At 35.2% G+C, this 64,885-nt stretch overlaps 6 protein-coding genes across 13 annotated transcripts in view; all 6 read right to left on the reverse strand.

The window, feature by feature from the left end:
- Window positions 1-2,094, reverse strand: part of LOC18428763 (SPX domain-containing protein 3) — a 3,530-nt gene extending 1,436 nt beyond the window's left edge. The window contains exon 1 of one of the 2 annotated variants that reach the window (XM_006838062.3): window positions 1,674-2,094. In XM_006838062.3, coding sequence (XP_006838125.3) covers window positions 1,674-1,895 — 222 coding nt within the window. In that variant the 5' untranslated portion in view covers window positions 1,896-2,094. The other variant, XM_088856481.1, reaches the window with a different exon arrangement.
- A 15,432-nt stretch (window positions 2,095-17,526) lies between these two features.
- Window positions 17,527-19,772, reverse strand: LOC18428762 (transcription factor SRM1). Its single transcript, XM_006838061.4, has 2 exons — window positions 19,120-19,772; window positions 17,527-18,232 (listed from the first exon to the last, which is right to left on the reverse strand). Exons 1-2 carry the CDS (start codon window positions 19,500-19,502, stop codon window positions 17,797-17,799), a joined length of 819 nt encoding a protein of 272 aa, XP_006838124.1. The 5' UTR covers window positions 19,503-19,772; the 3' UTR covers window positions 17,527-17,796.
- A 7,768-nt stretch (window positions 19,773-27,540) lies between these two features.
- On the reverse strand, window positions 27,541-29,013 carry LOC105420239 (small polypeptide DEVIL 4-like). The gene has a single exon (XM_020663976.2). It carries the CDS (start codon window positions 27,835-27,837, stop codon window positions 27,709-27,711), a length of 129 nt encoding a protein of 42 aa, XP_020519635.1. The 5' UTR covers window positions 27,838-29,013; the 3' UTR covers window positions 27,541-27,708.
- Window positions 29,014-30,008: 995 nt separating this feature from the next.
- Window positions 30,009-42,578, reverse strand: LOC18428760 (ARM repeat superfamily protein). Of its 2 annotated transcripts, none has more exons than XR_016048113.1 (10): window positions 42,296-42,578; window positions 41,078-41,428; window positions 40,721-40,939; window positions 36,022-36,671; window positions 35,254-35,350; window positions 35,091-35,144; window positions 34,916-35,007; window positions 32,670-32,880; window positions 31,096-31,373; window positions 30,009-30,605 (listed from the first exon to the last, which is right to left on the reverse strand). XR_016048113.1 is itself a non-coding variant. In XM_006838060.4 (10 exons), the coding sequence occupies exons 1-10, from the start codon at window positions 42,557-42,559 to the stop codon at window positions 30,249-30,251; spliced, it is 2,553 nt and encodes an 850-aa protein (XP_006838123.1). In that variant the 5' UTR covers window positions 42,560-42,578; the 3' UTR covers window positions 30,009-30,248. The 2 variants fall into 2 exon arrangements, 1 of the variants encoding a protein (XP_006838123.1); XM_006838060.4 differs by having other exon boundaries at window positions 32,670-32,860.
- A 3,288-nt stretch (window positions 42,579-45,866) lies between these two features.
- LOC18428759 (CAP-gly domain linker) lies at window positions 45,867-52,645 on the reverse strand. Of its 5 annotated transcripts, XM_088856483.1 has the most exons (7): window positions 52,453-52,645; window positions 51,305-51,467; window positions 49,779-49,895; window positions 48,324-48,526; window positions 47,832-47,983; window positions 47,214-47,325; window positions 45,867-46,222 (listed from the first exon to the last, which is right to left on the reverse strand). In XM_088856483.1, exons 1-4 carry the CDS (start codon window positions 52,513-52,515, stop codon window positions 48,483-48,485), a joined length of 387 nt encoding a protein of 128 aa, XP_088712609.1. In that variant the 5' UTR covers window positions 52,516-52,645; the 3' UTR covers window positions 45,867-46,222; window positions 47,214-47,325; window positions 47,832-47,983; window positions 48,324-48,482. The 5 variants fall into 5 exon arrangements, with proteins under 5 accessions (XP_088712609.1, XP_088712610.1, XP_088712611.1 ...); XM_088856484.1 differs by lacking the exon at window positions 47,832-47,983 and having other exon boundaries at window positions 48,324-48,440; XM_088856485.1 differs by lacking the exon at window positions 47,832-47,983 and having other exon boundaries at window positions 48,324-48,502.
- A 2,823-nt stretch (window positions 52,646-55,468) lies between these two features.
- Window positions 55,469-63,254, reverse strand: LOC18428758 (monocopper oxidase-like protein SKU5). Of its 2 annotated transcripts, XM_088856486.1 has the most exons (10): window positions 62,981-63,254; window positions 62,743-62,852; window positions 61,435-61,705; window positions 61,027-61,153; window positions 60,157-60,517; window positions 58,980-59,348; window positions 58,027-58,105; window positions 57,730-57,907; window positions 57,191-57,274; window positions 55,469-55,841 (listed from the first exon to the last, which is right to left on the reverse strand). In XM_088856486.1, the coding sequence occupies exons 1-10, from the start codon at window positions 63,122-63,124 to the stop codon at window positions 55,819-55,821; spliced, it is 1,746 nt and encodes a 581-aa protein (XP_088712612.1). In that variant the 5' UTR covers window positions 63,125-63,254; the 3' UTR covers window positions 55,469-55,818. The 2 variants fall into 2 exon arrangements, with proteins under 2 accessions (XP_088712612.1, XP_011621392.1); XM_011623090.3 differs by lacking the exon at window positions 57,191-57,274 and having other exon boundaries at window positions 62,981-63,218.
- Between the last annotated feature and the right edge of the window lie 1,631 nt (window positions 63,255-64,885).

The raw sequence follows: 64,885 nt of genomic DNA on the forward strand, positions 1-64,885 counted from the left end.
AATAAAATTTGAGCCTACCTCAATAATTTCACTGGAAGAGGTTCTTTGGATGCTCAAATATTTTCAAATTGATCATCTCGACATCAAGATGCACGGACATGAGAAAAAAAATGAATTTTAAGTTTTCGTAAATAGTGTATTTTGTAACGCATTATTGGACCGTCAAATTTTTAGATTTTCAAGTTTTCATGGATCTGTCCGTTTATACTATTTTTTAAGCTTAAAGCTTTATAAATAAATGTGAAAATATATTTTAAAGCTATAACAAGGATTTTCATTATTGAAACCACATTTCCCGATACTACTTGAAGGTAGGCTCAAATCAATCATTGAGACGATTTTGAAAGTTGTTAAAAAGAGTCGAACATCATGGGATTCAAAACCCAGGCAGGGTCGAACTATAAGTGTGAGTATTAACTAAAGAAACTTTAACACATCTAATTAAAATTTGAAGTATTATTGTAATTAAACTAAAAAATTTGTTGTACCACCTACTTGGCCAAAACTCGTCTTGCCCATAGGGCGAGTCTGAGTTGCTACATCCATAAGGCGAGTTCAAGTTGCCTTGTCCGAGTTTCAGAATGCTGGAAAAAAACAATTTAACAACTATTGAAAGATAAGAACGCAATTACTAAAGTAAAGCACACCTTCAAATAGTGTCTAGAAATGTCATTTCAATACTGAAAATTTTTGTGATAGCCTTAAAAGATATTTTTATCTTTAATTATAAAATTTAAACCATAAAAAATAGTGTAGATCAAGCAGATCTATGAAAACTAGTAAATCTTGAAAATTGATGGTCCAAAAATGCGTTACAAGATGCATTATTTCCAAAACATGACATCCACTTTTTTTTCTCATGTCCATGCATCTTGAGGTTGAGATTATCAATTTGATGATATTTGAGTATCAAAACAACCTCTTTTAGTGAGATTTTTGACGTGGGCTCTAATTTGATTGTAGTGTTAAAAAATCGACTCAGCCAAGGTACTCGGGACTTGGCTGAGACGATTTACTCGGGCGAGTCTGATTAACTCCCTTGAGTCCAGCTCATTTTTTTAAAAAAGAAATAAAAAAATAAAATGATTATATATATTATAACTACCTCTTTTACCAGCAAAGTCAGAGTGACCCGATTACCAGCAAAGCCAGAGTGACCCGATTAGTGCACCTTACGCCTCTTTATAAGAGGTTTCGGGCTCGATTCTAAAATAATGTTTTATTTTAAAACAAAGGGTGACCGCGCCTGTAAAAAGCCCTCTTTGTAAGAGGTTTCAGCTCGATTCTTTATAAGAGGTTTCGAGCTCGATTCTCGACGGGCTTGAGCAAGCATCGAACACTAAAATGATTTTTTTAAAAAACCAAAGGGTGACAGTTATATAAAAAGACCTATTTATAAGAGGTTTTGGGCCTGATTCTCAGCGGGTTTGAGCAAGAGCTGAACACTAAAATGGTGTTTTTTAAAAAACAAACGGCTACCGGCGGGATTCGAACCCCATCCTAAGATATGAATTGGTGGTAATATTATAATTAAATTATAAAAACATCTTATGGGCCGAGACCGAGTTACTCGGCCGATTCCGAGTTACCTCGGCAGTTTTAGACCGCTGATTGATTGTAAAGAACTTAAATAAAAGTCGATTCTGTCTGCGGATATGAGAGACAGAGAACACCTTTTGTGCGATGATGATGTCTTCTTCCTGGTCCAAGAAGAAGTCATCGATCTTCTCAATTTCAGCGTTCAACAAACATATGAATTCTGCCTCCTCCAAAGACAAACTCATACGAGGAAGCGTCTTGAGGTGCCTTTTCAGGTCTTTGTATGCTATAAACTTGTCTCTCCACTCCGGCAGCGTCTCCTCTATTAGACGCCTCAGCATTTTCCCGTACTTCATCCTCTCTCTCTCTACACTTTTTGCCTCTCTTTCTCTCTCTACACTTTTTGCCTCTCTCTTTGCAATGAACTGGGCTAAGAAGTTACGCTAAATAATGTACTACATCCCCGAGCCTCTCTCTCTCTCTTGCTTGCTTACATATGGGATGGAGACGTGAGCAGAATTGAAAAGCATATACCATGCTGGTATCGAATTTATATGGCCCATCCCAGACCGGGTCGAGCCTGGTCTAATGAAAGTAAATCTTTTGAGAAAAAGAAAGCAAACAATAGGCCCAGCCCTGGCCTGTGCCCTTGAACCACATCTTGTGACCTAGGCCTACTTTATCATCTCCGTGCCCACCTGTTCATGGCCGGGCCACTCAACCCATTGCCTGTCCTAAACGTGAAATGATTAATTGTGGATCATGATAACAACATCATCATGAGGATATCACCATCGAATCAATGACCCGATTGAATTGAGTGAGGGGGGAGTGGTTGCCCGATTCCTATTTTTGAAAGACTTGTTCAAGTGACAGTTGATATGAGAGAGGCAGACTCACCATCTAGTTCATCTCATGTTTCGATGCCCACTCTTCATCACCGTCCAATTCATATTTGAACAATGATGACACTTATGAATAATGCTTCGCTACTCGTATGAAATTCCGAATTCTAGCTTATTAGAAAGCTATTTGGATTTGAAGGGGTCTTCGGTGTTTTGGTCATTAAGATAAAAGAACCCACTACGCAACATTTATAGGCGAAAATGAATAGTATTTTCGCCATAGGCTCATTGTCGTCCGATTTTTTCAGACGGCATGGGTAAATTGACTGGAACATGCCCAATGCAATCGATTTTTAATGCGAAAAACACCAGAAACTACAATCGCTCTACATGAACCGTTATGAGGTAAAACTACAACAGGCAAAATACTATTCATTTTCTTCTACATTTTTAAGACTTTTCCTAAGACAAAAGATAGGTAGAAAGGGCGCCACTTGAAAAAAGGCAAAAAAAAAGGACTTTGTTTTAGGTTTATTATTTAAGGTTTGACCAGCGACGAATCGCATCGTATATTCCAAGACCTTGGATGTTGGATGATTCCTAGAATAAAAACGGACGAGCCTTCCTCGGATATGCCGTTTCAAGAAGGACCTACGGGGATTAAAAAAACAGCTAACTTTGGTTGTAACGCTCCAAAACTGAAAAAGCATATAAAGGAAGGTCATAATTATTGTTATCCGTCACATTTTAAATTGGATTGTTGTGAGTATATCGTTGACTAGATTATAAATTTTTAAAAAATTTGTTGATTATTGTAAGACACCCCACCCCAAGCCATCCAATTTGACATCTAATAACAATTATCAACTCTTTGTAACAAAGATAAATGGTCTTATAGTATACAATCATTTTAAACATCCGATTTGGGTTTTGAGTTGTCCATTTGCTCTATCAGTTCTATGGAACAATGAAAAATCGATAAAAAAAATTTATAAAAAACAAAAAGATCCAAACTAGATAATTGGTGAAAAATTAGAAAAGTAGACTAGAAAATAGTTTACGGTGATTCCAAGAGAAGGGGCCAGACCTAAATCATCTAAGAACCAATTATTCTTTTTCAAGATCAATAATTTTTCATCCAGATCGCCGAATTTTAAAACCCTGACTCTAAGAACCAATGTCTCTCTTCATTCTATGCTAAGTCCGCTCAATCCAAATAAGGGACTGCAACTTTACTAACACGGCAATCATGTCAAAATTAGCAAATTTGAAGCATGTACAGAGGTCTAATTCTCAGAATTAAAACCATTGCCTTGTAATATAACTCTGTATATTTTTTACTCATGAGTAACTTCTATTTGTCTGAAAGAAAGCAATGTATAGTGTTTTTTCTTCTTTGGATTTGGGTGTCTCCTATCCCATATTTTTCTTTAAGACTCACCTTTAGGGAAAGAGAGAGGAACAAGCTTGGAAAGAGGTATTCAAGGGGTTGAGGGCTACAATGTGACGTCAAGAGTTCTATTTTTACTATTTCTTAAATTAGCATTTCGAGATAGAATTTGGTTCCAAAGAAGCACCTTTTCCTCGCCTCTTTTTAGGTTTAAGGGCTGTTTTTTTCTTTCAATGTTCACCTCAAAAACCAACCCAATTACTTTGAATACCGAAATAATAAAAAAACTATTTTCAAGGGATTGCATGCTATAAGACAATTCACTTTTGATACAAGGGATTGCATGCTATAAGACAATTCACTATTGATACATTGAGGTCACAATTATTTTTTGTGAAATCTGATAGATTGTTATGTGTAACAAATTTTGAGACTTTGTGCCTAATCAATAAGGTATCCTCAACCACGCAAATTCACATCTAACGGTCAATAATGATTGTGAATTTCTTATATAAAAAATAAATGACCTTATTGTAGGTATTTTTTATTTTCAAACATAGGCATCGAAAAACAATGCAACAACTTCATGCATAAGCGGAACAGCAAGTAAAGAGTAATTATACTTCATTTAAAAGGCATTTGCACACTAATCTACCAAGGCATCACAAGAATCAAAGAACCAACCTCTGTTCAATGCTATAAGCACAAAAGATAAGAAGCATAGGCAATTTCAATAGTCATGAATACACCTCTGCACAGAGTTCTACTGGTTGAAGCCATGTCCAATTCAATTTTTCCCTTTTTCCCTTAGAAATTTTAACTAGACACTTTGATTTCAACACAATCTTCACTCTTATTCATTTATTTCAATTTCTAGGAAAATTTATCAAACAAATCTCAAAAGACACACTATTTAACATTCCCCTTGTTGGTTTTTTGTTAATATAAGAGATCCTCATTGGACATAGGGTAGAAATTGTTGGAGAGGCAATTTCCCATTTGTCCGTTCTAATTTGTCCGTTCTAACACATCGCAACCTGTTTTAGAAAAGTTCTATGAGAGATATCGGTATTTTCGGATACAAATATCTCATTCTACACACCCTATGAGAAATTGATATTTCCAAACAACAATATTTCAGTTAGTTATTGAATTTTTTAGCACTAATATCTCACTTAATTATCGTGTAAGATATTGGTAGTTTGGCATACCAATGCCTCACAGTTATTATGTTTTCCCAAGATGCTTTATTTTGAAGCACTTATACTCATTATGAATACCTAGTGAGATATTGGTAGCTTTAAATACAAACATGTTTCAAAACAAGCCCTCCCTCGAGATATTGGTGTTTGTAAACACCAATATCTCAATCAGTTGTGAGATATGTGTACTTTTGAGTGCCAATTTAGAAACAATAACCTATGTAAGATATTAGCAGATCATGATGTGTTTAGAGTGAGAAATCAGTATTTAAACTACCAATACCTCACATAAGTAGTATTTATAAGAATTACTATAATTTTGGAAGGAGGCCAAAATTGGGAATTATTGTATTTGAAAATTTTGCTATATCTTTTGAAACATGAGCATTGCTTTTTCTTGTTTTTGTTCTTCTTTAAATCGGGGTGCATTCTATCCCAAATTATGATAATTTGAAGCTGGAAAACTGGAATTTCTCGAATTTTAGAAGTTGGATATTTTGATACTTGGTGCTGAAAATTTAATGTATTTGACAACCTGTTTAGAAGTTTAGGGATTCTGGAAGCTTGCATTGCACTTGGGATTTTGGATGCCTAAAGTTCTGGAAATTAACTAGCGTTAACAATTCATTTTTAAGTTTTCATTGATGACTGTGTGATACCTATTTAATCAAGTGGTCCTTAAAATACAAGATATATACAATAGGTATAAGAAAAGGGTGTGGTTTGTACAGAGCCGAGGTTCTAAACAATGAAAGTAAAAAAAAAACAATTTTTACAAAGAATCCAAACCGGTGACACTGGGTTTTTCCTCTAATGCAATATCCTATAAAAGCTCTAAAATAGATATTGGTATATGACATTGCCTCATGTCTACCTCACGGGATTTCACATATAATATATAATATAGCTTTTGTACCATTATTGAAAAATAAATTTTCGAGATAAAAGGGCCTGATAAACCACATTTCCAATAGAGCGGACCTTCAAATACTGTCAAGAAATGTAGTTTCAATATTGGAAATCTTTATCATAGCCTTCAAATATGCTTTTACCTCTAATTATACAATTTCAAGTTTAAAAAACAGTGTAGATCGAGCAGATCTATGAAATCTTGAAAATCTTAAAAATTGACGGTAAAAAAAATACATTACAAGATACACTATTTCAAAAACTTGAAATCCATGTTTTTCTCATGTCCATGCATCGTGATGTTGAGATAATCAATTTGAGGATATTTGGCCATCAAAACAACCTCTTCTAGTGAAATTTAACAACCTCTTCTAATGAAATTTTTGAGATGCATTCTAATTTGATTGTTTAAAGCCTCACGCTTATATAAATTTTTTCATAACAAAAAAGGATGTTATACTATAATACCACTCACTTTTGGTAGAAATAGGTCATAGTCATGCTTACCATTTGAATGTGAAATCTGACGGTTTGAAATGCCTCGTAACATTCGAGAAATTTCTCTAAAGCATTCAGCTTAAGTGAACTATAGTGTCATACTTATCCCCGACAAATATTTTGCATACAATTGTAACCAAAAAAAAAAGAAAAAGAAAATTCAACCCTTACTTTAAAATCTCGTAATTCAACTAAATGCATCTCCCATTACCCTCATGTGACTCAGATCATCCTAGTGGCATGGCAAAACTTTAATATACTTGGACATGTATACTCCCTCGAGAGCATAGTTTGCTTCTACTCTCTCGATCAAAAGACTTAGTTGGGAGATTTTTATTCAATCTAAAATTTTGGGAACCACTTAAAAATCATTAGATGATTATTCTAAAAAAAAAAGAGTTTTCTAACATTTAGATCTCCATCTAAAAAGGGGATGGTCTCTATTCAATCTCGAAACATTAGTTTTTCAAATAAATAAATGGCGCAATTAGAAAATATTTTTATTATTGAGGTTAATCTATGGGTTGAAGACGCTATATCTGCAAATTTTAGAGTCTCATAAACTAAATAATAGATAAGGTTTTATCCGATGGAGTAAATTGATAGTGTACCCTATAGGATAATATTTTTTGGCCATATTCTTTATAGTTTATACTAATGTGGGTGAAGAAGATCTTTCATTCCCGAAAAACCCAACAATACGTTGTGCCTTCTAATCTCATTGACAACTTAAAAAACAACTATTTGAAAATATGGGTAGGGGTTGTCATCCCCATTGAATAAACCCCTCACAAAAAAAAAAAAACCAACGATCATAAAATCATAAATTCAGCTACTAACTAAAAAATTATAAAAATATAAACAAATAGTTGTGACAAATGAAAAAATTATGAAAATATAAACAAATAGTTGTGACAAATGAAAAAATTATGAAAATATAAACAAATAGTTGATAAGTCACAGACATAAAATCAATAATCCTAGTTACCAATCAACGAGAAAAAATAAAGAATTGAAAGAAAAGCAACATCCAATACCACAATCCAATGACAAAAAAAAAAAAGCAAATTCAAATTTACAATCAAATTCAAAGCACAAAATCCCCACCCCATGATCCATAACCAAAAAACCCACCAAAAATAAAGATCAAACCAAGCAATCAAAGAAAAGCGAAAGTCAAAATCCATTAAAAGGAATCACAACCAAGTGACCAACAATCAACTACCAAACCAAATCCTTACTATGCACATTAAATTAAATAAATACATTTTGTCGTCTTCAATTTTCTTCTCTCTACCATTTCTGCAAAGGAAAAAAAGAAACTTGTCCATTAGAATATAAGAAAGGAAATGTTTTCTATTCAATATTGATGAATTCGTCGCTTATAGCTTGAGTCGAAGCACTCATCTTTTGTTCAATCACCTCCAATATCTTATGCACTCTTATTAAAATGTATATGTTATTAATTTATTAATTCAATAATATTTCTTCATGATGAAGGAAATACTACTTTAGCTTTTGAATTCAATTTTTGGTAAATATAAAGTTTTATGCTTTATATAATGTAAAGTTTTATGTTTTATATAAAAAACATGAACAAACAAAAAGCAAACAAAGTGGAGATCTTGATAAAAACTGGAGCATATACCAATATATACAGTACATGTGTCGTCGTGGAAAAATATTATCCATATATGCCAAATGACACAAAAAGAAGAACATAAACAATTAATGTACACAAACATGAAAAAGAGGAAAACTAAAATTATATTTGATACGTGTGAAAGAAGTCTTTCACATGAGATGTGGGAATTTTTTCACGTCAATTAGCTCCACTTCATTTTTTACATCAATTGATAACCCTCCATGTGATAAGATGTGGGAATTTTTTCATGTCAATTAGCTCCACTGCGTTTTTTTACACCAATTGATAATCAATTAATGTGAAAAGTCTCTCACACCCAATCACATGGAAGAGTTCTTATTGAAAATACATTCATGAAAATATTTTATATGTACCAAACATGTTATAACAAAATTATCCAAAATAAAAAGTACGGACTTCCACCCCTTCCTATAGATCTTTAAAATTTGGGTTTTCTTATTTTTCTGAAACTTCCCTTTTTTCTTCTCTCACCGACGCAAAACCACTGCTCATCTCTCTCCACCATATCTCTCTCACTCATATCATTATTTGTTTTGTAATTTTGGATGGAACAAAGTAATGAAAAATATACAATGAAACCATTTACCTTTTGTACAAGTGGTCACAATTAAACTTGACCACTAGATGTGAAATTGAGTGATTGTATTTATTCTATTAATCAAGCTCAAAGCTCAAAGGAAAATTTTTCAAACTCTGTGACACATCCAAGCTATCAAATTTCACATCTAATAGTTATAAATAATTGTGACCTCCTTGTATAATAGATAAATGGTTTCATTTTATACAATCCAAGAAAGTAAACAATTTCTTATAGGATAAATTTCGATAAGGCTGCTGCCCTATTTGTTTCATCCATATTATTCAATATCCGGTTGTTGGTTTTTCTTTTATTCTTCGCCTTTTAGCTTTATCATACTCATTATGACTTTTTACACTTAAATATGTACCCAACTTAATAGAGTTTTTTTTGTTTTTAAAAAACTTTGTACTTTTTAGTTTCAGGGTTGCTAGAGAATAATCACTGATTCTTTGATATGGCGTGGAGATTTAAGGGAAAACAAAAAACCAAAAAATTGTTGGACTATATTGTCCATTTATTCTCTAGGTTAAAATCCAAGAGTGCTTTTGGGACCCAAAATTTGAGAATGTAACGTTTTGAATACTATTTGGGAGCCTTGATCGTCAAGGTAAATTGTCCACGCCTCGTATGTATGCAGGATCACCAGGATCTAGATCAGTTAAAATCGGCGAGGTTCAAAGTTGACAAGCTTGTTGTTGAAACATACTCTCTAATTTTCAAGTTCTGATTATCGAACATGCCCATTTTAAGTGACGATCGTTCTGATTATCCAAAACGTTTTGGAACATGAAGTTCAGAAAACAATGTCATAGCTTCATGCACCATTAACATAAGATAAGAAATCAATAGTACAGATCATTTTAAACAACATTTCCACGTTATTTTTCACAAACTACAAAGGCATTCAAAGAAAGAACTAACCAAAATAATCAAAAAATATTTTCAAACAAAGACCTCAAAAAACAATGCATTCGCTTCTTCCTTTTATTATTATTGACAAAGGTTACTAATTTTATTAAGGTTAAAGGTTACACAGTAAGAAACATAAACAATTAATTATACAGATGTCTGGCCATTCAAAAGATCCGGCAAAGTGAACCTTGTTTAGTTAATAGGTCCTCTCTCCAATTCACTTCTCTAAAGACATGGTCGAAGTACATATCCAATGAGGCACAAAGGTCAGGAATTTACATCTTCAAAACCATCCTCAACTGCCATCAAATAGTCTGCACTCTAGAGCACCACCGTCCTCAACTGCCATCAAATAGTCTGCACTCTAGAGCACCACCGTCCTCAACTGCCATCAAATAGTCTGCACTCTAGAGCACCACCGTATTGCATTTTAAGAGTCTCCTTCAACTAGAAGTGTGGAACCTAATCTTGTATGACATTTGTTAGGAGCAACTAGAAGCGTGGAACCTAAATCAATATAACACATGTTAGGAGATGCATGTTGCAAGTGAAAAGCTCAAAAAAAACAATAGATGGGCCCAAAAAGACATGGTTGGAAGTAATGAGAAATGATACTGGACTTATGGCCTCACTGAGATTATCGCCTTCGATAGAATAAATATCATACCAAAATTCGTGTAGCTGACCCTAAATAGTTGAGAAAAAACTCTGATGATAATAATGACTTTACTCATTTTCCTCATATCCTCAATGGTAAGAATATTTCCTTAAAACGACGGCTCCAATCTTACCACTTTCGTATTTGCCCAACCCTAGCCTCACTCCATCTTCGTTGATCATTGAATAGCAGATGATACAAGGATCTCACCGAAAATACCACATCTGACAAATAGTCATGAATAATCTCATTTTCTATTTCAGGAGGAATAAAAATATCCTTATGCATGCATCAATGTCATAGTAAGCAAATTTTCTCAAGGACACATCAGCCGGGAAAGCAAGATTATACTTTACTTAAGAAAACAAAAAATATACGAGGTTGCATCTTTAAAATGTAGAATTACGGTGCACCTCAAAAGTCCATCATAAAAAGTTGTTTTGATGTTGGAAGACCCTCTAATTGATCATCTCGACATCGAAATATATGAATATAAAAAAAAAAAATTGAGTCCTAAAAATAGTGTATCTTGCAACACATTATCTGGACCGTCTATTTTCTGGTTATTCAAGTGTTTATAGATCTACTTGATTTGGACCTTTTTTGGAGTTTAAAATTTTATAATTAGAGATAAAAATAATTTCTCAAGACATCCTATAAGTTTTTTTTTTTGGAGTTTAAAATTTTATAATTAGAGATAAAAATAAATTCTCAAACCATCCTATAAGTTTTTTTACTTCAAAAGTTTATTTATGATCAAATTTAGAAGTGCGCCTTAATTTGATTGTTTAAGATTCTAATCTTATACAAACCACACCGAGTTAAAAGGCATTTAGACATTATATTACAAAAACTACCGAGTTACAAAGTCACCAATACATGAGATAAGAAGTATAAGCAATTTCATTAGACATGACTGCATAGTTTGTACCTAGATTCGGGGTGGTTAAAGCCATTACCGATTCAATTCCTCCTAGAAATTTAAACTAGAAACCTGATTTCAACACATAAAACAACTCAATTGTCCTTATGCTTATTTATGTATTGTAATTTCTATGATACTTTAAGGAACCCTCCTCAGAGATGTACTATGTAATATTTCACAGTTTATTTTTATCTTCGTTGGTAGAAACTCTCAACAAACATATCATAATGAGTCGGTAATGGCTCAGAAATTGTTGCTATGTGCAATTTTTAATTTTTTTCTTCCAAAGAAATGAAAATACTATTGATATATTGATGTCTTTTAATACCAACTAAGAGGTACAATATTCAAGTCACAATAGTCCCTTTTGTATATGTATTATGTATTTTAGTCCATTTAATGACATAAGTTCCTGAATAATAAAGCACATTGATGATCGATATTGAGATAGAGACAGAGTCAAGAGAGATAAGAAAAAGCAACTCATTTATTCATTATTTGAAAATTTACCAACCTAAAAACACCTCCCTAATAATACAATCAGTTGAAAAATGATTTTGATGACTTTGAGGGTGACCATGAAATACTCATTACTGCTCAATAGATTGAATTATATTCCTTTAAAGCCACCTCTCTCTCTCCCTTCCTCCCTCTGCTCTATCCATTTTTTAATAATTTCCTCGCAAATTTCTTAGCAATATTTATTAAATCTGGGCTTTATAGGTAATTTCACGGTGTAAGGAAAGTATATATGCACTTAAAATTATGGACAAAGGAGAGCACGAAAAAGAAAAAAAAGAACATCATTTAATTTTTTATATTTAAAAAATATAATAATATTATTTATTTTTAGTACAAGGAGATTATCTCATTACTTATTATTAGATGTGAAATTGAATGGCTAAAAGTAATTGATTTGGGCACAAATTATCAAAATAAGATTTTTTTTGAACCATATGACACATTCAAACTATGGGATTTCATATCTAATGGTTAATGGAGATTGTGCTCTCCTTGTATCCCTTGAGGGCACCCCACGTGCTTCTAGCCAGCCACCACCAGGTCGCCATTTTTAAAAGTTTTCTATAGTTGGTTTCGGATTATCAGGATAATATTAGGAGGAAATTTTATTCAAATATTGTCTGGTGAACTTTTCCGTCTCGAGTTATAAAAAATTCTTTGAAGGTTTTGATTCATTATGAAATAGGTATATGTTACATAGTATTAAATATGAACTCATATCGTACACAATTAAACACCTAAATGAGTTAAAAATCTTATAAATTATTGTTAATATATGAAATAATTTATTGTATATATTGTATTTTAAATTTATTGTTAGTATATGTAATAATTAGATATTTAAAAAATCCTATTAAATATTAAGATCTTATATGGCTTAATAGATTTAGGCCTCTTTGGGACACGTGGAATTTTGGTTGTAGAATTAAATCTCTCTTGAATTTGGTCAATGGTGCTTCAGTTTGGCACTAATGGAAGTCGGTTGGGTTAAAAAAAAGGCGAAAGATAGTACAATTTTTAGAAGAATAGAAGCTTGAATTTTTTTAATTTTCGGGCACGTAGGAATGCTATTTCTGTTCCCTTCAATACTGTAAAAGGTGTACTTAAAAAGGGCAAGTCGTCTTTGAGATATGTGAAAATAGAAGATGTTATTTCAAAGCTCTATGCACTCGAACGTGAAGTTCCCAATGGACACCAGGTCTTGTATTGTTTAGAGAGAGAAAGTGAAGCTCTATGCACCCGAGCTTAATAGACACCAGAAACTCGTATTGTTTAGAGAGAGAAATAGAGGCTCTATGCACTTGAGTTTGAAAAAAAATTTCATTATCTTTTTACTTTTCAAAAATAAAATTATTATTTAATTTTTTTAGGATCTATTCTCACATAGGAGAATTGTTTCGGTTCACTTATCTGGATTGTTAATTCATCAATCTGGACCGAGTTTTTTGGATTGTTGATTCACCAATCCGATCTTTGAAACATTAATTAAATTCAAACAATTCAAAATAAATATGATGAAAGAATTCCTCAACTCCATTGGTTCCCACCACTTAAAATACAAAAGGAGAGCATAAATTGGTCCATGGTCTTTGATGGACCGTGATGGGGAGTATGGGATCCATCTTTGGGATTATGTCTAACTCTGGTGGGACTTACGGTGGAGACGTTTAACATACAGTGAAAGTACCTCTTCTCTTCTTTCAGAGCGCGTTCGCTTCGACGACTTCACAGTATGTTATAATCATGATGACCGTGAAAATTAATCATCTACGGCCAAGATGGCGCTGGAGAGAGAAAGGTGTCTACTGTAAATTGCATCCCTGTCGCCATCGCCGTCCCACTCGTGAATACAATGGTGACAACCCTAATGACGACGGATCTCCGGTGGATTTTTGGCTTTTAGTATTTTTTTATGTGATTTTAATTTTTTATCAAGCAATGAAGGGCCTTGATACTCTCAACTCTCAAGGACGACGGACCAATAAATGGGTTGGAACGATTTAAAATGAGTAGAATATTAAATAGTTGATAAGTTGGTATATCTATCTTAAATAATCTAAAGTTGTAGTTTCCATGTCGAATACCTTATGATGACCTAGAACTTTTAATTATAAAACTTAATATTTCAAAAATGATGCAGATCGAATAGAGATTTATAAATATTTAAAGATCTTGAAAATAGATCGTTTCGATGATACGTTACAAAATACATTATTTTTAAGATTTAATTTTTTTTTTTTTCGTAACCATATATTTTAATATCGAGATAATCAATTGGAAAGCTTTTCAGCTTTGAAACAATATGTCCTGGTAGATTTTTGAAATTATTGCTACCATGTGTGATTGACACCTACACTGAAGTTCTTTTTGAGAAATTTTAAGATGCACTAGCATGGATTTCCCCCAAAATATTTGATCCTTCACCATTTTTAAGCCTGCTTATTTAAAAATGACTGCACCTAGCAGCTGAAAAGGAAAAGCATGGAAACAAATTATGTTTTTACCCCTCGTCTAGAATTGTGTGGCCCTAATAAATGTAAAGGATGGGGCTTAATACACCTCGTCCAACAACTCTACCTCACACCCATCTCTTTCTAAACAAGACATTTTTTCAGCTACCTTGGATGGGACGATGAATTTCCTAGGGAAGCCTTCCTATTTGGCCTCTTTGGCCGAAAAAGTCGAAGCCTTTGGATTTTAGGCTTAGATCGAAACGAAGCGAAACCTGATGTTGCTGTTTCAGTTAAATTTCGTCAGATTCGGGTTGGCTTCAAGCCGAATTGGTTGAAGCTTATGCCTCTTCGACCTAAACAAAGAAATATCTATATAAAAATAATTTTTAATTTTTTTAATTTTAAATTTTAAATTTTTCATTATACTTATATATATATATATGAGAAAAGTTTATATAGAGCTGAGGCTCTAAACAATCAAATTTGAGCCTACATCAAAACTTTCACTAGAAGAGGTTGTTTTGATTCCCAAATATCTTCAAATCAATCATCTCGACATCAATATGCATGGACATGAGAAAAAAATGGATTTCAAGTTTTGAAAATAATGTATTTTGTAACACATTTTTTGGACCATCAATTTTCAAGATTTTTAAGTTTTCATAGATCTGTTGATCTATACTATTTTTTGAAGCTTTAAAATTTATAAGTAAATATGAATATATATTTTAAGACTATCACAAAGATTTCCAAAATTAAAACCCTATTTATCGACACTATTTGAAGGTAGGCTCTAATTTGATTATTTAGAGCCTATGCTCTATACAAACCGGACCTTATTTATATATATAAATATCTAATTATTTATATTAAATTTTTAAAAGTCCAAAGTCTTTTCTCGAATCGAAAAAGCACCAAATTGTTTCATTTTTCTCACCAAACCGTAGAAGACTCCGAAACAAATCTAATAACATTGTTTTCTACAGCCTCTTCAGACCACACTTCTCTCCTGAGGATTACAGAAGAAACTTATTTTGGCCCTAGTTCATTTAGATTAAAAAATATGTGGCTGAGAGAAAAGATCCTCCACAATATTGTTTGAAACCATTGGGCAACTACTCATGGCTTGGGTTGGGAAGGACATAGCCACCTTAAAAAGCTTCAACTCCTAAAGTATAAAATCAAGTAGTGGCATCATGATACCCTCTATACCAATTTTGAGGCTATAAATTCAACCCTAGTACATTTACGACAATTGGATGATTTTGAACAACGGAATGGGGGGCTAATATATACTAAAAAAGGCCTTAAGATACAACTGAATGCATCTTTACAAGAAAGCTTGTTAAAGGAAGAAATTTGTTGGAAACAAAGATCCAGAATTCCAGGGCTTTAAGAGGGTAATAGAAAAACCAAATTCTTCCATAAAACCGCAAATGTCAAAAAAAAGAGCAAATTCCTTACAAGGCCTTAATTGTCCTAATGTTGATTGCAACTATACATTGCAATGAAGAATTCACATACATTAAAATACCTTATCTTCACATTTCTTAAGTTCCTTTCAAAAGGTTAGCCCTCGATCTGGCCTCCTGTTTGGAAATACCATTCACTATGGAAGAGGCCAAATTTGTAGTATTTGGTCTTGTGGGGGGAAAGGCTCCAGGACCACATGAGTTCACCATGAATTTCTTCCATTACTGTTGGGAACTCCTTGAAGAAGATGCTTTCAACATTCTTATTGAATTTCACTCAAGAGGAAAGATCAGTTAGGCTATGAATTCAACCTTCTTGGCTTTAATACCTAAGAGAAGCACAATTGAAAGCTTAAGAGACATTAGACCTATCAGCTTCCTTGGAAGCCTTCACAAAATAATAGCCAATGTTCTTGCTAATAAGCATCCCAATGTCCCTCATTCTCTTATTTGTCAACCTCAAGCTAAAGGCAAATTATAGAATCTATCTTTCTTGCTTAACAATGCATTTACTCAAGGAAGAAGGATACTTTACTAGGGATTTTCTGTAAGCTAGATTTCGAAGAAGCTAGCTTAGGACAGTGTTGTCTGGGACTGCTATATGATGGTTTTATGGGCTTTGTTTGGGACTGCTATATGATGGTTTTATGGGCTTTAGATCAAGGTGAAGTTTTATGGGCTTTAGATCAAGGTGGAGAATTTTGATTTATGGTTGTTTATCTTCTACACATTGTTTAGGTCTCATTAATGGCAAAAAGTTTTGGTTTTGTTTAGGGCTTCTAGAGGCTTCTAGAGACATTAGTCAAGGAGAAGCCCTTATCTTCACCCTTGTGAGGTGATTGCTCTGCGAAAATGCACTCTTCTGTTTATTAAGAAGGGCCTAATTTCGGGTTTTAAAGTCTCCCCTAAGGGCCATGTCATTAGCCACCTCTAGTATGCGGAGAACACAATCATATTTTACGACACTCAGGAGTCTTAGATGAGGAATCTTTGGCTTTTCTTAAAATGGTTTGAGCTGGCTTCAGGTATGAAGATTAATCTGTAGAAAACAAAACTATGTGAGATATTATATACAAATCAAAGGCTTTTGGAGAAAGGGGTCTCCTACGCATAGTAGTTTAGCGAGAAATAAAAAGCTTTATGTCTTTTGCTAGTTCAACAAGAAAGGGGTCTCCTAAATGTGAATATCTGACTGCTCTATTTATTCATAGGATGTTCTAATTTTTTGGTAAAGGATTGTCTACAACAAGACCATTTATCTTTTTTACGTGGAGGTCACAATTATTATTGTTCCTTAAATTTCAAAATAGGTAGTGGTAAGAGTGTCTTTTAATAGACACGAAGTTTCAAAAAAAAATATTCTCAAAATGTGTGACTCACCCCAAGCCCATCAAATCTGAAATCTAATGAGTGGGAATAATTGTCACATCTATGTACAAAAGATAAATGGTCTCTTTATAGACAAGCTCTTTGGGTAAAGGTAGAATATGCACCGAACTTCTCTATTTTTTACTAGGTTGAGCAGGTCGCATCCCAATGGGTTCCTAAAATTCTCCTAGCTGCATTTCACCCAAGAATGGAGGAGTAAACATACATTTTACTCCCCCAGGTGCAGAAAATTTTTTCACTTGGGACTTTATGGACAGGAGTATATTGATTTCTTAGGATTTTACTACACAAATGTGATCATATGGACCAATTTTCACCATAGTCGGGACCTTTACAATCATTAAAGCCCACTAGTGCTCCCATTTCTCAAGCCTTTTGGCCCCTAGCAAAGAGGTAAAGTTCAAATTGGTGCCTTATCAGCAACTGAAAGGCCAAACTGAGGTCAGTAACAAAAGCATGATTGGAACACTGAATAAGACAACAGAGAGCAGAAAATAAATTCAAATGGTCAGGACCACTAGAGCTACCTTAGCTATCCAATTTGAGTTGTTGAAATTCCAATTCAATTTCATTTCAACTACCTCCTTTCACTTAAATGAAGGAGAAATTTTCATTGATAAAAATTCATAATCCCCTACAAAAGAAACATTTTGAAGGGTATCTAAACCCTTTTTTATTTGTTAGCTTTTCACAAGGGAAATAATTAACTGCTCAATGAATGTCCTTTAAACCAGTTCTAATTGCATTGTCCTGTAACTCCACATGGCCTATAACTCAATGCATAGTTCTAAAATTCCACAAAGAGAGTGTGAGCAAAGGAGTATGAGAAAGAAAGATCACTGATGCATCATATTAGGGGGCACTGGGTATGCCACCGGAACGATGTACGGGGGTGCACCATAGCCAGGCGGTGGAGGTATGATAACAGGGGTCCCGACTGCCGCCGGAACTATATGTGGATAATGACCACCCATCATTGACGCTCCGCCACGCACCACACCTGAATTGTGCAATGGATGCTTATTCGTTGTCCCAATTGATGATCCACTCTGGCCCGTGATAGGACCATGTGGCGAAGATACACCACTTGTGTTCACACTGGTTATATCGTGTATGCTCGATCTCCTCCTATCTCTATTCATGGAATTGAGCCTTATAAAGTATTTTTGGGCATGGCTAGCAACTTGGGTTGGAGTTCTCGTTATCACATAGTTTCTTGATATGCTTCTCCAATCTCCCTTTCCAAATTTGTCAAGGCCAAGCAGAAAGAGCCTGTGTGCAAAAACATGAAGTTAATGTAGATTGAAGAAGAACTATATGCTTTTTAAAAGAGATGGAGAAAACTTTGAGGCTTAACTGGACTCTCCATAGTGAGTTAAAGGCCCTTGTTTTGAGGAAAACTTGAGGCTTAACTGGACTCTTGAAGGCCCATGTTTTGAAGGTGAATTGTTAGAGTGATGGGCAAATGAATCTATGAAAGTGAATAGAACAATGTTTTTGAGGCAAGGAATTGCAGAGAGAGATGGGGAGGTGGGCTGTTGTTTATCATAGAACATAGAGACATGAGTGGGAATGTAAGGCAGATGGGCAAGTGAGACCCATGTTTCTGAAGACGAGATTTTAGAAAAATGTGAAAGATTGGGCTGAATTATGCAGCAATTTAAAAATCGGAATAGTATAACTCGGGACCTAGATCCAACTAGGGAGATTCTGAGTCAGACTGACGATTTTAAATCACTGGAATTGGGATGTTATTCAATGGAATCCACATTGTACACAACGAGATCTAGAGGATTGAAAACTGAAGCTGAATTCCATCAAATTAGAAAGAAAGACCGCTTCTAAACACCCTTTTAGATTTTTGTTTTTGGTAAATATAAGACGCTATTGTTCGCGAAACGTTGGATAATCCTCGCTGGTTCAAACTCTTGAATTCCCTCACCCAAAACTAATATGTCTACCACTGAGCCGGGGCCTAGCCACTGAGCCGGGGCCTAGCGGGTTGGCTTTCGAGACAAACTTCAAGAGTTCAAACCCTTTAACTTCTTCGTGATATGTCTACCACTAAGCCGAATCCTAAAGAACATCATTACAGTAGCTGCACTAAACCAGACAGAATTGAGACAGAGAGAGAATACCATTTAAAAGAGAGAGAGTACCTGTGCTCCTCCTCTGTCCAAGGGGTGCCTTTTTTCCTCTCCTGCTCAGCTTTCGAAGCTCCCTTGGGCAACCCATTTGTCTCCCCCATGAAATTCGAATACAGAGAGCCACCACTGAGTGCCCCTTTCTTCGCCACCCCTCCATTCTCAAAAGCTCGAAGCTCAGTAAAATCATCAGAAGCATAACAGGGGATTGGCACCTTTCCACTCTCTATCGAATTCACATCTTCGATCAAGAGATCGTAATGCTTCTTCACCTCTTCCACGGTTTTCCCAGGAAGCGTTTGAGCAATCTTTTCCCATCTATGTATGGTGTCCTCTGAGTACTCTGCAAGTCCTCTTTCAAAGGTCTTCTCCTCCTCTCTACTCCAACCACCCACCATTTATTCATTATTTTCCCACTGCTTCTTCATTAGAGAGAGGGGAGAGCACTGTATCTTCACTATTATCCACTTCTTATAGGACCTACTCAAAATTTCCTTCAACCCATATCAGAAAAGAGCGAGAGAGTCGATTTCATCACAATCATCCACTTGTAAGAAAACCAAATTCAATTCCTCATCTCGTATCAGAGCAATAATGGGGGGAGAGAGAGACCACTACAGGTTCATTATTCTCCTCCTCTCACAAAAACTATTCCAGTTCTTCAACCCATATGAGAGAGAGAGACAGAGCCAGTCTTTAAAAATATCCACTTCTCACGAAACCCAATCCATTTCTCCTGTCCATATCACAGAGAGAGAGAGAGAGAGAGAAGATACTGTGAAATGTCATCTCCATCTCGTGACATGCTCTCTCACTAGCTTCACTCACAATCATGGAGAGAGAGAGAGAGAGGAAATGGTGAGGACAGGAAGCAATGGCGAAAGAAGAGTGGCCCCTCCTCAAAGGGCGGAGAGACGTGGCCCCTTCGCCATTACTCCTTTTTTTCCATCCCCTCTCTTCCCTTCTTTGTATTTTTCCGTCACCACGGCCTTCAAACAAAAAAGGGGTAGAATCTCTCTCACCTCCAAAAACAAAGTAAAAGAATCTCTCTTTCTCTCTCTTCATGAAAGAATGACTTTCTCTCTCCACCCGGGCCCCATGGCAGCAGGTAAAACAAAGGCCATTTACTTTGATTTGATGCAGCACCAGTACAAAAGTTGAGAACAGGAGCGTTACCGTTCAAAAAAAAACAGTAACGTTGCCCCCTTCTCTCTCCGATTTACTTCTCTCTCTAAAAAGAATAGTACTCCTCTCTCCTATTTACTTCTCTCTCTAAAGAATATGGCTCCTCTAATCATTAGGCAGGAAAGAAACACAGCGGATGCGATACTAGGCTTCCCAACGCAGAAAAGAGGGTGCATTGCTCTGTAATTTTTTATTTTTTTGCTCGATACTAGACTCATGTTGTGCTACTACCATTACTTCAACCCCATTTAGAAATCTAGACAAGTAATTTATGATGCAGATTGAAAAAAATTAATGAAAATCAAAAAATTTACGATGCAAGAAGTAAAAATAATTACAATAAAAAAAAAAACAAAAGATGAAAATTCATACCTCTCAGAGTCGAGTATGCAAGGGAATTTACCCCCCAACGAGATAATAATACTCAATTACTGTTCTTTGCTTTACAAAAGAAGTTAAATCTCCCTTTAAATAAACATTACAAGGAAAAAAAAAAGACCCATTAATATAATTCTTTTTCTTCTATGTACTTTCCCTGTTTTATCTCTCCTCTATATTTTTTCTCGTACTTTTTCTCTCCCTCACGTGCCATCCCAATTTTATCTCTTTCTAACTTCAACATTAGCCTTTCTAAGGCTAAAAGAAACTACCACCTATTATTTCCTAATTCAAAAGATCTTACCTTATCTATATGTTATTCCCTTAACTAAAAAGATAAACCATCCCATATTCAAGATCCCCTTAGCTTATCTCTTCCTATCCCTAATTAAAAATAAATAAACTCTAATTTTATTTGCATCAATTTATGACCTAAAACACATTTTAAAGGATGTATTTTTGTATTAAGGTTTCATCCTTAAGCAGGCCTCACCTCCAAATTTTAACATAGATGTAATTTTGAAGTAAAAATTTATTAGGACGGCGTGAGAATCCATTTTAACTTTAATTATAAAATTTTAAGAGAAAATATCTCCATATCTTCTATTTTTAGATTTTATTTCTTAATAAATCCAATGTTTCAAAAGGATGGCTTGAGAATCTATTTTTATATTTAATTATAAAATTTTAAGAGAAAATATATCCATATTCCTTATTTTTAAATTTTATTTCTTAATAAACCCAAGCTTTCAAAAAATATCTTCCAACCCTTCTTCTTAAATGAGTCAGGTATAACGAACCGAACTTGTCTCCACATTGAATCAAGAACAAGATAAAACTGCTACGAGCTTGGTGGTCTTTCCTCTCCCAGGCGAAAGAAAGAGGAAAGAGAGCGCGATCTAGGAGAGGGAGACTGCTACGAGCTTGGTCTTTCCTCTTCCCGACGAAAGAAAGAGGAAAGAGAGCGCGATCAAGGAGAGGAAGAAAGAGGAAAGAGAGCGTGATCAAGGAGAGGGAGAAACAGGAAAGAGAGCGCGATCAAGGAGAGGGAGATTGGCATACTATCGAAAAGCTGGCTTTTTATTCTGGCCACTTTAAACCTATTTTTTAACCTAAAAAATTGTGAGAAATACATGCTCTTTCTAAACTCAATCTCTTCTCTCTTCATTTATATATCAGGAAAAGTTTCTATACTTCCCCTATAATATAAATTATACCGGGAAAAGTTTCTATACTTCCCCTACAATATAGAAGAACTATGCTTCCCTTACCATCCAGCTCTCTAATTTTGATCAAGAGAGCTATTCATCGTTTGATCTTAGATCTGACATCTCAAAGTATTTTATTTTTAGTTTTTTTTATACAAATTGTATGAATATGAAATTTACTACATGCTATCTCCTCATTGGAGCGCACCTATAAAAAATATTAAAAATAATTTTTTTGATAAAATATAAATTTTCAGCGGTATTTTGGTTATTTTATTTTATTGAAAATATCTTTTTTATATTTTTCACTAGTGCTAGTTTAATAGAGGATTGGACGTCCAAAATTTAATGTCAAAATAGTTTACAGAATAAAAATAAAAATAAAATAGTGTAGAGAGAGTGAGGGGTAGAGATGGAAAAGATGGAGAGAGAGAAGAGGAGCAAGAGGAGAGAGTGAGGGGTAGAGATGGGAAACATGGAAACAGAGAGAAGGGGTGTGGGGAGAGAGAAAGATAGATAACTTTGGGATGATGACTTTTAAAAAAGGCATGTCTTTTAGACTTATTTGGGGTAAAAATACAAGTTTAAAGTAGAAGGGGTTGGAACAAATAAAATCTACAATTTTTATGCCCTAATATATCTTTTAAAATCTTGGGTCTATTGCGAAATGAAACCTACAAATAGGGGGTATCGAGATATTTTTCTAAATTTTAAACTCAAAAAAAGCTTCAAATGATCTATTTTTATCTTTAATTATAAAATTTTAAACCAAAAAAATGCTTCAAGTAGATTTATAAACATAAGAAAATCTTGAAAATGGACAATCTAGATAATGTGTTGCAAGGTGCACTATTTTTTGGACTTAAATTTTCTTTTTGTTTTTATATTCATATATCTCGATGTCGAGATGATCAATTAGAAGTTTTTCCAACATCAAAACAACTTTTTCCCATGATTTTTGAGGTGCACCGTATTCTACATTTAAGGTTGCAATCTTATATAAAAATCTTCCCATTTTAAATTAGAACAATTTATATTTGGACACAAAAATTAATAGGAAAATACTGAAAGATCTATTTTTAGCAAAAATTATACTGAGGATTATCTCTGCAATTATTTTTTTCAAGTTTGCCATTTTGTCCCATGTTACCAACATCATACCAGTTTTATTTTTTTGTTTTCTCAAATAACAGGGCCGTGATCTAAGGTTTAGGGAAAATTTGGAGCAGGTCAATGTTATTATTGTAGGACCGCCATAAAATTTAGCCTAGTCCAATGTCACAATCATTGGACCGGCCGATTAATTGAGTTCCAGTATTCTAGCGCACAATTCGAAACCAATATTGGCTTCACCCCAAAAACTTACTCTCTATCACATAAGTTATAACAATATGGCTTCACCCCAAGGACTCCACTTTCTCTCTCTCAACGTAATTAGTGGTTTAGGGCCTAGATCTTGACTGAGGCACAATGAAAACATATGCAACACAACTCTAATCTTCTTCTTCTTCACTTTCTTTTTTTTTTTTTTTGGAGTAATAGGAATTGAACTTTTGAAGCAATTGAGATTAAGAACCCTGCATACATAGAGAAATATTTCGAATGGATATGGTTGAACACATAATTTGTAACCAATATGGCTTCATCCCAAAGACAGTAATCAACATTGGAGGGAATAATCATGTAACAAGGGTTAGTCAGTTCAGCAAGGCCATTTTGTTGGGGTGTGTAAAGAATTCAGATTTTGTGTATAATGCCCTATACATTACAAAACTTCTCAAACTCATCAGACATATACTCTCCTCTCCTATCATTCTTTAACATCTTGTTTTTTCTACAGAATTGGTTTTCAACTTCTTATTTATGTTGAGCAAATTTTGAAAGGGCTTCTTACTTCGATCATAAGAAGTAAACAACAGTATATATATTAACTAAAAATTGTTTATAGAATTACTACTTATGTGGGACATTAGTATCTTTGAATACCAAATATCTCAGTCCAAATATACTATGAGATTTTAGTACCTATAAATACAAATATCCCATGTAGGTAGTATTCCTAAAATCAGTCTTCAAAAATATTGGCGCTTATAGTTGCTTAATGAGATATTTGTGTTCCAAAGCACCAGTATACATAAAGTGAGGGTTTTTTCTTTTTTGAGAGAGCAGTAGGGAAAGGATCATCTGCTCATGAAAAGCATAAAACTTAAGAAGTCATGTTGTGACATCTACCACTCTAACCACCTATGTCTTGAGTCTTAAAATGCCAATATCTTATGAAATGTTGTGAAATGTCACACTCCCGTGAGACATTGGCACTAAAAATAACTATACCTCACAAGGCAACTTAGTGAGATTGGTTTTGAAAATACCAAATTTATAGTACTTTGCTTGGTGAGATATCTGTACCCAAAAATACCAATATCTCATAGTGCATTGAAAGAGATGGACACCTGTCATGAAAATAAGAAAGGATCCTAATTCTATAGAACGTAATAGCTAAACATACTATATTTAAGGTATATTTAAGTGTAGAGAGAGTGTGAAAGAGAGAGAGTATGCATTTTCTTAAGAATGAAAATTTTAGGAAGCCAATTAAAATAGCTACGTGGCTTGATTGATGTTTCCTAACCTAGCCTTTCTCCCCAAAGTTTTAGAGAAAGAGATAGGTACGTAGAGTTAATATAGTGAGAGAGTATTTGTCCAAATCTTTAGGAAGAGATTGGCACGTGAAAATAAGATGGGATCCTAAAAATATTAAAAACAATCCACATTTGTTTTGACGAATGGAAACAACCCATATCACAATATCATTTTTTTTTATCTCTTCTTGATATACTTAAATGGAAAAATATTAGAAAACATATTTAAAAAGCTTTTTCCAGGTGTAGCCTATATCTTCCTTGATATAATGGCAATAGAAACCATTACATTTTCCATTAAATGTGAGAGAAGCGTGTAATAGAGATAAAGATAGAGATGGGGAGAGATTTTAGAAGGAGAAATATGAAGAGAAAATTGTGGAGATAAAGAGAACAAATTTAAAAAAAGAAAGAAATAGAAAGTAAATCTCCAATATTATCAAAAAGATTTTGTTATGGAGAGAATACAAATAAAGATGGAGATAGAGAGAGATTTAAGAGAGAGAGAGAGAGAGTTTCATCACCAAGAGAGAGAGACGTGCATAGATCCTCCAATTTTTTCTAGAACTTTGCAGTAGAGGTACTCTTCGCTGAATATTCTCTATCTTTGCATTCTTTGCTGAATAATCTCTTTGCAGTAGAGTTTTTTTTTTTTAGTATTTCCTATAATCAGATATGTATGGCATAGAGATTTTCTCGAATATTTTTTAGAACCAGGTACATGTTGCAGTAGAGGTTTTGTTTTTGTTGAATAGTCTCTTTGCAGTAGAGGTTATTTGAATTTATTTAAGGCTTAAGCGTGCATACCTTAAAGTCAATGTTTTTACTTTTCTGTCTTTAGATTATTTTCCCTCAATTCTCAGGAGGTACACTTTTTTTTTAAAAAAAAAAAAAATTTCATAGAATTTTATACAAGCCATATGACTTGATGAGTTCTATGGTTTATATACATGATTAAGGGCCTATGTAGATTGTTTAATTTCATTTTTCTCATATATTGTTGATCATTGTTTGAGTTTTAACGCTTGCACTTTGTATGATTAGTGCATTGAAAAATGTTTTTCATAATTTTTTTAAATATTTATTATTCTTTATCCTTTAATAGAGTAGAATGGCGGACTAGAATTCATGTAGTCAACCCCAATTAAATTGGAAAAAAGCTATGATAATGATGATTTTTATTATTCCTTATGTATGTCATATTAATAACGCCGTAGGTGCATGGTTCTTTATTTTCCTATTTTTGTGGAATTATTTAGTGAAAATAAACATCCAGCAAAAATAGAAAAAGAGAAAAGTAAAAAGGATTAATGTCTTTTAATTAATTGTTTCTTCAATAAATCTAACAATGCATATCTTTGCTACTTCCGTTATTTTTGAGTTTTTGATTTTTCATGATTTTATGGTTCATGATCGTTTATTGTCATATCAATATATTTTTACGTGGTATATTTGTGATTGGTTGTGTGAATGTACATTGCATTTACATATTCTCTACATTATATATTTACGCAATTATTTACGTGATAGCTTTATTCATTTTTTATGTGCAACTCATTTATGCAACCCACATAATTTCACTAGATTTATTCATTTTTAATATTTTTTAGAAAGTGAGTACACAATTTTAGAGAGATAAATAATGATAAGCTTTGATGATAGGCATGAATACATTCAAGAGATACGCCCAAATTTTGCACATGTGACCTCTTGAATATAGAGGTCGACCTCAAAGATGAAAATTTTCAAATTGCATGTTTTATAAAAATAGATGATATTTTGAACCCTTTTATTATGGAGATGGAATTTTTTTGTAAAAATTATGGGAATACCACCCACCCGTGGCGTTTTTTATTTTTTCAAAATTGCCCATCTTTCCAATGTTTCCAACCTAGTGTAATGCATAAAATTTTATTTTTCTCTTACTCAAGCTTGTTTGATATTTGATGTTCAAAGAGATCTATTAATCAAAATTTGATTAATCATGAATCACCTCTTAGATAATAAGAAAAGTTTAACTACAATAATATTGAGAAGTTGTTATAATTAAAAAGAAAAATTAAACAAATTTTATTATTTGTTACAATAGTTTTGAAAACAAGTGATACAACTTTCAAACGGTTTGGTATTTAATAAATACTTCAATCTTTATATTATAAAAGCTATTATGTGCATGCATGTGCATGACATTTAGAAGTATAAGAATTCAACAAAAAATAAAATTCTTTTAACTTGATTTTATAACTTGATATTATAATAAAAAAGAAAGCATGCATATATGTGTATGTGTGCATAAATTTGTTGAAGAAACTCTACTGTAAGTCACTGGGCTCACATGAACATATATGCTCATATGAGTTAGTGAGCTAATCTCAGCATTTTCATATATATATACAAAAGTAGAGGAACCCTAGACCCTTGCCCTAAGTCTTTAAATACAATTGCATTTCCCTCTTACCATCACTCTAAGGCTGGCTAGGTTTCATAAGAATATCATACTCTAAGGCTCATGTCTTATGGCATCCAAGATATCACCAACATTTTCTTAGGTTTCATAAGGGTATCCTAAGGCTCATGGCATCCAAGATTTCAATGGTATAGGCAGTATGCCCTTGGTTTGTTCCTCTCTCTCTCTACTTGTCCTTGTGGATGCGCTTGGTTTGTTCCTCTCTCTTTTTTCGACACACATACATACGTGTGTAGACAAATACAGACACATTTGTTTTCTTGTCTAGTGTATACACATACTCTCTTTTTATTTATCGAGCCACAATTAATGCATATCATTGATTGATGGCTCACCTGCCGCCATTCCATCAAAATCAAAGAGATAAATTATATGCTCTTTTGGGGATACATAAAAAGCTAGGTCCATTGAATTTACAGAAAAGAGCTGAATTTAAGAAAAGAGCTCTTAACGTATATATTATGTGCATAAGGGTAGAGACACAAAGTGAAAACAATGGAAGTAGAAAGATGCTTGAGGATTGTACGTACTTAAGGTCATGAAAAATAAGCCAGACTGACTGTGGTGCCCAATGCAATGGGCTGCACAAATCCCCACTTTATTAGGGTCAGACCAAAAGTGATTGAGTATTTCATGAATTAAAAAATTGTGGGTAAAAATAATGGTACGCCGGGAATCTAGAAGCAAGGAGGAGGAGGATTAGGTTGAGAGTGAGAGAGAGTTTTCAGTCATGGTAGCAGATGAGCATGACAACACATCTCCTGATGATGTAGAGCCTGGCCCTCTGCTCTCTCAAAACTCCTCCCCTGCTCGACCACCTTCTCTTTGGCATCTGATGAGCCTCCATCTTCATAACACTTCACTCTTTCTCTCTCTAAAAACTAGAGAAATAGACTTCTTTCTCCTCCTCCAATGGCTTCTGATTTCGTGGTTCTTAGCCTTGAAATGGGGTTCAATTTAAAGGGTTATATAGAGAGAGTGGGAGGACATGGAAGAGGCAGTGGTCGAGTAAAGCGCAGGCAAGAGGAGCGTCTCTACCACTAACACACTCGTCAATCAGAGAGAGAGAGAGAGAGAGAGAGGAAGAAGAAGACAAGGGAGAGCTGGCTCTGGCCTCCTCTACATCCCGCAACTGTACCCACCCTGCTTCCCACTATACACGTACAGAAAGAACCCAATACTCAGTCATCTTTGATAGATGATAGGAGCCTCAACACATATAGAGAGAGAAGGGGAGCACAACCAACCACGGTTTCTTTTGCTGGGTGATCCTAGAACCAAGTAATCGTCTGGAGAGAGAGATACTGTGTTTTATGACGTGGAGTGGTGAGTGAATAGGTGTGGCAATGGCGGGACACGGACCCGATCCGTCGGGTCTAAAAGTTGGATCCATGCCTCTACCCATCCGGTCTTGGATCTGTCCAATCAATCAGGTCCACCTTCATTATGAGTTTTCCATTTTTTTACTATCATATACCTATATTTTTAGCGATAAGTTCACAATCACCGATCATTAAATTTCAAGCCGTCTGATTTGTTGTTAAAGATAACTACGAGCTCCTGTTGTATACGATCGTTAATACACTTAAATGAATAGAGCTTAAAACATTTTATTTCCAACAGTTTACTAGTACAAGTCCGGTCCAACCGGATGGTATTCGGATCCAAGTTTTGGACGTGGAACTGACCCACTAGGTCTAAATATTTAACCCATACCCAGACACAAGTTAGGACCTGAGTCGGGTCCAAGTCCATTGCCACCCTAAAGACGAAATGTCAGGAGGATATAATAGTAAAATAATAAGTGAGGGAGCACCGCCAAGAGGTAGGCGACATTGCCCAAGTCTTATTGCTCGGTGGGAAGGCAATGGGTCCTTGTGCATGGACCTAAGATATCATGTACTCTTTTTTTTTTTGGTTGAGCCAGCGGGAAGAGGGCCCCTATTATTGTTCTTTTTTAACCTCTTTGGGACGGTAATTGATTTCCAAAAAAGCGCGGCCATTACCTTTTGGATACAGGAGACAACGTTACAAATTGTCAAGAGCTGATCAATTACGTCGAGTTTTTTTTTTTTCCTTTTTTTTTATTCAATTAAGCTCGAGTTCTTCTTTCTTTTTTTTTCAATTAAACTCAAGTTCTTCTTTCTTTCTTTTTTGTTTTTTTGATAAGTAAAAGTGACAAGTCAATGGAGATTTGAACTTCTACCCTTTCGTGAGAATTGAATCAGAGATCTCATAAAAAAGTGGTGAAGTCAATGGGGATTTGAGCCTACCCATTCGTAAAAATTGAGTCAGAGATCTTGCCATAAAACTCGACAATACTATCGCCATTCTCAAAAGGATAATACCAGTTCTTTTTCTTAAATATTAAGCAATTAAATGGGAGAGAGGAATAACTACATGCTTCTAGAGAGAGACAGGGTGTATGTTTCTAGAGAGAGGGGTAAAGGTGTGAGGAACATGCTTCTTTTTAGAGAGAGCTTGTTTAAATTAGAGATATTGAGAGTGAGATTGTTTTGAAGATGAGAGAGAGAGAGATTGTTTTGATGAGAGAGAGAGGTGGGGGACAGCGAAGATGTGAGGGATTGATGATAAGGTAGGGGCTGTACGTCGCATAAAAAGTTAGCAGATCCTCTCACCATTTTCCACATCTATCAAACAAAACCGGGTGTGGGATGCCGCTCTCTCTCTACGCTGACACCGGTTCTCTCTCAAGTGGAGCGATAGAAGCATCTAGCAAAGCGCAATCTCTCTTCTTAAAATTAACACTCTCTCTCTCTCTCTCTGATTTCAGTTTATACATTTATAGAGTAATGAAGCATCTAGCAAAGCGCAATTTCTCTTCTCAAATTGCAGTTTCTCTCTCTCGCACACACAGTGATCTTCTCTTCTCAAATTGCAGTTTCTCTCTCTCACACAAAGTGATCGTAGAATCAACAAGCAAAGCTCACTCTCTGTCCTCAATTAGCAGTTATTTCCAATTTGTCTCCGTCCTTTTCATGCTTACAAAGTAAAACATGGAAATGTAAAAAATATATTTTTCTTTATTTTTCTTATCAGAGCAAACCAACCATTCACTCTTTGCTTAAAGAGGGGTGTCCTTACAAAATGCTTCTCTATTTGCCCATTCTTTCCTCTTGTATAATTATCATTACAAACGAATCTTCAATTTACAACGATACAATCTTGCTCATGTACGCATGTTTCTCGTATTGAATCGTCAAAAACCCATGTGATGTCTGAAAATGACCAAAGAAGAGCCCATTAAGTAGGTAAGGTCTGCAGTAAATGGAGTGCTCGAGTCCATTGAGGCCTCTCTGATAAAACTATCCTTCGCAGTACCGGAACTGACCCAGCAGCCATTATGGCAGCATGGTTCTCACTGTCCATGCTCAAGTTATACAAGATGGCCAAGCCAGCATTTCGAGCCCTCTCACTACCTTGATCAATTAGCTTGACCAATGGGAATATACCCCCACGAGCAGCAACCTGCCTTGCATAGTCTGCCACTCCTCGAGAGATTATCTGGTTGAGTTCCACCACAGCCGCCTCTTGCAGTTCCGAGGAGAAAGAACTCCTCATCTCTTCAACTAATCTAGGGATCGTCTCGTGAAGGGTGACCTGTCAATATAGATGGTACACGTATGAGCATCATTGTTATCACTGTGTTTTGTAAATACAGGAGCATTATAATCTTCAAGTACAGATGAGTGGGTTGTACATGTAACATAATGGGAAGAAACCAACAACAACGAGAAATAAACAAGCAAACAAACAAATAACAACACAATAATGTTCATTTAACTTCAATTCCTTCTGAGATCTCAATTTCTGAGATACAAAGGTGTATATATATATATGTGTGTGTATGTGTGTGTGTGTGCGCATGTGCATGCGTGTGGAAGCCTCCAGGGGGTTATAATAATCTGACAGAGAGCGATTAAGAGTGTGGAACCCACCACAGCAGGGCATCACAAGAATGGCGGCTCCCATCATTTCATCAGGATGTTCATGAGCCCAATGAGTTATCCATTGAATTATATAGTATGTTTATGAATTGATCTTACCTCCTATGGTTTAGAAATAGAAAGAATAGAGAGAGAGAGAGTACCTCCATGTCAATGGGGCAATCGAGATTCCCACTGGGCCCAGCCAATGTTTCAAGCTTTATAAGACATGCTGCAACCCAGTCTTTTGCGCGAAGAGGGATGTTAGATTTGAGTACTCGACAAAGAATGTGAAAGAAGTGTGTGGAATCGATGGCTTGGCAGCATTCTTCAAAGGCCAATAACCTTGTCAAAAGTCGTGAGGCTGCACTAACAGCCAGCCCAACTTCTTCGGCTTCTATGGCATCCAACTCTCGCTGAATCACTTCATTCTCTTCATTTTCTGACCGTAAAAAAATAGTGTTCTTTGTAAAGAGAGCCATGATAGATAATTGATGAGATTGATCGTGCAACAAAATAGGAAGGTAGAAATGCAATGTAAAGCATGTACTTATACTGCATTTGGTAAGGAGTTCCATGCAATGGAGATTCAATATGTTTAAGAATGTGTTGGTTGTTAATAGACCACAGCTTGCCTACCTTTACAATTTGGCAGGGATAGGAAACACTGTTCCCAGCCTGTGTTTTACAGTAGGAAAGAGATCTCATGCCGTCTTTTCTGCTGCACTATTGATGATGATGTGCTCCACTGAGAATGTAAGAGAAGGGAATTGACCCCACTAGCAAAGGAAGCCTCATGGCATATCCTATTATGGTTAACAAAAGAGAGTTTGTGGTTGATGGATGGCTAAGGAAATGAAATTGGGGGAAACTTTGATGAATCTTGAAGTCCAAAGCCTTAATTAGTTTTTTTCTTGGGGTAAATAATCCAAAGCCTTAATTAGTTGATGAAAGCTAAATGAAGTTTCTTGTCCATAAGCAAACAAGAACATCAAGTATGATATATAAAGAAGATAGTTTCCGCTTCTCTCTGAATAGATATGCATATTTTGCTCTAGTCACCTGTAGTCCGCAATCTAAACCAAGTTATGGTTGTGGTCACTCTTAAAACAATATTGAGAATGAGTAGACTATCTAGGTTGGTGCTTCATGCTACATACTTGTTTAGGCATTTATGTTTTTGTATGTGTAAGAGGATCTGAGAGCATCCTTATAGGAAAAGTATGAAACCAAGTCAAAACAAACAAATGATGCAAGAGGCATATAAGAAATGACATGCCATGCAACTATGTTGCAATTTACTTGAGGCAAATACTCAGACTTCAGATTTAGCTGAATAACACTCAACGAGACAACTCTACGTACATAATTCACTAAAATGCCACTACATAACATCACAATTTTGGAGAATTCCTTCTTTCCTTTATATCATATTAATGTACTAACACAATGAGGGACCAATATAGATCCATTACACTCAAGGATAGACCCCTATAATGGAAAAACAGACCCAGTAAACCAATGCCAAGCACAATGGAGAATGCATTTCAGTCTAATAAACTGTGGCATATGGTATTCAACCACTCTATCCATTGTCCCTTGCAGCAGGTAATGGCTGCATATTAACAACTCTGGGGCTTACAGGATGTAAGCCTGGGCAAAATTAATCTCTAACTACAAGTCATAGTAATTGGAGTATGTAATACTTTATACAACAAGATATGTATATCCCACATACCATCTTTGCATTTTAGTCGAAAACAATGTTCCAGCCCAGAAGCAACTCCCTCTCCAGTGATTGCAGTTGCATAATGTTCATTAATTGCTATGTTCTCAAGAATACAAGCAGCTTTCTGTTGCAAGGCTGGAGTTGATGACTTCATAGTTTCAATAATGTGAGGAATAACACCAGATTTTAAAATCTTTTCCCTACAAAATAGCAACCAAGTCTGCAAATAAAATTCAAAAGGATAGAATAAAAATTTATTAACCAAAATACTTCTACCAAGTCTGCAAATAAACACATTCTCTTATCCTCATCAAATCCAAAGCATACATTCAACAAATATGACATTAAAAATCTTGGACTCAAATGAGTTTTATTTTTGAACTACAGTTTGGTCGAAGTGTATGCCAAACATAAGGAAGCACCCCTATGTACATATGGGAATTAACTTTTCATCAAGTTTCATTTTGTATATAGTTTTCACAATATTTTATGATATTTCCTTATTTTTTAATTTTCTTATTTTGTTGAATAAGCAGGACTTGGCAAGTTCAGTATGGACTGTCCAAGCTGTCTCGCCACAGCACTCGCTGAGTCCTGGAGTGAGTCCTGGTTTTAAAACATTTCTTGGCAAGTTCAGTATGGACTGCCCAAGCTGTCTCACCACAGCACTCGCTGAGTCCCAGAGTGAGTCCTGGTTTAAAACATTTCTTTGTAGCAACAGCCAAACTCTTTTTTTTTTTTTGTTCTGATGATGATGAGATAAAGGCCCAGGGTCTCTTTTTCTTTTCTTCTTTTTTTTTTTGGTATTAAAGACCGAAATTCTACTTAATGATATTCTTACTTATGCATGGGCAGAGAGCCATTTTTCATTAGAGAAAATGTATTTTCTTTGCCCCCAGAATTCGATGGAATATCCATCTGCCTAAAGGAAGAGGGGGAGGGGAAATCCAACCACTCTCTCTTGCTTCTTCTAGCTTCAATCTCTCTGAAATATTGTTTATAGCATTATTTATAGATGTACATTTATCAGTACAAAGCTCAAATCTCTTAGAGAGTAATTGTTATTTAAAAAAATAGATTATAAACCATATTTAAATTTTAAAAAAAAAAGGTACTTTCAGCCCCCACGGGACTATGCTAACATCTTAGTTTTTGTAGAACCATATTTCTTTGATATAGCATGAGAGAAAATATTAGCACATGATAATAACATATGAATAGGATAAACATATGGAAAATTTGGTTGTGTTTTTTTATTTTCGACTCTCATATGACTAAAATAACGGTGTTCAATTTTCTTGGGAATCCCATGCCAGAAGTGCTACACTAAAATAAGTATGTTCAATTAATGATGTTTGTCTTAGGAATCCTGTGTGATTCACGGGTAACTTATCTCTTACTTTTTGTCTAGGATATATATTATATTTGTAGGTTGCAAGTCAGAAGTGCAGCAGAAGGCGGAGTGCTTAATATCTTTAACGCCAAAATAAAATGTCATGGACTCAAAACCCATGAACGAAAAGGAAAAGAACTTGTCCCCCCTTTATTGGGATACGGTGCATCTATTGTTGAGACAAATCTATTTACCGTGTTGATACAAAGTGCCCACAACAAATATTTCCTGACAAGTACAGGGCGCACGTCAGTCCTGTGTCAAAGTGTCTTGACACTCGACAAGTGATACAAAAGAAAACCCGAAGTGTCAGGGTAACACTGCCGTTATCTATCCAAGGAGGGCGAATTACAACTAGTTTATCAACTTAAGTTTGGAAAGTAATCATAATATTCTATAGAGGTCACCATTGTTTGATGAAATATAACATTCATGGGCAACAGAAAATTAATATTTTATTGGGATCAGCACTGTTTGATGATAATGGCGATGGAGAGATAGGGAGCCCACCTAAATTAGGCACAAGCTCAATGGTGAGTCCCGCTAGTCCATCTGTCCAACTTGTCAATAGATAATAATGACCCAAAGGCCTATTGTTTGTCTCATAGTCCCTTGGAAAGAGTATTCTTCAACTTAGAATTTACAGCACATGCCTATGAAGCTTCTAAGTTCATCAGTAGGAAGTCCAAGAATGTTTCTATAAGTGGTTAACTAGGAAATGACAATAAAAACAATTTTCTTACATACAATTCACTTGATCAGCATACTTGCTATTTCAAAGTCTGTGGACTTAATCCTAAACTCTACAAGGATTGGGAACAAACAATAATGCCAAGCTTTGCTAAGACTCAAAAATACAAACCTAGTGGTGGTTTCTTTCAATTCTGATGGTTCACTTAAAGCTCCTTCTAGTCCAGCTATGAACTCAGAACTTTGGTCCAGAGAACCTTGAATCTGAAAGAGTTAACCAATTTACGATCACAAAATGCACTTAATAAACACCAAAAAAGACAGAAATCTATAAACATTTCACTCACTGTATTCATCATTTCTTCATCAGGATTGGAAATCCAAGAGAGTATGCTCATAGCCTGCATTTGCAATTACATTTCCTCTCAAGTCAGCACAAATTGAAAAGTACGACAATCATGCCAACAATACACAGCCCAATTCTGAGGGAGAACCACAGTGGATTAAAACCTTCTCAATAAGACTTTGCGATGTATTTACGTCCTTTAAAATATCCAACAGAGGATCCACAACACCATGTGATTCAATTATCCGGGAAACATTATAACTGTTCCACAACCAAAGACAGCATAGCGTGAGCAATAAGTTATAGAGATTATTGTCAGAGACCAATAGTGCATTTCAAAAAGGGTTTTAATGCAGTAAAAGCCCAATATGGTTAAGAATGTGTTGGTGGTCAATGGACCACAATTTCCCAGCAACCTTTTACAGATGGGCAGTATTGTAAACACCAATCCCATCCTGTGCTTTACAATACAAAAGAAAAAAGCTTATGAGGTATTCTCTTTTCTACTTATACTATTTACAACAAAGTGCAGGGTTAATTGAATAAAAGGGGGAAATTGGCAAATGAAGCCTAATAAATTTTTGCACTAATCTATTACAGATTAAATGAAATCAGAATACAATCACACTTTCAAACACTACTAATGTGCACAATATATAAAAGGTAATTAATCCAAACCACATGATTTTAAAAAAAAACAGGGGAAACTATAAAAATTAATGGACCATATAAAACTGTCATACATTGGGGTCATCACTGTCCAATGAAACGATGAACGTAACCCCAATGGTAGGTCCCACACTCTTTCATAACCATCCATCAATTCATAGGCAATGGCCACATCAAGGGAGTATGGTTTTCCATAATCCTATATCTCCCCCAAACAAATATTATTTTGTATTACCTAATATATTCAAAAGAACAAACATTACCTGATAGAGAGCCTATCCAATGCATGAGCTGAAGCAAATCTAACAGCATCATTATCATGAGCTAGCAAGCATACCAAGCGTTTTATTGCTCCTGCTTCTTTGAACAAAAGCCTAATGTGCTCATTGATACAAGAAACAGCAATTGAGTGTGCAGCTTTTTCGATAACTGACACATCTTCAAGCCCAAGTATCAAAACCAAGCGAGCAACCCCATCCCTCCATGGCAAAAGAGTGAATCGCGGATGTGGAGCTGCTCCAGGATCAAGTTTTATTCCCTCTTCCATTTCTATAGCACCAATTCGTGCAAGGAATTGCTGCTGGGACCGCCCCACTATAGCATCCACCTTTCCTTCTTCTAAATTGATGTTTTTATCTTTAATATTGAGACCCAATAAAAGTTCCCCCGCACCATATTTGGAAGGGGTTGAAGGATCCCTTTTGATCTCGGTTCCATCTGGTAAAGTAGGCCAAGAATGAGAAGGAGAACTAAAGGACTTATAGGCATCTGCCCCAACAATTGGGACAAGGACAAATCCTTCTTCTACAATAAGTATTCTGTAGTATTCATCGTTAGCCAGTTCCAGCAATACATTCCTTGCTTCCTTTTTAATGGTCTTTGATTCTTCTTCTTTGTTTTTTAAGATCTCTGCCTGCAAATAACACCGGCATCAACAAACTTCATGGAAAAAACATATTAAAAAGGAGAACTATTACAAGTATACAATGGAATTTAATATTAATGAAATAATTCAATTATGAAGCAAAAACAATAATATCTCTTTCTGGTAAAGAGAAACAATTATTTGAATCACTTGCGTTGAAATATAAGAAACAGAAGTTTATAGCCAGAAATGTTTTGAGGACTCATGACTTAATTGGTAAAACTAAAAACAATATGTAGTCATGCACTCATTTTTCTGTTCATGCCCCAAAGCTCCAGAGCCATTAGATCCAAGGTTGGAGCTACATGCCCTTTTATAAGGCTTAAACATGAGAATATTTAGTCCATGGTCCTCTACCATGTGAAACCCAACAACTATGTTGCTGTCTTAGCTGCAACACAATGATTTCATTGACCATTGATTCAAAATTTCATAGCCATCTATTAAGTTCACTAAAAGTTATAAAAAATATGAAGCTCAAAGGAGAAACACAATAGAGATAGCTCCACAATATTCAATTCACAGGTCTGTAAGTGCTCTACTAGATAAACCCGCTGCCAATGTCCATAAACTGATATGCAGGGACGAAATTGAGAATAGTGAAAATAAATGTTATTTCATCACTTGATGGTCAAGCAAATGACCAGGGTCCTCTCAAGTAAGCATCATATTCATCTGCTAGAGAGGTAATATGAACTTGCGTATGTCAATGGGAGCTAGTTCTCCTAGCTATGAAGACTAGAAGGACAACAATATCATAATTAATTCATGGCTTTTAAATTCTACGGTGCTTGATAACAAATAGAAATATCATGTTTTCTTTTTCTTCTTCTTTTTTTTTCTTTTTTTTTGAAAAACAGAGATATCGGGTTATTAACAACTGAGAGTTTTACAGCAATATTATCTCAAGAGTCGTTTCCATTTATTTTCAAGAAAAATAATATCCGTAAGCTCTTCTCTATTGGGAAACCAAAATTTAACATTTACATTATTATATTATTTTTTAGAAAACAAAATTTTTATTTTAGTTGAAAACAAATATGTTGGTAAAGATATGATACCAAAATAAAAGTATGATAATTACATTGCTTGTTTTGATTGTAAAATAGAATTGAAAAGTTCAACATATGAAGCAAGTGTCACCATCACTGGTTGCTGTGAAAGGCAAATTTTATTATTAAACTAAAATGTCACTTTACCCATATCACCTTTTAGATTAAGTTATATCAAAATGGAAAAGTATGCATTTAACACAAGTTACTTAACTTACCAAAATAACTCTGGCATGGCAAGCCCTAAGTCCAGATGAGAAAGGATGAGGGTTGTGTTAGGTTGGCAGCCAGTGAAAACTTTTGCCACGTCCTTATCATGTATGTTGACCCAATGTTATATGCTCGTGCTAGGGTATTCCCTATAAGCGATGCGCTATGGTCTAACTAAAGGTATAGCCCTTGATAGAGCAGAATGGCAGAACATGATTCATGTGGCTGACCCCAAATAGTTGAGATAATGCTCGGAGGAGGATGACGATGATGATGATGACCAAACTTACCAAAATTTTAGCAAGTATTTCTTTGATAGGAAAATTTTAAATGTTCCTAGAAGAGCACTAAGTTGATGTTCCCCCACCTCAAAAACCATTTTTGAGTAGGTGAGGGACAGGAAGAAATTCCAAATCAGTTTCCTCCAATCCAAAACGATCTTCTCAAAAAAGAATATTATGAGCTCCAAAAATGATGCAAATTTTTTGCCTCTCAGAATCAGATGTATGAGTCCATTTGAATGGACACTAGATCTATGGAATTTGGAGCGGTTATGGAGCTGCAAATCAATTCTTACTTTAGAGGAGCCACTTCAAAACTATCTCCTCCAAAAAAAATCCAAATCAATATAGAAGTTATCTTTTAATGTTCCTGCAGAACATGAACATCAAAAGTTCACCCTTGTTGGGATTTCCAAACTGAAAGGACAAATCCCCTTCTTAATTGCATCCCCTATATTATCTCCATGGTTTTCGCAAATGAAAATAACAAGCTTCTGAGGGCCATGGTAACTTCAAACTATTGGGACTTATATCAAAATCTTATTGGGTGTGCACATTATCGCATGAAAAATCTGGTACAATCATGATAGGGTTAATGTTTATTATTAACAACTTGGAGGAATCTTCTCCATAGGTGCCAAGCATACCAGGAACTGCTAATCATCACAGTGCAAGACATTCAACAACTTGGCTTTACATGATTAAAAACAATGATGAAATCTTCCAAAACTTGAAAAAGCTTCAAAATCATCATCATCATTCAAGCCTTATCCCAATTATTTGGGGTTGGCTTAGGGTTCATGATAAGATGTGGCTAGATTTTATGCGCTGCCTATCTAACACGACCCACATCCTTTACCCAGGCTATGGATGGGTTAAGAGAAAGCTTAAGGTCCTCACCCTTATTAGACCTTTCCTAAAGCTTCAAAAAACAATTGAGAAATCCAATTGTCAATAAATATATGAATCCATGATGATCCCATAAAGGAGGAATTGGCAATTACATGAAGCAGTCACTTAGATAGAGGCAAATCAACTATAAGATTTTTTAACTATTTCTGTCCTGATGACCGCCTATATGGTCCAAGGAAATGCAGATCCATGTTCTTTACAGGAAGCAAGCGAGGACTCAAGGGTGGGTATTTGCATTGAGGCAGGAAAATTCTCCATACCTTGTATTATAACCTGACTCAATGGCTTATGAAAGAGCATTCCGCCTTGGAGACTAGCATGCATTTTCTCTGAGATGTTGAACTTTTCTAATGGAATAGAGTAATAAAATAAATGTACTAAAGGGCATTCATGCCATATGGGAAGCAAATTCAGTGGGGAAGGTTTAGGCCAAGTTTGAATGGATTATTTCTACACAATTAAGCTCTTTTTATTACATAAAAGAGGAGGGAGAATTTTTTTTTGTGGGCCATTTGGGTCATTTTGTTCCATGAAAAGGGAATATTCTAACACCCCAAATTAGAAGAAAAAAAAAAAAAACTTGTCCTATGCCCTAGAAACACCCAAAATTTTTAAAAATCAAGAAAATTTCAAGAAATTAATAGAATCATTCAAAACCTTACCATATCTTATTGCAATCAATTTTAGGGTCTAAATGAGGTTCTTAGAAGACTTTTAGGGTGATTTTGAGCTTGCTAGACAACCAAAAAATTGAAGATAAAACGTCCAAAACAGTGAATAATTAAAGTATCTCCTCTTTTTTTCATTTGTATCGCATCTATTGTATAACATCATTTTATATTGGTCATTTAGTCTCATTGGAGATTTGGAGTCTATGAGTACAACAGTACAAATTATGCATTACAGATATGGTTTATGAACTACGGAAACTAAATCACTAATACGCTATGTACTAGGGTTTCTTTTTTTTGCCCCCACTATTTTAGCTATTCAAAGAAGCAAATTTTTAGTGATTTGAACGTGTTTCAACATTCACATGCATATATTTATATAAAAAGTTACCAAGATTAAATATAAATGCATAAATATACATATTTAACAAAATATATATAGGAATATACCAAACGAACATATATGCATATATGTGTATATCTCACATCTCTGGGCGCTTGAGGGTCCAGGCGGCTGCCTAAGCGCTGGGCACCCCAGACCCCCCCCCTCCCCCCAACAGCGTTTTTTAAAACCTTGAGTACAATTATCTATAACCTATTTGCTATTATTATGTATATGTGATGGACAATCATACAATATGCAATCCAACAATCCCTTTTCCAATTGGAGAGAAAGATGTCACCATTATACAGTGAGTAGGTCCCTTCACAGGAGAGCTCCACCTGAACTTGATTATTCATGAAGTGTGCCACTAGCATTTTTGTTTTTTTTGAAGAAATGTGCAACTAGAAATTTCTTAACAGTGCAATGAGAAATCTATTAATGCATGATTTGTTTTTTGACAAGTTTTTAAAAGCAATAGTTATGGATTTATACCCGTGAAGAAAAGTATTTATGATTAAGCACTCACCAGCTTGGGAATGACACCAGCCTCTACCATAATTTCATGACTAGATGGACTTAGGGCTAGATTTGCTAATACACCTCCTGCTGCCTCCCTAACTTTGATATCCTCGTCACCAAGAAACCTAACAAGTTTTGGAAGAAGAAAATCAACTTTTGCCATCTTCACCCTGATCTTCTCATCAACAGATAAATTCCATAAAGTGCATACACATTGTTCCTTAACCTGCACCAAATAACCAATATGGCAACAATATGTAACGAACATCATATAATAAACAGTCAATGCACCATTTTTTATCAACAGCCAATATATTAAAATTGACAAAATTGGAACGCCCAATATTCCATGGCTCATGAATACCTCTCCAGGAAGATTGGGCCTACTAAGGAGACCATTTATTTCTTCTATTGCTCCTGCTTCTGCAACTGAAGCTCTGTATATATTGACAGAAGATATGGTTCTTAAAAGTCCTGCTGCTGCTTCACTCACAGAGCCATGATCAGATTTCAGAAGGATAATCGTGAGGTTAACGCAACCAGGGAATTTCACAATCTCATCAATGCTCTCCTTTCCCCCTTGTGAATATCTCCACAAAGCATTAATGGCCTGTTCTCTATCTAGAGGATCATTGTCCATCCCAAGCATCCGAATAAATAAACCAACATAACCGTCCTCGACATTACCTTTCCTGCTCCTAAATGTATCTGTATCCTGAAATTCAAACAATAAATGGTATCATTTGTTGCCAATGGGAAGAAATGTGGCCAAACGGTGTTATTTATAAGAAGAAATGTGATTAAAAGATATAATTGAGGAATGAAAAGAATAATATCATGATACCAAAGTTTTCATTTCAAGTGATGGAGTTTTGTCACAGAAGTTCAGTAAACCTATTCAAGCCAAGAAGCCATTATAGATATTGGAAACATATTGACTACTTCATATCACAGTTATAGAGAATCCATGATAATACCATCTTGGTGAAGTACTCCCAATTACTACAATAAAAAAGATAGAATTCAGAGCCATTCGGATGAAGAAACCAATGGTTTTGTCTCTTAAACTCCAAGAGACAGAAATTGCAGGAACAATAATGGTTTCATAAGAATCAATTAACAAAACACCACAAAAATTTCACTTCACTAATCAAGGTTTAATTCAGGAAATAAAAGACCCCATGTTTTGAAGTATCTTGACACCTTCTTATCTGAACAATCATGAAACTAGAAGCTCTTTTCCTCAATCAATAAACTAACGAATCAATAAACCCACAAGCCATAGAACTACCAGAGAAGAGCTCACAGAAAACGGGGACATGAGGAAATAAAATCCAAAGTTAGAAGACCCAGAAAAACCAAAAATCGCAAGTAAATATATACGAATTAGGAGCACAGAGAAAATGAGGCAATGGAGGGAATTCGACTTCAAAGAGAGAGAAAAACCACAAAAAACAGAAAAACCCAAACATACAGACCAATGAAGAGCTCAAAGAAAATGCGTATGGAGCAAATAGAATCCAAATAGAGAAAATCAGAAAAGAAAGACAACCCAAATGATGGAATTTCACAAGTTACTCACTGAGGATAATGGAGGTTGAGAAGTCTCAGTAGTTCCTCCATCTCTAGCAAATTCATTAAAGTTCTGAGCAAAGATATATCCTTTTCTTTTCCCATGCCGCTGTTGGTGTACAGTGTCAGTAGAGAGCCGCTTCCTATAAGGAAAATGAGCTCTGGAAAGGACTGAGAAGCGTATCTGTGAGGAAGTAAGGTGAGGGTTAGGGTTTGGAAATGGTGGGTGGAAAGAATAAGTAAGATGAGTGTGGTGGTTGCAGAAGGGGGCCATTGCGGCGTTTGTTCAGTCCAAGCGTGGCTTCTCGATTTTTTTATTTTATGGAGGTCCATGTGTGGGCGAATATACTGCAAAAGTGCAATTTGTAATACACACGTCCTGTGTATGGGAGCTCCAAACGCTTCGAGGGTGCCAAAAGATACTAAGCTCCTGATGGAGTCTACTGTCCCTTTACTCCCTCAGGTTCCATGCATATATGTGTTTTCCCGTTGATGAGTTGGAACTTTGAGTAAATCAAACAACATTTCAGTAGGGGTGGCAGCAGGTCGGGTACAGGTCAAGTCTGGCTGAACCAGGACCCGAATAGCATTCGGATCTAAAATTTGGTCTCGTGCTCGAACCTATCGAGTCTCAGGTCTCGGGTCGGTCAGATCCATTGCCACCTTATGACTATGAGCTTCTTCTCTTTTTTTTGTCTTTTTTTTACCATTATATACCTTATGATTATGAGGATCTTTTTTTTTTGCTAATAATACTATAAATATAGCCAATGTTGTGTCAATAAGAACACCTAGCGTGCTTAAAGATACACAATTGTTATCATATATCCTATGACTACGCATATAGGTCGGGTCGGCTAGACCCAGATCCGGAATAGTATCCAGGTCCAAAATTTGAACCCAAGGTCAGGTATAACCGTTAGTTCCCCATTCTAGTCGGGTCCATTGCCACCCCTACATTTCAGTATGCGTTTGATCATCACATGTTATCCTAAATAGCCATTTTACATGGGGTCCCAAAGAAACGGCTTGGATGGGTCCACCTTTCGTCTTTTTTCCTCTCTTTTTTTAAAGCAAATGAGCGAGGTGGGGGACCTAACCGTCTTATTAATTTATTTAAAGTTCTTACAAAAAAGAACAACATACTAATAGTATGAGTGTGATCGAGATCAGTATATTGAGATGAATGAATGCGAGACAAAAAAGGATAGAATTGAAAATAAATATGTTATGAAGAACTTAGGTGCGGCTCCAATAAACGTTAAGATAAAATAAAGTAACTTAGGTAGACTGAGAGAAAGTAACTTAGGTAGATTGGCCACATGCAATGCAAACTGAATACTCCACCTTTTAAGAGGTGCAAGTTAGTTCAAGTTGAAGGCTAAAAAAAAAGTAGGGTAGGCCCAAAAGGATATAGTTGGAAATAGTGATAAAAGATATGAGGAATTATGGCCTCACGAGGGTATGGCCCTTGATATAGCACGATGGCAAAGTGTAACGAACCTCAAATAGTTGGAAAAATGCTATGATAATGATGATGACAAAAAATAAATCAAGGGGCCTTTAGAAAGATAATATTTGCAGCATCAGAAATTAAAAAACAAGCCAAAAAATTTGATGGGCAATAACCCCAAATTGTAGCCTACGAGCATCACATGCCATAGCTTGCTAATACATCAGCAACATGGTTTGTTTCTAAAAAAACATAATTCATGATCCAATGCACATTCTAAAGATAACAAAGGCAGTTATAATCACGAGTGCGAAAATGGCAAGAGGAACACTAGTTCCATATAAGGAGTTACAACTTGGAATCACTCTGAATCTCTATCTTAAGAACTTTAAGCTCTTTAACAAGCTGAATTCCTGATACCAAAGCCATATACTCATTCCAACGTAGTGCAAATACGCCTGCATGATCTAAAACTTCTAACTTACTTTATTTGTGACTTCAAGTATAGTCTTTATAAATTAATCCAAAAAAAATACTCTCTTGATGAGTTGCACATCGTACTTGATATCTTAAAAAAATTAAAACAATCTAGACATAATCCCAAACATTAGTTGATAAAATGCTAGGGCTTATTAACAAGAATGGTTGGGTTTGTAGTGGGTTTCCTCTTGAATGAGTTGGAGACCAACAACTAGTGCATTCTCTTAGGGGTTGTATAGCAAAAGACTCTTTATACTTTGTATAAGATAAAAAAGGCCATAATTACATCTAATCATCGGATACAGTATCTAACATCCTAAAGCACATTATAAAATTCAAAAAAGTTTCTTTTAGACTTAGAGCCCGACCAGTAGAATACACCTCCAGCTACCTGATTTCACATCTAAGGACTTAAAGAGTGATTGTATCCCTTTATGTGAAAGGTTAAATGGTCTTTTTATATGCTCTCTTTTTCTTAAATAATTAAAATGTACAGTTTTAAAAAGGAGTTTAAAATGAACTATTCTTCGGCTCAAATTTATTTTGTTTATTCATGGTTAATGTTGTCTAGGTGATAGACAAGCAAAATTTGGATTAAAAATACATCTCCTAAATGTATTTTGGAAGGTGGACTCACTGAATGATATGCATCCCCCAAACACCCCTAAACCTCATCCTTTTCTCATGCATGCTAAATATATTGAGCTTCTCTCTAGCCATCTCTTTTTTATGTTGGGATAATTCAATAGTCATTTTCGAACCTCAACATGATGTTGTAATTATCAAAACTTATAATCAATCCAGTTTTCTGGCATATGGTAAATCCCTTATTCCACTCTGACTTCAAAAGTCTTAAGAGCCAATACCTTAGCAAATTGACTCAATCAAGCCACAATGCACACGAGTGATTTAGCCATGGCTACTTTTCTCTCTCACCATTTTGCTCTTTTAATTTGTTCATGTTGAAAACAATAAAATTTTAAAAGAACGAAAAGGAAAGGGAAATTTATCAAATTACCCATGAGAAAATAACAATTTAACACTCTGCCCATATCTTTTTAATTTAATTTAAAAATACCCATAAAGTAACTCATGGTCTTCAGCGGGAATAGTTCCAAAAGGGTAAATTGTTAAAGGGTGCAGTTGGCATGTGGATGCATACGTAGGTGTAAAGGTAAGGTGCACCTTCAAATTTTATCATGGTACATAATTTTGACGTAAAATGTTCTTAGGATTATCTCAAAATCTATTTTTATACCGAATTATAAAATTTTAAATTTCAAAAATGGTTAAGATCAAGTAGATCTATAAATATACGAAAATCTTGAAACTTGCCTGTGTAGATAATATGTAAAATGCACTATTTCTAAGACTTAAAATCTTTTTATTTTTCATAGTCATACATCTCGATGTCGAGATGATCAATCAAAGGGTTTTTCAACATTAAAACTATCTTTTCCGATGATTTTTGAGGGGCATCCGTAGTTCTACATTATAAGGTTGCATCCTTATATAAACTTTTTTCATTGTTAAATAGTTCATCTTTTGTGGGTATTTTGATAAATTTCCCCACAAAATTTTTAAAAAATTATTTTGGAAGAATTTCATTTTGTTCTAGAGGATGAGTAGCACTTCAAATGGACCAATATGAACAGATGATAAAAATTTGAAATTGGACACACAATATCTTTGTTAGAATTGAGAACATGTAACCATTTACAGATACTTTTCCGAGCAATATAATAAGCTTCCTACTGCTTGTATTTGTCATAATTTGGAAGGAAATCACACGTTCTAACTTGTGTCTATGTTTCTCCCTGATATTCTGTCGAGCAACAAAAACTCAACTTGATTGCAACAAAGACTTAACTTTTTATTACTAGATGCTCCTCAAAGAAATATCATCCCTTACAAGCATAAAGGGCCAATTGAGCCTGAAAGCCTCCGATGCAACCTCGCAATTTGATTATCTCTTCCTCATTTGCAGCAATTTGGAGTAAGATACTATGATCATTAAAAAAAAGTTAGAAAAAATAATAACTACAAAATAATGGGAATAGAAATTACAATAAAAATCTAAATATGGTGACCACCGTATAAAAGGAAATCAATCCATTATATGATAAAACTTAGTGAATTAAATGAGTTCCGGCTTTGTTAAGGTCATGACTACATGAACTAGGAAACAACAGAAAGAGAAATTCCAGATGGGCATAGAAAATTCAGAGCAGCATTCAAAGAGGCCATGCTTCATATTCATGCTTAATGTGGTACACTAAATCTTCTTGTAGTCAAATCTATCATGCAAAAATTTATAGTAGCATTATTAAATGTCAGACATCATTAGACTGTTTAGATCGTGCAATAATTTATTCATATCCACAATCAAGGAATATGTATTCCCCTTTTATGGTTAAGCAAGAACGCATCTGTCAATATGGTCACTCAAAATATGATTTCGGAATTCTATGAAAATGGAACAAGTTACGAGTTATTAACCATTTCAGCCCCATATGGACATACCAAGTTTCAGAAACAGGACTATTTTCATTTCCAATTCCACCCTTTATGAGTGAAAAATGGTCTGCTTTTAATGCTGCCAAAATGTCCAAACCATGCAACAAAAAAATACAAAAAATTGTCTTTCTGCACTTCCTTGTTGGAATTGTCCAGCCATCCAAACAGTGCTTTACTCAACAAAGTAAGTTTAACAAGCTGCAAACTTAAAAATAACACACAGAAATGATAAAAGTTCTTAGTGATCTATTCATTCCCTTGATGGAAGATGCAGGGTTGCATTAGAAAAACTTAAGGCTATTTAAATTTTTGCTCCATTCCTCTTTCTTCCTTTCAAATATCAGACAGAAAATCATGAATAAAACAAAAGTTGGATAGTAGTGCACTAACAAAGTTATTTATAAATATATCCATCTATCTAAATAGATACATAATACAGACGATTAGATAGAAGATATCATTGCTATGAGTTATTTACCATGAATTGTCATCAATTGTTTTAATGGCACACTGTGAACTCCTTAACTCATGAATATCCTTGAGAAGCTTCTCATTTTCCAAGTTTCCAACACCTATATTGCTCTGCAATTCTGTTTTGTTTGTGTAAGTCAGATTTGATGTAACATAGAAACAAGTAACAATAATAGTCTAAAGCACAAATGCCATGAATCCTATGCTACTATTAACTGGGTAATAGGATTAGAATAAATGAATAAATAGCTTGATGGCCTTAAAATGCAAACTACTTACACAACTTGTGAGGTTGTTAGTCTCAAGCCTTTAATTCGAAAGTGAACAGAACATGTGTCTAAGATGGATGCTTTGATAGTCTGGTGAGCATAAGTCATTACCACTAAAAAATAAAAAAAGTTTCAACATTTAGCTCAAACTACAACACTTAGGTCCCAAAAAATAGAAGATTCCAAGTAGGAGTGGCAACAGGTCAGGTCAGGTCGGGGTCAACCCGACCCGACTAGGGATAATATCGACCCAACCCACCGGCTCGGGTCCAGGTCTAGAAATAGAAAATAAAAAAATTATTTTATATATGTATAAGATATATTTTATATCTATATATGCTACTTAGGGACCCGACCTTGAGCCATCCCGATAGGTCCAAGCCAGACCCGACCCGACCCAGAGGCATCCCGATAGGGTCCAAGCTAGACCCAGTTTGGGTCGATCCACCAGGTTGGTTGCTTGACCTGACCTGAATGCCATCCCTAACTCCAAGTATGTAATTAGGATCTGTACAGTATGTATCACAAGGTAGTCAAAAGCATGGCAAGCTGTACATTATGTATCATAAGGTAGTCAAAAGCACACCAAGGAAACAAAGCAATTTTGACTGAGGAGAGGCAAAATTGCAATAGACCCGGCAAATAATCTTCACACAAGTATATACATTTTTCCATTCATAGACAGGACAAAACAAAACACAATAACTATTCAGTAGAATGCAATACAAGAGATAATAAGCTAATATGTAGTCATAATGCCATGAATAGTTTGAAACTCCAGAAAAATTGAACCGAGAACATTCTGTTGTTAACCCAAAAATATGACCAACTCAGCAGCAGAAGCTTACCAAAATTAGTAGTGCGGAGTCCTGCAATAATCTCTTGGATAAAAGTTGAGGTCGAATCTCTCAATGTATTGATTTGGTTATTCAAATTTAGTATCCGACATTTGAGAACATCTTTCTCTGCAAACAAATAATGGACATCTTTACCACCTCCATCCATTGTTATATTATTCTGGAATTTTCTGCAACTATCAAAGAAGGTCTCCCTAAAATCATGAAAATAATATTTGTTATCTTTTAGTAATTTAATATCAACCCCAAAATTTTGCATAAAAAATAAGTTAGAAAGCATAGCAGCCAATTTCATAGCCAATGAAGCTCTTGATCCGCCACAAGACGCAGTAGCATACTAACATATGCAGTACATATCTGAATGGTCAATGAGCTAGCAAATGGAGCAAAAATTTATAACTTGTTTCCCTATTGGTCAATTTACGAGTAAATGGATTAACGATAAATGACATGAATACCCATAAGATCAATGAATAAATTAACAAAAAACACGCAATACAGAACTATACTCCTACTGACATCAAATGCTACATATTGACACATACCAATACTCCACAGCAAGTTCGAGATTGGAGATCAATACACCCAACTTGCAAATAAGTATGTATCTTATTAAGAACACGTGCAACTTTTCACGAACATAATGGAAATCTATCACACAATGTTCTGTTTGTTCATGGAGCCTTTAATTTTAAGTTGTGCGCATGTGTCTGTTATTATCATAAACTCATAAGCCCCAACTCTTGGAGTTGTTGAGAAGACCGCGTCAACTTGATTTAGTGCTAGTAAATAGCCTCAATTGTTTCCAAGTAGATGAGTAGTTTTTTTTCTACCATTCTCTAGGCTATAAGATTTCAACTTTTAAAAACACAATACCCAGGGGTAGCTAACTAACATCTTACACAGGTTGTGCTTTAAATATCTAAAACCCATGCACACAAAAGCTGCAGTACATATAATGTCCACAACAATTTACAATTTCTGAACATCCCATGAAAAATCAAGCACATGTATCCAAACTCTAGCTAAGTGAGAAGTATAGAATGATTAACACAAATACTAATAATAATAGTAACAATAATAATAATAATAATAACAATAAAATAACAATAATAATAATTAATAAAGGTGAATGTTGGTGTGCTCCCAAGGAACAATACTATTGGTGGATTTAGAGCCTTATTAGAGCTTCCAAACAAAATATTGTTTGGATGAGACTGCTTTTGGTGGGAAGAAACTATTTTGTGGTCCCTCACACACCTCAATATTTGTTTTCCAGGTGGGATGAGCATGAATGGGTACCGTAAAATCCAAATCAAATAACTACTTGACCATCAACAACTAGTTTACTCATCAATCACCATGAATGGAAAATCCCAGAATTTAAGGATTTTCAATGAGAAAGGAATCAAATGAAGATACTGGAGAAAAGAAAATCATAGTCACATTTCAAAAATTTGAGCCACTGCCGATCATTGGTAATTTTGTTCAGCATCTTCTCCCGCTTACTCGTTAAACACATTACTTCCTCCTCCATATGCTTCAATGAAGCACTTGCTACAGCTGTTTGGCAATAATAAGTCATATAAATAATCATCAAAGTGACAAAAGAAAGAACAGTGAAATGACATTAAAGAATATATGGATTAATATAGGAAGAGAATTTGTGCAATAGAACCAAAAGGCAATCTGGTCAAGGTATTTGATGTCTATAATCAGGATGCATTTAGAATAACTGAACTGTGGGGGAAGAAGCAATTAAAACCACAGCAGGGAGTTGGTTTATGAGGTGAAAGTTGGTTTATGAGGTGAACTAATGTGACAATGCCTTGTGCCTGAAAAACCTTAGAAAAATTGGATCCATCAAGAAAGGTATTTGAAAGCCTTTGTCTTCATTCCGCAATAACGTTCTAGTGTATGTGGACAAGTCTTTTGCGTGGCAAAAATATTTGAAACTCAAAAGAAATGCATTAACCTCCTCAACCATTATTCCTTTAATGTTCAAAATTGAGTTTCAATCATGTATTCATGCTAGAAAAGTTTTTAAAAACTTTTGAGGATTTGAGATATCAAGTAAATGACATTAATTTAGCTTTAGATAGTAAATAGGCAGGACATCAAACATCAATGTATAATATCAATGGTATGTAGTGTTCTACTATTATTTGACAAATTCATTCTGCCTCCAATCAAGTCCCTCATCAAAGCACAATTGTCAGGGAAGGTAACATTCAATTAGCTTCTACAACTCACATGAAAAAAATTTAGTTCTGCTTTAGAAAGTTCAAGGTAAGAATATCTCAACTGCAGATTGTCTATCATGGGTGTCAATGAACAAATTTCAGGGCCAGTGTCAAAGTATATCTTCTGAGGACGTATTGCAATATGTTACTTCGGCCTTGCTCTTCAATTTTTTCATGTACTTGATGCATTTCTATGTCCTTAAGTTGTAACAAGCATTGCTCCATGTGTAACACCAGAGATGGTACCGTATATACATCAAGGTTATAACTGTTAATGAAATCCAACAAGCTTAATGCCCACCTTCTCTACTTCGTCTAAGCTTCTGAACTATATCAGTCACCAATTGCATTGATGAAAAACATTTAAAAAATGAAACAAAAATCATTATGAAAATGCCAAACAATGATGACGGGAACATCAAATGTGTTGAAACTTTAGGCATTATTATTATTCCAAATACTCAAAGCATCAACAGTTGACACAAATTTTCCGTATTTGTGGCCACTGTCGCAATTGGAGTTATGATTAAAAATTCATTATAAAACTATAAGAACAATGGTTGGAAAGACTTCATCAAGCACAAACTAATAAACTATGATGCGACAAAAATCACCCAGAACTCCATGGGAGTAGCCCCTTATCAACCCATAAAAAGAATGAAAAAGCAGCAAACGGCTATTCTTCTTAAATGAGGTTACTCAAAAGGGTCTCAAACTCTAGATTAATACCAGATACTGCAGCTAATCCACTCATTTCAAACTTCTTTGAATTAATAAGATGTGTTAACTCTGCTTCTCTGTCCAGTAATTTATTTTCTACCTCTGAACATTTAACCACCTCTGATTCTATCTCTCTTGGTCTCTGGATGTTTGCCTCGAGTTCCTCATTTACCTGTAGCCCTACAGATGAGGTCAATAAACATCAACTCCTACCCCAAAATTCGAAATACAGAGTGCGCAACTATTGAGAGATTGGATGATGGCAGTTTTCTCAAGAGAATAAAACTAGTTTTTAATCTTAATTTGCTTTGGGAACTAAGCAGCAGGATTTTAAAACAGATTACAAAAATTCCAAAGCTTTAAGAAACCTAAGAAATTGTTCACAATAAAAAATTCTAAAGAACAATGGGTCTGGATTAATTTCAAAATCAACCAATCCTACACAAAGGATTGCTAAATAAAAGCTAAAAAATTGTTTGAATCACAATTTCTAAGACCCAATGATCCTAGATTTTCACAGTCAACCAATCCCACAGAAAGAAGAATTCGTCGCCTTGGCAAGATAAACCAATCCGAGCTTAAAGCAGAGTGGATTAAATGCATATTACCATAAAATGCAAGAGATGCGATCTGATCAAATTTGTTCGTCCAACTCCTTGTAACTAGATAATAGTACTCAAAAGAAAACTGTGTCACATATATGAAAAAAGAGACATAAATCTCTCCATGTTCACTATGGACAAATATTTTATTAATAACGGTAATTCTATTCGAAATCAAGTTTGCAATTTATTGGCCTTGGATTTTCCGGATACCATCAAAAACTGTCAACAGTAACTGTGCATCTCTGTTACTGGATAGAGAGAGAGAGAGAGAGAGAGAGAGAGATAGAGATAGAGATCTAAAAAGGAACCGGGCAATTGAAGTGACATCGGCCAGTTTGAAATCTTTTGATATCAACTCCATTGTCCAATCCGAGATCAGGATTGGGGAAATTCATCAAATGAAACGTATGGATAAAAAATAAAAAGAAAGGAAAGGAAATGCAGAGAAACAGATGCATGTCCTAAACGCCTGAACCTCATGCTTCTGGTTACATGCGCGCGCACACGCAGAGAGAGCGAGAGAGAGATAGGGAGAGAGAGAGAGAGGAGAACCTGGTCGAGCATATCCTTGAGGGCTGGACTTTCACAAAGTATGGAACCAGAGTCCTCCATCATCGCGCCACCAATCCGAGAGAGAGAGAGAGAGAGAGAGAGAGAGAGAGCCTCGTAGCTCGAATTGGCGGGCTTTTCTGAAGAATTCAAACTCTTCTTCAAATTCCGACTGCATTCAATCCCTTGTTGCCGGTTATTGAATTAGAAGCCAAGCGAAATGACATTTTTAACTTTTCAATTAAGAGCGCATCATACTGTATACTTAATCCCCAGGGCACAAGACCAACGTGTAAATATCTTTTTGTCCAAAATTTTAGGAAAGAAAATGTTTCGGTAGGGCGCCACCATTTCAAAATTAAGTAAAGCCTTACGTCAAAACTCACCAAAGATTGCCCTTTTGGCAATGCAAAACCTTCAAATCCATCATCTGGTTGAAAAAAAATTAAGATTTCAAGTGCTAATAATGAGCCATCCTTTCGCACTAAAAAATGAGTGCTACTAGATCTTTACAATCTTTTGTATTTTTTGATGCTTCAAATTTCAACTTTGGTATTGAAAATTGATTTTAGAACCGTTATGAGATTTCTGATGCCTAAAGTGCTTTCGAATGAGGACTCAAGGTGAGGTTTTATTGTTTTTTCATAAAGCCTAGGCCATATAGATATTGCATCGGCAACCACCTCAAAATTACTTCTTTCAAATTATTTTTCTATATTTTATATAGGTGGTTGATGGTAAAAACTAAAAAGTATGGAATCAGAAGATTTTAGCTTAATTAGAAGTATAGAAAAATAGAATGAAAGCTGGATTTTTTCTAACCTTATCCCAAAAAAAATTGTAATAAGTAGTGTCCAATTCACTAGACCTACCATGGATGGGTATTATTATGAGAAATCATTCATTTAATAAACACTACCATTTTATCAATGAAAATTTTAACAGTTGGTTGAAATTGGCTAATTTTCAAATCTCCTAATTTATGAAATTTCAGCTTAAATCAAGTATAGGTTCCAAAATCCCCATAATTCTACACTATTTAACCAAACAAAGTATTTTCCATTACCATATACTCAATTTTATGCCTTCTAGATTTTAGATTCGGAATCCCTACTTTTAATTCCACATTCCAATTGCCAAGCGCCCTGAGATGATTTTTTTTAAAAGAAAATTTTGAATTTTGAATTTTTCCATACTTAGTTCTCACCCTTCAAAATTAGAGGGTTTCCATTCAATCTGGAGGCATTGTTTTTTAAGCCCATAAAAAATACAATTTGAAAATTTTCAGTTGAGTATATCATGTGAGTTGAGGATGTTACATTCCCCAAATTTGAGGTCCTAAAAATACTCCCAGATTGGGTTTTGTCCTAATGAATAAATGCACAGTATGATCCCTCATGCGGGTAAAATCTTTTTGGTTAAATAAATAAAAAATAATGGTTAGCTTTGCTCGCTAAGTGGCGCAGTCTATCTATCGAGTTAGGGGTGGCAAAGGATCGGGTGCGGTTCCAGACTTGGACATGATCGGACGAGATTGGACCATAAAAAATACATATTAAAATATTATATTAAATTTATGCAAGTAGTATTTAAATATTATAACTAAAACATATAGTTATATATAGATGTATTTATTTAAATACTATTGAAATATTGTGTATTAAATATTAATACTATTCGGGTCGAGTTCATATGGACCTGGACCCGAATACTAACCCGAATAGTATTCGGGTCCAAATTTGGACCCTGACATGATCCGTCGGGTCTAATTTTTGGACCCATACCCAGACCCGACTGTCGAGTCTCGGGTCAGTTAAGGTATGATTATGTTCTCTTTGTATTACAAATAAATACTCTCTCGCTATTTCAATATTTAAATAAATCTGGTGGTCTCATGGGATCATCAAATCTATTTGTTCCCTAGCCAAAACTACACGGATTGTCCTCTTTTGAGTAGTTCAAAATAGGGATGGAATTTGGGAAGGTAATATTTATGAAGAACATAATGTGCCATTAACCAAGGCACCATCCCAAATGATTGATTGATGCCAATATATATTGGGCTCGCCCGAATAATATATATATATATATATATATATAATTTTTTAATTTATTTTTTGCTAAGAAAAATTTTCAATCCGAAAGTTTCATATTGAAAATAAATCCTCACTACCTGTTTGGAAGGCAAATAAAAGTGCAGTGTGGTTGCATTGAACCGCAAATCTTTCCCTCTTATGTTTTCTCATGATCAGAAAATACTCAGAAATGAGCTTGGGCTCCCTTGTTTTGCAACTCTGCGAAGCATCCTAACGTGTGGGTATACGTAGGTGCAAGAGAGCTTAAAGCACACTTTGTACTTCATACGCTCAAAATTTTTTATTTTTATTTTTTAATATTGTTGTGCACAATTACTTTGAATAATTGCCTATGCGTGAGATGATATTAACGATTTTAAGCTCACTCGAGAGGCTATATTTTGTATTATTTTTTGTTAATTCAAGAGGGTGCTTTTTTGGCATCAATCTCTATTTTGTTTTGTCACTCTAGAAGAGGCAATTCTAGTGGTCTGTAGGTCTTATTGCTCGTGTATTTGAAAGAGGGAGATAATTGTTGAAATGTAGGTCTCATTGTTGTTGTACATTTGAATGACAGATAATTATCGTTCTTCAGTCTCTTTATATCATGGTGACAAATTTGCACAATATTTAGAATTAGGACTTTATAAGAATGTATTTAAGAGCTGAATTATTTAACATTTTATCTATTTTTTATTAATTCTCGAAAAGATCATTAAGAATTGGAATAGTTGAAAATAGGCAAAATGTTAAATAATTGATAAAGGTTAAGACCGTTTCCAGCCCTTGCTTAGGTGGGATGGGCACCTGGTTACGGCCCTTTTTAGTTGATAGAGCAAGTGTATATCGATAATGTTTCCTCTTATATTTTGCAAGTGCAACAAAATGCATCAAGAAATTATGCAGTCCATCCAGTAAAAGAGACATGGAATGAGAGTGCAATATAAAAGAAGTGACAAGAATGGAATTTCACAAACTCCAAAACTCTTAAAATTACTAACTCTTGTGGAGTTGTAAAAAAAAATGTGATGTATTCCAAGTTATAAAAAAAATTAAAGGCCAATCAGAGGAGAGTCTTTGAAGAAAATGTGATACAGATTGGAGATCTAAAAGTTTGACAACAAATATATTTATGAAGGCAAGAATGTGAAAAACCATTATTGCATGGTGAAAAGAAGAGAACGTTGACTGAGCTCTATTTTGCCTGTTCATTCTCACCCAATGCATAGCGCAAAAATGTGCATCAAGCCCAGTAAATTTCTTCTTGGGACAGGCAAAAACTGGTAAGAGCAATCTAAACAACACCTTCAAGTATACCTGCATCAAAAATTATCAAGGCATGAGAAACTGCATTTTTTTGTTTAATTTTTGTTCACTGACTAGGATGCTTAGATAATAATACTAATAAAATGTCACTTGATTTCATATTGTATAACTATGATATTTTCATTTTCTCTAGAAACACATTAAGAAGTAAGTGACAGAAAATACGCCAAAAAATATTATGCTTCCATAGGAGTGTAGTGTCTATTTACTCTCTCGGGTACAACCCCATCTGGGATTATTTTTAGGACCCCGAATTTTAGGATGAAACCTCTTCCATCCATAGGTTGACCTCAATAGAAAAAAATTCCTAATTGTACCCTCTATACACTAATAAAAAATTAATGGGTTAAGATTGGATATAGACCGTCCAATTTTAAAAGGCGAGATTTACATGTTAGAAAGCTTAAAATTCAATTTTTTTTCTTTTGAGAATAATCATTTAGTGATTCTTAAATGGCTTCCAAAATTTTAGTTTGAAAATCCTTTTAAGTATGTTTTCTAACCGAGGAGTAGATGTATATTACACTCCCATTGAAGCAGCTCTAAAGATATTTTAGATATCTTCTCACTCTACTACTACGTTTAACATGCTGATGCTCCCATCGGAACATATCATATAATCACTCCTTATGTGCCAAAGAGGTGCTTAGGAGGGACTTTTTAGATTTTAGATTTTGGGATCCATTTGAGAATCACCATATATATTTTTTTCATAAAAAATGAATTTTTTGAGGACACTATAGATTTAAGATTTTGGGATCTACTTAAGAATCATCAGATAATTATTTTTCCGAATAAAAAATGATTTTTTTGAGTTTTGAAACACTTAGATCTAATCGTCAAAAAAATTTGGTTGTCCATGTTCAATATTTTGATGCTAATTCTTATTAAGCACTAAGAGAGTCCGACTGAATTTCTTTTTTTCTTTCTTTGTTTTTTTCTTGGAGTTTGGTATAGATGTTACAACCCTAGGATTTGAAGTCTGAAAAAGACTCCTGACTTGGCAAATAGACTAGGCTCCAATATGAAATCTTTTCACTTTACAAAAACTCGATCCTATTTAATGTGAGATTTTTTTTCAAATATGCATTTTTTATTGAACATTCATTTGATTTACTTGCGGAGTAGAAAAGGTACCATAATGGATTTGCATGGACACCCTGATACTACCCATAAACAAGAGCGAGTAATGTTAAAAAAATCGACTCGACCATCGTACTCGGAGTTTGGTCGAGTTGAGTTACTCGATCGAGTCCGAGTCAGAATAACTCGAGCGAGTTCATGTCGTGCTAAAAAAAAGAAATAATAAAAGTAAATAAGGTTTTTGTATAATGAAATACCTATGTATAATAGCACTATGCAAGCAACGTACTGGTAAATTGTTGAGGCGCCTTTATGAGAGGTCGAGGTCGAGGCCTCAAGTCCTGCCCATTGCGCATAACTGGGTGAGTGCGTAGTTTTTTTTAATAAAATAAAAAAAATCCAATTTTTTAAGGTTTTTTAATCAAATAAAAAAAACTCCAATTTTTTAATGCCACTTAAATGCAGTGTGAATAGAATTGCAAATATAATTATATATAGAAAATCAATGCATAGTATAGGCGAGCCCGAGTTGCCTCGAGTTAGCCAAGTAACTCGGCCGAGTCAAAAAACTAAAATTGCAAATACAATTATATATAAAAAATTAATGCATAGTATGGGCGTGGCCGAGTTAGCCAAGTAACTCGGCCGAGTGCGAATTACCTCGGCTGAGTCCTAAAACACTGTAAATATAAGTATATATAGAACATCGGTATATAGTATGGACGAGGCCACGTAACTCAGCCGAGTCTGAGTCACCACCGCCGAGGACAGAAACGCAGAGAAAGAAAGCACTTACCGCATGTCAGGAGGTTATCTGGCGGAGGGCGCTCCTTGGCCGGGTTCGGGTCATCATTGTGTACTCTGATATACAATTCTTGGCCCAAAAACCAATTCTGTAATCGTTGAGACCTTAGGTTCCACATCCCTGGATTGTCTAAAAATGCATAAATCACCGTCCATCCTGCTGGATAAACCTTCACATCATCACCGAATCAAGATTAGAAAAAGAGCGTGCGGGAGCATATTGTACAAGGAGTAAACCATATATGACCCATACGTGGAGGATCGTACGGCACCAAGGATGCTCACATACCTGTACAGTTGAGCGCACCACCGGATCGAACAGATTGTAAGTTGCACGTGATTCTTTGCTCCACACCCCTTCTCCAAATCTACACCACCACCATAGAATTCTGTGTGACCATCCATTAATGAAAGGAAAAGCATACGTTGATCCACATTATAACCACATGAAATCTGGAGTGCTTATAAGTCGATCCATATGATCATAATAACTCCATGTCTATGAGGTTATCACCATTCCAATAGTGGATTGGATGGTGATGATGGAGGGGATTCCACTAAAGTATGGGATTAACTCAATTGAACGTCCCGCCCTCCCTTTGTAGTCCCCATCATATGGATCATATTATACATTTCCAAAAATTTGTTACAGTACGAGTCACTTGATCATCCCATCAATGGATAGAAATTGATGCTGGGAAAGGTTACCCCACCAGGACATGATAGGACCCTAGAGAGAGATTCCAACTCTTTCTCTTTGTCACCGATTCTAGGGATTGGAAGGTGATACAGACTTAAGACCATTGAAAATCTGTAGTCATATGGATCAGAAATACTTTCTCAAAGCATAAACATGTGGGAAGAAACCTTTTGTTTCACATTCCATGAATAAATAGGAATTTGTATTATATAAGACCTGTTATCATTGGTACAATAAAGTCATAATCATTAATAATCGTTAAATGTGAAATCAGACAACTTAATGTTTGTCACAAAATCTGAAAATTTTCCTTTGAAACTTTGAGACTGGTCAGTCTCACTCCCAGCTGCCCAATTTCACATCCAACAGCCAATGATGAATGTGACTTCTTTGTGCCAAAAGTAAATAGTCTTATAGATAATTGTTTATTTTTCTAAGTAAATAACAACCCCAAAGCCCCTAGATGACATCGAATCCTCTCTCTTTCTCTCACTTTCTCTCTAACACATGCATGCACACAAATATTCTCTGTCGCTACTCACCCCACGACGTAGAATCCGAAACCATCCAAGTGCCAAGTGTCTACAAGTGGCGCATTGTTAGCGAAAACGATCTCGATCCATCCTTTATGAATGCCAGTGACAACAGATGTGTTAATGGCAGCAACAGGGCTAACTGCATTGGTGGGGAAGGCATCAAGTATATAGACCCCTGAACCATTGAGAGCGTGGTCCGCCAACTTGAGTGGTGTGGTGGGTGTTAGGTAGGAGATGTTGTTTACAGTGAAGCGAGTATTGCCTTCTATCTCAACTGGGAAGCTATGGAGTATGAAAGTTTGATTTATGGTCACGTTGGTTACATTGAATGTGCCTTGAGGGTTGGGTCTAGCTGCTCCTGTGGTCATGTTCCACCTACAAGCAAAGAAATGGTTAAAACCTAAACAACACTGTCCTTTTAACATCAAGAGAGAAGAGGATGGTCTTAAAACAATACATCAATTTCTAAGGAAAAATGACCACACCAACTTAGAAGGGCACTAAGAATAATTTTTAGAGTAGAATGAATTGATACTGAAATACTCTTGTGTAATGGTCTAAAAGGAAGATCAAAACCTGTGGGATTTTGGTAAAGGCACAGCCATATGGAATTTTGGTAAAACCACACCCCTAATCAGTTTTATCAGGATTGGATTGGCCATCGAACTGGTGTGGGGTTTGGTTAATTCAAAACCATTTAACCACTGGTCAAACTAGTTAGAATTTATTTTAGAAAAAAATTAAAGAAAAATAACTATAGTAATTTAAAATAAAATATATATTAAAAAAAATCTACCCAACTTCATTATGTTGGTCGAATTGTTTAAAACCGGCTAATCCGATAAGCTAAAATTGATCAAATATTAGTTTTGACTGGTTATCGTAAAACTCAGTTTTTACTTTGAACCAAACTAGCCGAGGCAATAATCAGTACTTAGAGGTATGTCTACTTAAAGAAAATCTATTTAGATATCAGTTTTGACTAGTTTTTGGTAAAAACGGGTTTTTACCCCTTGAATTCAGGTATTTGCCGGCAAAACCAGTTTCTTTGACCCGTTTGCAGCAAAGCATATTGGTAGTTTGGGTTTTTACCCAAACCAATGTTTTTTCATCTAACTCGACTACTCAAAAACCCTAGGTATTAGCCAGTAAATATGAAAGTGATGAAGGAAAATAGAACTACCTGATGGATCTGGCTTGGTTTACTGAGAATTCTTGATCAAGTTGGTCAGGCCCTACAGGCAAAGAGCCAATTGGAGCAGTGGTGCTACTGTCATAGTGTAGCACAGCAATGCCCATCAAGTTAGGGTTATCTGCGGTAGTCACCAGTCTAGGTGAGGCAACCATGAAATAGTTCCCAGCATTTTGGTCGGCAGTGACTAGTACTGAGTAGGATTGGCCAACATGCACATCCAAAGAATCCAACATGATTTGGCTTGTATAGGACCCTTCAGTCTCAACTAGCTTCATTTTGTGGTTTTGAATCCTAAAATTCAAAGTCATATTTAAGCCCACATTTGATATCCTGAACCTATACGTCTGGCCTGCATATACCAACATTATTCCACTTGGTTAAAAACTTAAAATTGTTATATTGCAAAAAGAAAAAACAAAGAAGGTTAAGGTGTAAGGGTATTTTGGTCTTTTTTTATCATAATAACACCATATTTGGTCATAGTAACACCATGGTCATGAGGTTATCACCATCAGATCATTGGAAAATGATAGAGGGGGGTGGGCCCCAGCCTTTCTCAATAATTTAGTTGTATGTCACCAATCTCTCTCCATCACCCTCAAATCTTTGATTGCAAAGTGACAAACACATGATCATGGTTGTTGTATGACCATATGGATCTTTTCATATTTTTCGATGTACAGATGTTTGTAAAGAAAAAGTATACAATTAGACTGTTTACTTTTAGTACAAACTTACAATCACCCTCAACAACTAGGTATAAAATCGGGTGATTATGATTGTGTAATTAACCACTCTCTGGATGTGCGGGATGCGACATGACTATTTGACTAGTATGTAATTGTATCTATGTTGTACCTTGGGTTACAGTGAAGATTTCATGTTCTTTGGACCATGGGTTGTTATAGGGTGCCTTCCCATTGATAAGAATGGCCTGCGGAAGGCCCATATCATACTTACCAGTGCTTAAAATCTCTCGTGCATTCTGTTCAGAGCAGAAGGAAATCAAAATCAAGAAAACAAAAAACATAAATAAAGGAAAAAGAGAAAGCTAATAGAAATACATAAGGTATTAAAAGTAAGACACAGTCTGAAAATAAAAGAAGGAAAAAGAGTGTCCCTTGAGTTTTAGCTTAGTGGTAGGCATATCAGTTTAGGTTAGAGAGGTCAAGGGTTCAATCCGTTTTAATTACAGCATAGTAAAGAAAAGAAAACAAGTTAGAGAGAGTTCATGGAATTAAGAGGTGACAGGCTGAGTGATCATGCCTTGTACTCGTAGAAGTACCAGTCTCCGATGAGGACGTCGAATTCTTCCGCAGGCTTATCAAAGGGAACATTAATAACGATACGATTATTGACTCTAATGGGTCCGAATCCACCAGCCGCCTTTTGGAAGAGGGTGGAGGGGAAGTAGAAGAAGCTGCCGATCTGATCCTTAGTCTGAAATGCATATGTCCAGTTTGTCCCTGGCTGGATGGGGCAGTTTGTTCCTGAGACCCCATCTTGCCAAGAGTTTAGCCTTTGTTGTATTCCATTCCTGTAAACTCATGTCTTTCATTCTCATTCATTGCTCATGTTGAATAAGGAACTTGGGCATATTTAGGAAAAGAATTCCTTATAGCATAATTTGACGAGGAAAAACATCCGGTAGTACTTGTTTGGTTTCAAACAAGGTACTAACAGCTCACTGTCGTACTTGTTCGGTTTCAAGAAAAGTACTAACAGCTTGTAGGCTGTCCATCCTTAAAATTGGATGGTCAAGCATTGTAGTATAAAGAGTCTTTTGAAAATTATGCCTTGGTGTGGTCTACAATGTACATGTGTAGGCTTGCATTTATTATCTTACTAGAACCCATCTTGATGTACAGCGGAGGAACAAAAAAAAAAAACATGCAGATCCATCTTTCCGCATGCAAGAACAAGATTCCATGAAAACAAATAAGTTTGAAACCCTAAAAACGGTCCATCTTGACTGCTATCTATAGTCACTAGATCAATTAAATTTGAAAAATTTCAGAGCTCCAAATCTATTTGTCTATGGCAGAATTGGGTTTGCTTGGTTTAAAATAGATTTTGAGTCCTCAATCTATCAAAAAAAACAAAATAGACAATATGGATTTTTTCTTTTTGGGGGGGGTTGTACTTTTGCCATTTGTGAAGGGTATAATATAGACTTGTAACCTAAATTCAATTTTTTATCTCATTTGGGTAAAGAAAAGGCCTTACAAATACCCTTGTCCCTTATAAATTTCTGGTTCTCGGAATGAGACTTTCTATCATTCCCCTATATAAAATGCTTTAAAGTTTTAAACACCATGGCCATGTGAGCTTGATCAAGCAATTCATTGGGAGCTTGCCGAAAACAATGCTCTAAAACTCGGTCTAGCCTACTCGGACTCAGCAAGGTGCCAAGTCTATAAGGAACCAGGCAAACTCTGCTGGTTCCTATGTTCTATTATTATTACTTGTACAGACTCGGCTGAGTCTGTACAGATAACTCAGACTGGGGGCCCTATCGAATCCTGAGTCCAAGTGTTGTTATTGAACATTGGCTGTAAAAGATGTTAAAGGTACCATGTCATGAGGAAAGGCTCATCAAGATTGTTGAATATGTTCACGTGGATGAAGTCGTTGGTGGTGCAGTTGATGAGAGGGCCAGGAAACATGCCATTGATGGTTATAACCTACAAAATCCATTAATTGTTGCACTCAGCCTCTAACTAAAAGTATATATACATGGTGAAATGCAGCTTAGGATCACCATTGAAGCCTTTTCTTTCAATGAATCTCTCCATTTCCTTTCTTTTCTTACCAGTTGCTTTTGTCCAACAGGAGCGATTGTCAAATCCGAAGAGACATTCCAATCGAGAAATATATCAATACTGCTAACACCATCCAAGAAAATGAAGATTGACACACACAAAAGAACCAGTCGAGCTCGACTGGGGAGATCCATGGACCGAGTTGGCAAGATTCAGCTCGAAAGGAGGTGGAGTTGTGCACAACTTTCGCCTTGATGCAACCTCCAACACTTGTATGGTAGTCTCAGATGTAAGGAGAGAGTGAAGTTTTGGAAAGCAGAGGGTAAAGAGAAGAGCCAAACAAGACATACAAAAAAACCGTTCAAAACAAGGGCCGTCCACTTTGGACTCTACAAAGCCGGCTCTTCCAAGGAGAGAAGCATAGATCAGAGTGGGTTGCGACTGGGCCGGCACGTCGCGACCCGGATCGATGCGCCATGCCTAGAAGTGGGTCCATATTGTTGGATTCACCTGAATAGCATTTTTACCTTAATTTTTATTTTTGACAAATGGGACAGTATACTATAAGACCAGTGTTTTGCAAATGGATCTATATCTTAATGGGCCCCTCGAGGGATAGATTTAGATTTCTGGTTTTTGATCTATCGATGATCTATCCAAATTTGTGGAAAAAAACAGCCAAATGAAACATTGTCGAAATTGGTCCAGCAGTGAGAGAAAATGATAGATTGAAACACTGTAGTAAAATGTTGAAAAAATGGCCGATGCTAGAGGCCAAAAAGTAGAAAACAGAGAAATGAACTAAAATTTAAGGTAAAAAAAAAGGATGAACTATATCATCTTGGTGAAATTTCGTTTCTACATAACCAGAGATTAAATAAATTGTCTTTGAAAATGATTTAAAAACACAAATCAACTATTTACAAAGATAGAATCAATCATTTCATAAAATAGTTATAAATAAAACAAAAGTTAATTTAAATCAAACTAAAAAAATAAGCTCAAAATTTGACAAAATTCAATTTTCATCTTTTGATTTCACCTAATAGGAGCATAGATTCAATAAAGGAAAATGGGTTGATAGGGCTGCAGCCCTATCAAAATAGGTAAAGCCTCACCTCATAACTCATCAAAAATTACAATTCAAGCATTGGAAAACCTTTACATCGATCATCTCGGCTTGAACAATATGGTTATAAAAATAAATTAAGATTTCAAGCTCTAAAAATAATGTATAATTTAAAGAATTATCTAGACTGTTCATTCACCTTAAAAATAAGTGTTTAAAGATCTGCACGATTTTTTTAATTTCAAAATTTGTTGTCAGTATTGGAAATTGATTTTAGAGTCATCATGGAGATTTCTGTTGCCAAAAGTGAGGTGAGGCTTTATTTGGTTTTCCATACAGCCTAGGCCTTATAGAAATTTCATCCTTCAATAAAATATGGTGTAGTTTAAAAATGATAAAAATAAATAAAAACCATTTTCTTGAGATAAATAGATAGAAATCCAGAGGATAATAAAATAAAATAGTGAAAGGCAAGAAAAATGAGATAAAAAGAAAACCCAAATCCAATCTTAGAAATTTTTTGTGCTGGGCGATTGTAGATTGATAGGGTATGAACAATTTGATGGAATTTCGTGAAAAAATGAGTGAGAAATTGAATATTTTGAATTTTAGTTTAAAAAAGGTCCATTTTAGGCTCTCAATCACAGTGATTTTGGTTTTTGATAGACAAAGCTGTTGTATGGAATGCAAGAGGGCTCAAAATGAAAATTTTGAAATTAATTTTTGTGATTTTTGGTGTAGAAGTGAACAAAAACAATGAGAATGTCTAATGTAGAAAAAAAAGAAGGAAGCACTGGAATCGCCTAATTATTTTCTTGACAAATTGCCCGGTCTCTGACTGAATTGGGTGATCCTACCTATATCTAGCTGATTCTTAATTTCAAGA

This window comes from Amborella trichopoda, chromosome 13 (genome assembly GCF_054954075.1).
Source record: "Amborella trichopoda isolate Santa Cruz 75 chromosome 13, AtrichopodaSantaCruz75HAP2 v2.0, whole genome shotgun sequence".
NCBI lineage: Eukaryota > Viridiplantae > Streptophyta > Magnoliopsida > Amborellales > Amborellaceae > Amborella > Amborella trichopoda.

Coding starts and splice junctions, on each gene's coding strand:
- LOC18428758 (XM_088856486.1), bottom strand. CDS start 63,124: ATGGATCTCCCCAGTCGAGCTCGACTGGTTCTTTTGTGTGTGTCAATC. Junction 61,706..62,742: donor GAGCCTTTCCTCATGACATG/GTACCTTTAACA, acceptor ATGAGTTTACAG/GAATGGAATACAACAAAGGC. Junction 55,842..57,190: donor CATAGTGCTATTATACATAG/GTATTTCATTAT, acceptor TTTTTGATGCAG/GTATACTTGAAGGTGTTGTT.
- LOC18428760 (XM_006838060.4), bottom strand. CDS start 42,559: ATGGCCCCCTTCTGCAACCACCACACTCATCTTACTTATTCTTTCCAC. Junction 36,672..40,720: donor CTGGTGTCATTCCCAAGCTG/GTGAGTGCTTAA, acceptor TGTTATTTGCAG/GCAGAGATCTTAAAAAACAA. Junction 32,861..34,915: donor TTGAAAGAAACCACCACTAG/GTTTGTATTTTT, acceptor GCTATTTTGTAG/GGAAAAGATTTTAAAATCTG.
- LOC18428759 (XM_020663920.2), bottom strand. Junction 47,326..48,323: donor ACTCCGCACTACTAATTTTG/GTAAGCTTCTGC, acceptor CAAACAAAACAG/AATTGCAGAGCAATATAGGT. Junction 46,223..47,213: donor ACAATTGATGACAATTCATG/GTAAATAACTCA, acceptor TAATGATCATAG/TATCTTACTCCAAATTGCTG.
- LOC18428762 (XM_006838061.4), bottom strand. CDS start 19,502: ATGGTGGGTGGTTGGAGTAGAGAGGAGGAGAAGACCTTTGAAAGAGGA. Junction 18,233..19,119: donor TGGACAGAGGAGGAGCACAG/GTACTCTCTCTC, acceptor TTTTGCACACAG/GCTCTTTCTGCTTGGCCTTG.
- LOC105420239 (XM_020663976.2), bottom strand. CDS start 27,837: ATGAAGATGGAGGCTCATCAGATGCCAAAGAGAAGGTGGTCGAGCAGG.